The 72,089-nt window shown below is 48.0% G+C and overlaps 1 protein-coding gene and 1 long non-coding RNA gene across 2 annotated transcripts; both read left to right on the forward strand.

The window, feature by feature from the left end:
* The first annotated feature begins 1,295 nt into the window (after window positions 1–1,295).
* On the forward strand, window positions 1,296–10,942 carry LOC135822846 (uncharacterized). The gene is made up of 2 exons (XR_010554556.1): window positions 1,296–1,694; window positions 8,409–10,942. It is a non-coding gene; the product is annotated as an uncharacterized LOC135822846 (long non-coding RNA).
* Window positions 10,943–15,847: 4,905 nt separating this feature from the next.
* LOC135822847 (CD151 antigen-like) lies at window positions 15,848–53,282 on the forward strand. The gene is made up of 9 exons (XM_065335682.1): window positions 15,848–16,474; window positions 18,759–18,908; window positions 21,630–21,871; window positions 35,656–35,844; window positions 37,282–37,353; window positions 41,142–41,234; window positions 42,925–43,137; window positions 44,894–44,977; window positions 52,666–53,282. Exons 2-9 carry the CDS (start codon window positions 18,761–18,763, stop codon window positions 52,765–52,767), a joined length of 1,143 nt encoding a protein of 380 aa, XP_065191754.1. The 5' UTR covers window positions 15,848–16,474; window positions 18,759–18,760; the 3' UTR covers window positions 52,768–53,282.
* The last annotated feature ends 18,807 nt before the right edge of the window (window positions 53,283–72,089 follow it).

Here is a 72,089-nt window from a genome sequence, read left to right on the forward strand (position 1 = left end):
GTCCAGTTTGTGCATGCACTGCTTCCAACTCACAGTGTGTTGTTGTACACAGGTGCTATATTTCTGTGCCATGCACATGAGCTGCTGGCAACTCAGCATGTCAAACTGTGGGTGTCAGTCTGTGCTCCCTCTCGCGGGTATTTGCTAGCCTAGCCGTTGGTTGACGAATGCCATGTGTCTAATAGTTCGCAGTTTCCTATAATCTGGCCTTGCACCGAGCTCCCACGTCATTCACACATTACTTCAAGTGCTGCTCTGAGTTGCAATTTTCCTCTTATTTATGAGCTAATTGTGAACACCTCCCACGCGGCGTCGGAAGGTATTTGACATTGGTGTGGCCATGAAGAGGGGGGGGGGGGGGGGAGAGAGAGGTCGGGGCCTTCGCCCCCGGGAAAAATTGGAAAACTGCCATGGGCCCAAATAGCGGCCCATGGCAGTACTGCTTCAAGTAACATCCTACTACTATGGTAGTAGTCTGACTATGAAATAAATAATATTTCGTGCTACTTTGGTCAAACCTGCCGCACCGGTTCCGATACCCCTGCCTGAGTCCATCCCCGAACATTAACAGGCTCGGCTGCATGACAAGGATAAAAAAGTTCATGCGAAAGGAGGAAACGGGCGGTGAATATGGACACGGGCTGGCGTTTGTTCGGCGATGTTTAGGTGCTTAGAAGTTAGAGGCGTTATCACTATAATTATTTGTCACTGATATGTTCAGTTTGTGCATTTTGTACTATTATACATACACATGATACATGCTTACTCTTTGCTGGGAGTGGTCACGTGATGCTGCTGCTTTGTTTTGGTGATTACTGTACCCTTGGTTACTGTATGATGTTCCCGCCTGATTCGTGTGTTTTTATGCTGCTCCTGCTGCTGTTTTTGTTCGCGCTATCCTTTGCTTCCTCTTGGTACTGTCTCATCGTTTTTGTCAGATAATGACCACATGCACAGTCTTTGTTCTGGACTTTTGCTTCTGAATCTGAAGATGGGCCTGGCCCGAAAATTTATTTGGATTTTTTTTAATTTAAAATTATTTTTGGAAGAATTTGTAGACCGTTTTTTGGTAGTATATTTATTTATTTATTTATTTATTTCACCTTCCCGTGGCCAGAGAATATAGCTAGGCCAATGGAGGGAGGGGGGGGGGGGCGGTACGGTAGCCAGCCATGCATGGCTGTAAACAAAACAAAGCAAAAAAATAAATATTACACAGTCATGACTGGAGTGGTGTACAGCTAGCAGTTGCTACTTTTCAGTCTTTTGCCAAGTAGTTAGTTTTCATGGTTTTGGGGTGCGTGATTGCACTTCGACGGAGTCACTCATTCTTCGCTTCTTCTTTGGGCTGTAACCATGGTAACATCGATCAGAGAGCGATTTCCATGCGAGAGTGCATGGAGTCCAACTAGCTACTTATTACTTACTTCAAGACGTTTCTTTTCATGTGTTGTTCTTGACAGCACTTGAAACTATGATAGGTGCAGAACAGTCGTCCACTGTGACTCCGCAGTCAAAATAAGCTTGTGTTCATTTGTTCAGCTGTAGTCTCGAAACAGTCCGTCCAGGACCATGGATGATCATCACTATTTCAAAGAAGGAGCTCCGACCAACCTCTGATTTCCTACATCGCGGTCGCTAGTGAAAAATCGGCATTGGGACAAGAAAAGGCGGTCACCGGTCGCGTTCAGCAGGTAGTCGCTAGTCACTAGTTACCGTGCACATGATTGTATATTGATGATAGGGGTGAAACGATTACACATTTTGACTATAGAATAACCTAAACCTTTATCGACCGGTTATCGGTTATTTTTCGATTATTTCTTCCACAGATAAAAGACGTATTAGAAGCTGAAAAATGCAAAAATTGACTTAAAAAATTAGGAATTTAAAAACTGATCGTGTGGAGAAGAGAATTTTTTCTCGCACATTGGTCGATCTACTGTCGTGGACATGGAAATCCGGTCGCACGTCTATGCAGCCCCAGGGCGCTGGCCATGCAGCCGTGGATAAGTGGCACACAAATGCATTTATGCGCTGGAGCGCGCTGGTCGCATCGGATCAACATGTGCACTGCACGCAGCGTTCTGTACGCGCTGAGGGCGCTGTCCCCGATCAATCGACTGGATTTCCATGTCCACGACAGTACAATCACATCACGTGTATAATCATGTAGACAGTATGCATAATCGAGTAATCGAAACTCTTCGAATAACCGATTCGTTACCTTGCAACGATTTCTATTCCGTGTATTCAGTATAATCGTTTCACCCCTAATTTTGAATGTGAGACCGTCCGTGCCTGGCGAATTGGTCGGTAGTATCAGGCTGGTTACTAGTCACGGTGGTCGGTAGTACCATGCTGGTCGCTAGTCACGGTGGTCGGTAGTACCATGCTGGTCGCTAGTCACGGTGGTGGGTAGTACCATGCTGGTCGCTAGTCACGGTGGTCGGTAGTACCATGCTGGTCGCTAGTCACGGTGGTCTGTAGTACCATGCTGGTCGCTAGTCACGGTGGTCGGTAGTACCATGCTGGTCGCTAGTCACGGTGGTCGGTAGTACCATGCTGGTCGCTAGTCACGGTGGTCGGTAGTACCATGCTGGTCGCTAGTCACGGTGGTCGGTAATACCATGCTGGTCGCTAGTCACGGTGGTCGCTAGTCACGGTGGTCGCTAGTCACGGTGGTGGGTAGTCACGGTGGTCGCTAGTCACGGTGGTGGGTAGTCACGGTGGTAGTTTGGTATAGGTTTTACTGTAGTTTGGTTGGTGGGTACAATTATGCCAGAATCTGGCATAATTGTATCAGATAGTGTTGGGTTTGTTGCCTACAGGCTGGGCTGCTTGAAGGTGTATTGTTGTACTTGCCACCTCTGTTGCTTTCAGGGTTAAGATACAGGGGCGTTCGAACCGGTGCGGCAGGTGCGGCCAAAGCCGCACCAATAATTTCATCTTCGGATTTTTGAAACAATGAAATATGGGCTATTTGGGCCCAGTTTCCCTAAAATGTTCCCTGGTGGGGGGTGGGGGGTGTGTGAACCCGGACCCTCCATCTAACTCATGGCCCCACCAATCAGTGTTGAATACCTGTACCTCTCTATAGATGTATCAGTGTTGAATACCTGTACCTCTCTATAGATGTATCAGTGTTGAATACCTCTCTATAGATGTATGCAGGGGCGTCGCACACGTTACGGTCACGACGGTATTGACCGTACCACTACTATGTATATGCCCAAAGTAGAGGGGACGGTTTCAAATAGGACACAGGTTGCAAACCGGAACGGACTCAATATTCACTTTCTCTCTTGGTATTTTGATTAGAAAACATATGTCACAGTGAGACTACGATGTGTTATACTCCGAGCCAAGATTTCATGGCTCTGCGATGACCAGAAGCGCCATATCAAGCAGGTGCGTTTTTGACGTGTTGCTTCGCACTGCGACTTGAGTTTTACGACTTTCGAAAAATCAACTTCTTGTCGCAGGTAAACAGCGGCTTGCCTCTCGCCAATAAAGCACCGCATACCAATCAAAACTAATGGAAGCACACACAAGGCTTATTGTTACTCTGTACTGGCCGTCGTAGAGCGATAGCAATTACCTAATTTCAGACCCAGAGTGAATTTGACGTGCACTCTTAAATGTGTCCGGTTTGGAGCCACCTCTGATTTGAACTTTTTTGAAGCGAAAAATTGGGCATTTTGGAGGCAATGGGTCAACACAAAGGAGTGGCTCAGTTCGATTGACTCTGGCCCCAGAGCAAACTTCAACATGCCAGTTTCCTTCCACAAACATATTTCGAGTGAAAAATCAACGCTGATGATCGGTTTGGGTGTATACAAATTTGGCTGTCAAAGCGTCCCGGTATCGAGCCGTCCCCTCTACACCGTAAATCAATAAAATGCACTGATTTGGGCTCTAGATTTCCAAAATTTTCGGCTCGGCCATCCCTCCCCCACGAGTAAATTGTGCTTCAGATGGCTGACCATACCACACTAATATACCTTCCGGCATTGCCCCTGTGTATGCAGCAAGAACGACCATTTATTAGGGGGGCGGGGGGGGGGGGGGGGGGCGGTGGCATCATCCCCCAGTATGCCGCTCTGAAAAAAATCGGATTTTGCGGAACATTTGTTTCATTTGTCCATAGGGCCTACTTTGGTAGATAGGTTTGCATAGCCCACTATCACACTCTAGTTCCTGCAGATAGGCCTCCTGTACAGAGTAACATATTTACACTACATATTCCAGCCTTTTCACTTATTGCAATCTTCCATAGCTTTTTGCAGATAGTGAATTTTGCGTGAAAGTCATTGTGTGCATGGGGAAATAGAAAAAAACGGTCCGAAGATGTAACTGTTTTGCACCTTCTATGTCAAGTCACACCCTTGCTTCTGGCTAGATTAACTCTTGTGTAATCAATGCTGCTAGTGAAGCTCATATCAGATCCACTCTAATTTCGCCACCCACACTCATATCAAGTATTACCCACACTGGCAGCACCGCCGGAAGCATTTTTCAATTGCTCCGGTCGTACCACAGTCTTTCGTACTTCTTGTATACCGTAAAGTCGCGGATAAAAGCCGGGCTTATAAGCACATAAGCCGCTTTCTGCATCAGGCTTTAATGCAAACCAGGCTTGTATGCAAACCATGCTTATATGCACCACACTTGCATAGAAGCCAGGCTTCTACGTGCGACACGCGTAGATCTACCACTGACTACCGGTATGGTGGCAGTTTTACTATGCACTGTACATAGGGCATGCACTCTTGACCTACCCGATCCGCGCTTGCATAGAAGCCAGGCTTCTAAGCGCGACAGGCTTATATGCATTTGACCCGTTTGATTTTCAGGCTTCTATCCGCGATGTGCTTGTATGCAAACCCGGCTGTTATCCGCGACTTTACGGTAATATGGCGGGGGACATATGCCCTGCGCAGCAGTAAATATGCGTTGGTAGCTACAAAGTTGGTCCTGTGTTAACCTGACCAACCGGACGGGTTCCGGCAGGCCTGACTGGGGGCAGTGGGGGCATGGGTAGCAGCAGTCCCGGGATCCCGGGACAGATACAGTAAAACCTGTAAAACCTGTAAAACCTGTGACTACCGACCACCCCTTGGTGCCAGCAAAAGCGGTCTTTAGTAGCAGGTGGTCTTTAGTTAGAGGTTTGCACCGCGTGACCATATGTGTATCCCATTATAAGATGTATGTCAAAATGCAGCTAATACAATTCCCCAGGACTTGCGCAATGTCATTCTTATTTCAGGTCAAACAACACTTGGAGAGAAAGACGGAGAGATGGAGAGAGAGAGAAGATTAATTTTTGCAGACTTCAAATTCAGCTGCTACTTCTGAAGCCAGGAGTCAAACGTTCCCTGGGGAAGTTTCGTTTTGCGCTGGGCTTCAAATTTGTTCATGCGATCAATCGTACCGACTGTCCTTGTTGTGACTTCTCGATTGCTTGAACGCGATCCTTCAGCATCAGGACCTTGTGGTGCTGCTTTGTTTCTGGATTCCTTGATGCCATCGTCGATCCGTCTGTATGACTGGGGTGACAGAGCCGCCCAGTCTTCGTTTCTCCTCCGAGTAGTAACATCGATCAGAGAGCGCTTTCGATGCGCTCTCCAAGACATTTCCTATCATGTTTTTTCTTGACAGCGCTTGAAATTTTGACAGGTGTAGTGCAGTTCACACCGACTCCACAGCCAAAATTACCTGCGTTCATTTGTTCAGCTGTAGTATCGAAAGAATCCTTTCAGGACCATGGAAAATCAGTAAAATTTCAAGAAGGAGCTTCGAGCAACATTTGATTTCCTACATCGCGGTCGCTAGTTACGGGTCAAAAATTGTCTTTTGGACAGGAAAAGGCGGTCTCTGGTCGCGTTCAGCAGGTAGTCGCTAGTCACAGTGCATTTTGAATGTGAGACCTTCCGTGCCTGGCGAAGTGGTCGGTAGTACCAGGCTGGTCGCTAGTCACGGTGGTCGCTAGTCACGGTGGTCGCTAGTCACGGTGGTCGCTAGTCACGGTGGTCGCTAGTTACAGGTTTTACTGTATACCCCGCTTGGTTCACAGATATACCCCGCTTGGTTCACAGATATACCTCGCTTGGTTCACAGATATACCCCGCTTGGTTCATATAATACCATACTCAGGCAGCTTGGTTCAAAAAATACCCCGCTCAGTTCACATGGGTCACTGCAAGTAAATAAGGGAGTTTTGTTCGTCACGGTCTAAATTTGGCAAATTACCATGGGATAAATGGATTATACCATTCGTACTCTGCGCATACCATGTCCCTCATATTCTTGAAAATATTCAGCGGTATACCCCTATACCCCTATACCCCTATACCCCTATACCCCTCATAAATTAAAAAAAGTACAGTTAGCCGGATTGGCGGCCGCATTTCCTGACGTGTTGAGGAACACATCAAGCAAATACATTCGCATCCGCGGGCCACCACTTCACCCATACATGTAAAATCATGTACATTCACATCGGCGGGCCACCACTTCACCCATACATGTACATTCGCATCGGCGGGCCACCACTTCACCCATACATGTACATTCACATCGGCGGGCCACCACTTCACCCATACATGTACATTTACATCGGCGGGCCACCACTTCACCCATACATGTACATTCACATCGGCGGGCCACCACTTCACCCATACATGTACATTCACATCGGCGGGCCACCACTTCACCCATACATGTACATTCGCATCGGCGGGCCACCACTTCGCCCATACATGTACATTCACATCGGCGGGCCACCACTTCGCCCATACATGTACGTTCGCATCGGCGGGCCACCACTTCACCCATACATGTACATTCGCATCGGCGGGCCACCACTTCACCCATACATGTACATTGACATCGGCGGGCCACCACTTCGCCCATACATGTACATTGACATCGGCGGGCCACCACTTCGCCCATACATGTACATTTGCATCAGCGGGCCACCACTTCACCCATACACTGTATATCCTCAATGTCGAATGCAGACCTCACAAGTGAGTCAGGGGATACAAGAGGGGATAAGTCTCTCAACAAGCGGGCGTGGTAAAATCCATACAGCACACAGTACAGTCAGTAGCGCGATCAGATCTCCCCACACACTGTACACGTCATCAGATTTCCCCACACACTGTACATGTCATCAGATTTCCCCACACACTGTACATGTCATCAGATCTCCCCACACACAGTACATGTCATCAGATTTCCCCACACACTGTACACGTCATCAGATCTCCCCACACACTGTACATGTCATCAGATCTCCCCACACACTTTACATGTCATCAGATTTCCCCACACACTGTACATGTCATCAGATCTCCCCACACACTGTACATGTCATCAGATTTCCCCACACACTGTACATGTCATCAGATCTCCCCACACACTGTACATGTCATCAGATTTCCCCACACACTGTACATGTCATCAGATCTCCCCACACACTGTACACGTCATCAGATCTCCCCACACACTGTACACGTCATCAGATCTCCCCACACACATTACATGTCATCAGATCTCCCCACACACTGTACATGTCATCAGATTTCCCCACACACTGTACACGTCATCAGATTTCCCCACACACTGTACATGTCATCAGATCTCCCCACACACTGTACACGTCATCAGATTTCCCCACACACTGTACATGTCATCAGATTTCCCCACACACTGTACATGTCATCAGATTTCCCCACACACTGTACATGTCACGATTGTAATAGTGAAATGTACTTGTAACTAAAAGCTCGCAAGGCCCATTCCTCAGATGCACTAATGCGATGGTTCCTTTTCTCGTACTTCAAGTACCGTACTGGCAATATATGTTGCCGCGTAACGCGTAACGCAGGGGGGTGCGGCGTAACGCGCGACCAGGCTAGTGCGACAAATTTTCGTTGAGTTCGTAACGCGCGTCCGGCGGGGTGCGGCGATCTTTTCACTCAAAATGATGCGGCAAAAGCAAAAAAAATGATGCGGCAATAGCAAAACAGTGATGCGGCAATAGCAAAAAAGTGATGCGGCAATAGCAAAAAAAGGACTGCGGCAATATAGAAACCTGTGTAACGGCTCCTGTGCGACTTTGCATGTAACGCCCTGCGTGCGGCAAACATGTGCCAATGTAACGCTTCATGGCCTCACTGCGGCAACATATATTGCCAGTACGGTAGTAAGATTCTGGAGCACTGATGGCCGTGAGGAGTTGCATTTAATAAAAAGCAAAACAAAACAAAAACAGCACATTGGCCCTATTGTGTACGCCCTTGCACACGCCATGTTGCTTAGGAAATAATGGATATCTGTCATTATCTGAGCACTTATTGGTGTACATGTATTGTCTCTCTGTTCTCCGTGGGTTCCTGCAGCAGTCTACATCGTTCATGTTGCATGAATTACGTAAGCGTGCAAGTGCGCTGGACACAGAGTGTGCAATGTGAAGGAAGCAGCAGCAGGGTAAATCTCTGCCAACGGCAATGTACCCCCATCTTGTCAAGTGAGTTTTGCGTGAGTACGGCTTCGACCAGCTCCAGATACCAAAGCTGCCCCTGCTCTGGAACCGTTTTTTCGCTTGGATATGGCATCAGAATATCTAGTGTTTGTAACGATCGATGTGGGTGAATGGCCGAACTGCAGTCGGTCATTCCACGCCAGTCTGTTAGCCGCAGGAAAACGTTCTACTGGTGTAAAGCCATTGCCTACTTTCATTTGTCCCCTCCATCCGCCAAGTGCCAAAAGATTGGGCGTACGGAGATTCTCCAAGTGCAGTGCACTGTCCTGCTCTCCATGACCATTGCCATCCCGCTCAACACAGTGAGACAGTCAAAACGCAAGCGGACTGCATCGTAGAAAGCTGAATGGCAGCAAGCCCGTGTCTGAACCAAAGCCAGCCCATACCGGAAGGTTTTTGCAATACCGGTATACAGGTACCGGCTATACACCATTGCTACTATTAGCTGTCTGCAAATGCCCTTGCAAGGGAGGCCAAGTCAAAGACCCCGCGATTGTATTACATCTGATTCCCGACCTGAGCTCTACTGAACGCTTTGTTCACCAAGTGATATTCTGTTCAGTGCGAGTACTGGCTTTGAAAATTAGTACAAGTTGGGTAGTGGGCATAAACGCTCAACCCGTTTGCAAAACAACAACATTGTCGCCATGGAGTGTTGCTGGTGAACTGTTCATACTGGTGTTTGCTCAGGAGAGGTGGCTGTATTTTGGGGGGGGGGGGTAGTGTTGGACATGCAGCTGCGTTTGTGTCACTTTGTTGTACATGCTGCTGCACCGTCTTTTGCCCCCCCCCCCCCCCATACGCACTTTCCGTACTTGTCCCTGTTGTATTTGGCCGTGAGCCGTCTTGACCTCACTTCCCGTTCGGGACTGTTTGTACCACCATTTGTTCACCTCTTTCGCTTCCGCCTTCGCGCTTTCCCCTCACGCCTCAATAATATATCCCCTTGTCTCGTCTTATCTCGGTGTCCTTTGTCCAGTTGTCTCCTCAAAGTAAGATCAAAATATACATCTACTCGTACCCTCTGTAACCAAAGCTATTCGCCCATTTTTGGGCGTGGTTGCGAAGGGACAATACTTCGTTCTTATCTAGATGACTCAAGCGTCGCGTGGTCCCGTGTGGTCGGGAAAAATGAACCAGCTACAACTTTGTCAGAGTTTGCTGATGGAGTTGTCAGTGCTTTTGTTCCATCAGTTCAAGTCTGGTTCGATGTAGGGCTGAAACGATCATCAATAACTCCTAACGATCAACCAATATCATTAACGGTCGATATATTGGTTTTATCGATTTTTATCGGCTCTATCGAACACCAGTTTATGAAGAATTTCCATGATGCTTTTGCTACGTCACAAATTTGTGGCACCGCACTGTTGACATCTGTAGATATCTGGCTTGGTTTATCAACATAAACTACTCAAGTAGAGAATTTCATGTTGTTTCTAGAGCGAAGAATCTTGTCATCACCCTCTGGGAACTGCTCTCATCTCCGACTTCTCCCACAAATGAACCGAAGAAAAGGCAAAGTCTTCTCTCCTCATCTCTTTCAAAGCCACAAATCAATTTACTGCGCTTGAAAGTACATGATTGCACTCGTATCCACTATAGGATGGAGTGCAAGGGCTAGAATACTGTCACTGATATGCATCCATAAAAATCATTAGTACTCGTTTTGAGCAATAGTGATTATCGATAGCAACCTTAACGATCGATATGCGAGTTATCGGTATAATTGTTTCAGCCCTAGTTCGATGTGTACTTTCCTTGCAGTCAAGCTGTGCTTTCTTGTCGATCTGGTTCTTTCTTTTCCCATACCCATTTTGCCATGGCGTTCTTTGCTGCAATATCAGCTGTGGAAGGGCTTCATGCAGCTGTTCATGTGTTGAGTAGAATTGTTTCTGTTGCTGTGGTGTGCTGCTGCTGTTCCTGCTGCTGTGCTGTTGCTACCTCTGCTGTTGCTCTGGTGTAGCTGTCGCTGCTGCTGCTGTACAGTGCTGTGGTGTTGCTGTGCTGTGCTGTATCAGTGGTGTGCTGGGTTCTGGTTGTCTGAAATTGCCGGCCTAATCTAATATTGTTATTTCCAATTTTCAGCGGCCAGGGTACTACTATCAGTACATTGTGGCTGTTTGAAATGGCCTGGGACGGCTTGTTTTGATATTCTCGTGTGTACATACCGGCGGGTCACCGTGTTCTGTGGGTTGTGTCTCACAGAATGGGGTAAGCTTATGATTATGACCATTCAGAAAAACCTCTCCTCGCCGACATCGGTGTCAAGGGAGGACAGCTCGTCGCAGTCCCATTGATTTTGTGTATATTAATTTTTAGTATGTGCAGACACTTGAACATGCGGTCGCCTGTGAAATACGAATTGCGGACACTCTTGCCTGCTCACAATACTGTGTTGCACTGTGTGTACTGTTCAGTGATGTCTGATTGCTTCGGGTGAACTCTGAACTCTTCCTCGTTTGTCAGAGATTGACGGCCGAGCTCCAGGCTCTCCACAACGAACACGAACGATAAGGACGTTAGTACGCTGTTGGGGAGGGAAGGGGGGGGGGGAGAGAGACTGGCTGCTGCTCTGTTCCGGACAGGTAGTCCATACTCAAGCAAGGGGCGGATAGAGAGCTCCAGGCTTTCGGCAACGATCACGAACGATGGCACGCTGTTGGGGAGGGAAGGGGAGGGGGGCTGGCTGCTGCTCTGTTCCAGACAAATGATCTGTACTCAAGAAAGGGGCGGACAAAATCCTTGAACGTAACGACTCGACCAGGCCGGTGTAAGATGGCCAGTGCCCTGCAGAGGAAGCCGATGCGTTGAGAGGCATGGATGGCAGCCATCCATCGGTGCTCTCCATAAAGGAGCTGGCTGTCGAATGTCACTCCCAGCATGCAGCTTGAGGGATTCCACCCCGTCAACTGCAACACCATTGAATAGAATGGACGGGATGGACCAGCAGATACGATGGCGTGAGATGGTCAAACAGGCGCCATAAGAAGTAGTGCCTGGCCACTTGGAGTAGCCTACATTAATACACGCAGTCACCTAGCAAATTGAAACTTGAACGCCATTGCAAAATGGGTATGGCAACTTGAACACCACTGCAAAATGGGCATGGCATTACCAAAAATCCCCTTGCCACTGCAAACAGCCACATGGTCTACACAACACAGTGAGCTGGCAACTTCAAACACCTACCATTACAACACGGGCCTTGGACCATTACAACACGGACCTTGGACCGATGCACCTTCGGCAAACAGCAGTACCTGGTCACACCATAGCAGCATAGGTCTATCAAATGCAAACACTGAAACAGACACAATCCACAGAACACGGTGACCCGCCGGTATGTACACACGAGAATATCAAAACATGCCGTCCCAGGCCATTTCGAACAGCCACAATGTACCCTGGCCGCTGAAAATGGAAAATTGGAAATAACAATATTAGATTAGGCCGGCAATTTCAGACAACCAGAACCCAGCAACAGCACTGCAACAGCACATCGACAGCACTGCAACAGCACAGCAACAGCGCAGCAACAGCACTGCAACAGCAGAGCAGCATTTCCTATATTAACCTAGTACGAAGTCAATACAATACTTATCACGACTGTGTTCAATCACTAATTAGTAAAAAGGAGTCAAATATAAGCAGTCAATATAGCCCTAAGGAGTGAAATATGCAGGAATATTTGACTGCTTAGGTAAATCCTTGGAAGTCAATACTAAGAGAGTGAGAAACACATAATTGTACTTGTACGCCCATGTACGTGACCACACAAGACACAAGCGGTACATAAATCATGTACTTGACCACACAAGACACAAGCGGTACATAAATCAAAGTAAATCAGTAGAAACGAATGGGTTTTGTGACTTCCATATGGAGCGGTTGCATGCATCAGTTTGTGGAGAACCATAATTCTGCTGCTGAAGTATACAAAACAGAGTAAAAAGATCAAGTCACTAATTTTGAGTGCTTGCTACTTGCATGATAAAAAAAAGTTCAATGGCAGATGTGGCCAGCGGGTGAAGAACCACCCGAACACTAGCAGACCAAGGCGTGAGAGTAGACAACACATAAGGACAATAGTACACCCCTTCAGAACTGAATAACTAATGGTAGATCACTAACGTCAACTGGGAACGTGTCAATCTGGCAGTACAGTCACGTGTGAGAATATGGATCAGTTCAACTTTGAAACTAATGAGAAGAAAATGCCTATGCGTGCGTCACTGGCCTGAAGCTGGAGGGTGTCGACGACATGGCCCGTTCACATATTCTGCATCGGAACGACCTCCCTTCATCCGCAGCCCTGCAACAAATACTTTCTTTTGTGACCAATCTGCTCCCAACAACTCACCCATGCCTGCGAAACCAGACTGACCTGCTATTAGGAATTGACATTGGCTAAGAAGATAGAGGTCAAAAAGAATACGTTCGACGGCTTGGGCTCGTGTTTTTGCATTATCACCAGCTCCTCCCATATTCGATTCCATCAACAGCCGCACAGGGCCAATGCCGGCATGTTCGGTATCAACCAGAACTCGCTTACGACCAGGTTGTAACTCTCTAGCAGCCTCCAGAAGAGATTTTGATACAGCTGGCTTGTCACTGACTAAGATCCACGGTACGGCCGCGCTAAAGCCTGCATAAGATCCAGGTCGTGGAACACGCTTCTCAACAGCCATAGCACAGGATGCGAACTCTTTCATTTTTATATCAGGCTTGAACTTGGCCACCTTGTCAGAAAAGAAAGCACCCGTGCGTACATGAAAGCACACAGTTCTATCCAAGCAGATATGATTCTCCCGTAAGTACCTTTCAACTGCTACGACTGTGTCCTGCTTGAAGCGGAACAGACGACGAAATACAGAACGAAACAGAGGTTCGTGGTTCTTTGCGCCAATCGCTTCAAAGCCATGTTTCTTGTTGAAAGCATTCACTATAGGCATGGCACAGTCAACACCGAGGTTGTTGCCATTCCTAAGGACTTCCGTCAGAGAGGTATTTATAGCTAGCTGCTTCAGGACCTCACAGTTGAAGCGAGCATCAATAATGGGGCTGATGATACCGGGTATATGCGATGCTGCATCAGGCGCAGGCAAAATATCCTTGCCCATTTTTCGTGCAAGCTCAAAGCGCGAGGCAAGTGGCTGACAATCAGTCACATGCCAGTTAATTGTCCCTTTCTCTCCAGGCAGCAGTGATTCCTGTTCGGCTAGGTCAAAGTACGTCTCCACAGGGAAATGAGAAGGTGAATTGATGAAGTAAGCTCTTTCTGTAACTACAGCTAGAGCGTAGCCCGTCATAAATGCATTCAGTCCTTCGCCCATGGCGTAACAGGGCTGCCGACAAGTCAATACTAGGGCCGACAATGGTCTCTTGCCACTGCACATTTCTTCTTGCAGAATCGCATGCCTGTTGAGAAGATTGATCCAGTCGGATGTTTGTACTGGCTTTGGGTACGTTATGTCCCAATCGTATGCATTCCAATCCAGAGGGTTTTTCGGCAACTGTGATTGTATTTCTGCTGGACGAAGTGGAGGACACCTTCCCAATGCCAATGGGTCCGTGCCTGTCACATTCCCCGTGAAAACCCCATAGTGATCACTACTGCGCAAACTCCACCACATCGACCACATCCACCACATCAGTGCAGCAAGGAGACATGCTGTGAGGCCAATGAACGACATACGCCGGTAGATTCCACTGGGGAAACGCAACCTCGCCATCTTCTATCTCCAACCGTGAGCACGTGTTCCAGTATTCCAATCAGTAGCTGTGCTGTGCTCAGCAACACCGTTACAAGACTACTACTGACACGAATTAGTCTGTGCGGCCTTCAGCTTTGTTGAGGTAGCTAGATTTATTAACGTTATTAGTAAAATAGGAACATTGTTAGCGCAACCTAGCGCAAGCACGGGAAATATTAGATTGGTTGAGCAGGAAACCAGGGTGCTGGAGACTTGCGCTGCAAATGCAAGACGAAAGCCGAGGGGAGGATGGTGCACTATGATCCGCCAGGACGCTGGACTAGTCCGAGTAGTCCGAGTCCTTCTTCTTGGACTTTGCCCGCTAGGTATAGGCACTAACTAAATAATATAATAATGCAAGAGAAAATTTTTAATTAAAATTATTTTAAAAATCTCTTTCCCTCAAATCAGTCAATATTTTAAAAATAATAATAATTATTATGCTCTTGCAACGCCAAGGCCCAAGGCCTAGCGCCTTTGCCTTTGGCCGGCGTTGGACTTGGTATCCGGACTTTGTACATGACTGTACATGTAGAGGATGCATGGTGCTGGTGAAGTGGTGTTCCAACCAAACACGTAGTCGTAGATTCTACAGTAGATCTACGTACGTGTGTAGATCTACTAAGTACGCGTCGGTCCGGATGCGCATGCGGTAAACTCGGCCTTCACTTCACTAGTCTTCAGTCCAGAACTACGTAGAAGCACTGTACTCTCTTGTCTGTAGTACAGACAGTGTACAATTTTGTAGTCTTGTACCATGTGTACAGTAGTCAGTACTACAGTACTACTATTACTAAGTACAAGTCTTGTAGATGTACAGACCAGAGAGTGGTATTTTACGACTCCCTGGTAGTGGTACAGACCGACACTGTGACTCGTGTGTGACTGTGAGTGACCATGGACATGGTGACAACTAGTACTACCGTACTGGCAATATATGTTGCCGCAGTGAGGCCATGAAGCGTTACTTTGGCACATGTTTGCCGCACGCAGGGCGTTACATGCAAAGTCGCACAGGATCTAGGAGCCGTTAACGTTACACAGGTTTCTATATTGCCGCAGTCCTTTTTTTTGCTATTGCCGCATCACTTTTTTGCTATTGCCGCATCATTTTTTGCTTTTGCCGCATCATTTTGAGTGAAAAGATCGCCGCACCCCGCCGGACGCGCGTTACGAACTCAACGAAAATTTGTCGCACTAGCCTGGTCGCGCGTTACGCCGCACCCCCCTGCGTTACGCGTTACGCGGCAACATATATTGCCAGTACGGTAGTAGTAGAGTACTAGTACTAGGACAGACTCGGTGCCAGTGCAGTGACAGACTAGACTAGACTGTGCGCTGTACAGCCTGGCTGTAGTGTAGACTGTAGAGCTACATCATCCAGTACAATGACGACATCATTACATGACATTGACATTGTACAATCAATGCATCATGTTCATCATAAAATTTCGTGAGTAGAGTCTACGCGATATGCTCACACACACTAGCTGTCGTCGTGTCGAGCGAGCTAGGTCTCATTCATCGATCAGCCGAGCGTGTGCGATTTTCATAAAACAGTCTTTCGTCTCTCTTTTTGGTTTCCCAAGCTCGAGTACTCTCGTGTTTCTTGCCCGTCTTGTCAGTGCACCTAGTGTGAAGTGATGTCCATGGTTGATTATTGTTGAGGGCTACACTACCATGGTCAGGCTGCTAGTCTCGTCCACCACGTCCTTGTTGAGAAGTAGAACAGAGTGATCGTTCCGTAATTGTAACCCACTCAGGTGCCGTGCACCAATTCAGATTACTTCACCGGTGCACCTGTACTGTGCACCTGTAATCATGGTAATCCCGCATGCCGCACTGCACTGCACTGCAACATAGGTGTTCCGCGAAACCGGTACAGACAAATGTCGTTGTTTGAACGATTCTCAGCTAGCAGCTACGCTCAACACGCTCAGCTACCGTACCCATCATGCTAGCGATAGTGGAGGAGTTCTCCTGCGTCGGCATGCTCGCAGGCAAACTCGTTCACAAAGACGTGCCGACGACCATTCGAGTCGTCGTTTCGTCTGCTGAAATAAAAGCAAACATCGCGTGCAAATGACGCCTGAGTCAGTGAGTGGAGACTAGCTTTGCTGGACGAATAATTATCCACATTCAACCTGGTAGTTTTCGCTTTATGGAGGTAAGCAACTAGCGCTGGACTTTTACTCTCATGTTCTACAGCATAGTATACTTTCAGCGTGCGCGCGTGTGTGCGCGTGCGCGCGTGTGTGTGCGTGTGTGTACAAGTTGCTATGTCTAACACAGCTTGTTCGCTATCATTGCTTCAGTGATCGGCAGGTTTATTATATTATTATATTTGAGGATTTCCCAAAGACATACCGTATTTTACCGGTTGCAAGTCGACCCCGGTTATAGGTCGACCCTCATATCAGGAGGTTTCAATTCTGCGTTTTAAAATTTTCACCCAAAGAAGCACTACTAACCACTCCCTGCTACTAACACAACAACAAATCATGTAAACATTCCTTATTGGAGGGTGTTACATCCCAATCCTTGAAAAAGGCCAAAAAACTGGCAAAAAATGTGTACACATGATGCACTCGTGCATACAGTGCAGGTCATTTTTTGTAAGATACTGATAGTTAATACTCATACTGATAGTTCCCGGTTATAAGTTGAATCCCGGTTGTAAGTCGACCCCCACCCTTTCCCCTTCTATTTTTAGTCGTAAAAGGTCGACTTACAACCGGTAAAATACGGTAGTCTAAATTTAAGGGAGTTCCATTATAACGGGAGGCTGTAAGGAGTTTCTTCAGAATTCCCAAACTCCATTGCAGCGTATTTCTTGCACTTGAAAACACCGCCATTCCGGCAACAGGCATGCCCTGATGATGCCCAATGGGCGAAATATTGGCAAAGTTATTTATTTGGTGCAGCTGAGAGCCTGTTGCCGGAATGACGGTGTTTTCAAGGGCTGTACGGAGTTCCATTATAATGGGAGGCTGTAGGGAGTTCCATTATAATGTGAGGCTGTAGGGTGCAGATAGCAAACAGTGGATGTCTAATGAACAGCCTAGCTAGATGTTCATCTGGATTCAGCTTTACGTCCATCTTTGACTCGTTGAGTCCCTCGAATGAATCGATCAATTCGGCATGTCCGATGGCGGCTATTACGTACAAATGTAGGCTATTTGCAAGGGACAGTAGCAGTGAGGTTACGTCCTGAAACTTGCAATGGGGTAGACTACCACCATACAGTAGCAATGAGGTTACGTCCTGAAACTTGCAATGGGGTAGACTACCACCACCAAACAGTAGTCTGCTAGAAAATGTCCCCAAGCACCAACACGTGTCCTTGATTGGCTTGAATAAAGTTATCCACTGAAAATCACTTGCGGAAATAATCATATTTTCGTGTCTCCAACGACAATGCGCTAGCTGAATCCAATCTCGACCATGTGCTAGCTGAATGCAACCTCGACCATGCGCTAGCTGAATGCAATCTCGACCATGCGCTAGCTGAATCCAATCTCGACCATGCGCTAGCTGAATCCAATCTCGACCATGCGCTAGCTGAATCCAAGCTCGTGGCAGGAAACCACACGCGGAGCGCCTCCATATGCCTTTTCGATAAGCTACCAGCACTGAAACATCATGGGAATGATCCCTGCCCTCGCAGAAACTAGAATGATACCCTCTGGTATGGGTGGGTACCTGGGCAGTGCCGGGTGTTACAGGTGTGTACCCAGGCAATACTGGCTGCTACAGGTGTGTACCCAGGCAATACTGGCTGGTAAGGGGTATTTACCCGGGCATTACCGACCGGTAGGGGTGTTTATCCGGGCATTACCGACCGGTAGGGGTGTTTACCCGGGCATTACCGACCGGTAGGGGTGTTTACCCGGGCATTACCGACCGGTAGGGGTGTGTACCCGGGCATTACCGACCGGTAGGGGTGTTTACCCGGGCATTACCGACCGGTGCATGCCAGTATTTCCCATGTACACACTCGCACGCGGACTGCAACAAGGATGTTGGACTTCAAGATGGCAATGCAGCGCATAGAGAGGATAAGCTCTGGAATGGTCGTGGCACGCACTAAGCTTCAGGTCCTGTCGCTATGATCCTCTAAGCTTCAGGTCCTGTCGCTATGATCCAGAAAGTTGCATGTATTCAGGAGCTCTCGCGCCAACAAATCACTCCAATCGCGAACCGTGAAAATGCTGCTGCATTTTTGGGACAATATCCCAAATATGCAGTCATGTGCATTGGCTCATGGCTAGCTGTTGGGGAAAACCCCTTGTGACTTGTGATACAATAACAATAATTATCATGATTGTACAGTGCTTGTGCTTTTGGTGTTCTTACATGTAGTGGAGTCTTGCCTGGGCTGCTTGCTTTGCAAGTTTTTGTAAAATAATCAATAATTCCGCAACTCCTGTTTGCTTCACTGTGTTTTGCAGACATGGCGTACCGTGTTCAAAGCAACAATTCGTTTACGTTGCATGTGGCAGAGTTGCTTGAAACTGGTAGCCAGGACCTGGGCTCGCGAAGTGACGAAGGTGCCTTGCTGTTACCGTCGTTGGAGAGGAAAGACTCCCCCGGCTATGCTGGTAAGAGTGTGTGATGTGGGTTGTGTGGCCTGTGTGGCCTGTGTGGGTTGATGTGGGTTGTGTGGGTTGATGTGGGTTGATGTGGCCTGTGTGGATTGATGTGGGTTGTGTGGGTTGATGGGGGTTGTGTGGGCTGATGTGGGTTGTGTGGGTTGATGGGGGTTGATGGGGGTTGTGTGGGCTGATGTGGGTTGTGTGGGTTGATGGGGGTTGATGGGGGTTGTGTGGGCTGATGTGGGTTGATGTGGGTTGATGGGGGTTGATGGGGGTTGTGTGGGCTGATGTAGGTTGATGTGGGTTGATGGGGGTTGATGGGGGTTGATGTGGGTTGATGGGGGTTGTGTGGGCTGATGTGGGTTGTGTGGATTGATGTGGGTTGTGTGGGTTGATGGGTGTGGATGTGGGTTGTGTGGGCTATGGATGGGGGTTGTGTGGGCTGATGGGGGTTGTGTGGGCTGATGGGTGTGGATGTGGGTTGTGTTGTTAAAACTACACGTAACTACAGTCTGTTTCAAAAAGATTTGCAATCCTGGCTATCGCCCGCGGAGTTTTCCCAAAGATTTGCAATCCTGGCTATCGCCCGCGGAGTTTTCCCAAAGATTTGCAATCCTGGCTATCGCCCGCGGAGTTTTCCCAAAGATTTGCAATCCTGGCTATCGCCCGCGGAGTTTTCCCAAAGATTTGCAATCCTGGCTATCGCCCGCGGAGTTTTCCCAAAGATTTGCAATCCTGGCTATCGCCCGCGGAGTTTTCCCAAAGATTTGCAATCCTGGCTATCGCCCGCGGAGTTTTCCCAAAGATTTGCAATCCTGGCTATCGCCCGCGGAGTTTTCCCAAAGATTTGCAATCCTGGCTATCGCCCGCGGAGTTTTCCGTCTTACGGTATGAGCGCTCGAGCGCTGCCTGGAAAAACTCACTGTGAACCCGAAGAAATATTCCGCGCGAAAGCAGGAAAAATGACAACTCACTCACGTTGATACAGTCATGTACGTCTGGTTTACAACAAACTAGTTCTTCCTCGTATCGATAATGGAGTCAGAGAGGACATGTCGAAACGAAAGTGTTGCAAATGTTGACGAGCGGCATGCGTCCCAATTCGTTTTGTGACCAAATAGTTTCTTTAAGCTGCGATGCAATTTACTCACCGTGGGACGACATCGACACGGACTCATTCCCAAGGCCATGACTAGGCAAACCTATCTGTGTGGCTTTGACGACATTTTGAGAAAAGCAGACGCCTGTGAACGCTGATAGAAGACGGCGTTGACAGCTAAATTCAAATAAATTGGCGATCTTGAAATACTAAAATAAATCTCAAAAAGCTTCAGCGCAATGACTTCCATATTCACTCACACCATTGCAGTGTTGTGGGTATGTTCACATGGCGTGAGCCAGTCAAGTGTCAGTCAGTTCGGCAGGAAGCGCGAGCTCCAACAACAAGTCGTTTGGTGCAGCCATCTTCTTTGTCTTGTACCAGCTTGATCACCAAAACAATGAAAAAAAGTTTGACTGGAGGATAGTTTGGGATTTGAACTCACAACTTCATGGTCAGCAGACAGCATTCATAACCACAAGGCCAAAAAGGAAAGGATAAATCGTGGGTTTTGATAAAAAAAACATCGATACTGGCTTCCAGGGCAAATTGTAAACCATGGGAAAAGGCCAGAAAGCTGGCCGAAATTGTAACTCCTTAACGGCTGTTCCAATTGTTCCGAAACCTTCACAGAACAATTTGCCGTGCCCTAACAAGCCCTTCTATGTACTTTGTTGTCCGTATTTCCCTTCTCTTCATACTTTTTAAGACCCAAACCTGATTGCATTTCATTTTGAAACGGACTGTAGGAGATATTGGCAGCAAAGCCTAAGATTAGGTGACAATTGGTGAATAGAAATATTTTATGGTTTTGTACTATTCGCTAAATGAGTGATCTGTGCACCACATGCTGGTACCCTGGGGCACTTTTAGACTGACAAAAAAGCCCACGCTCGCTGGTGCAACTTAAAAAAACAAAAACATTAGAAAATAGCATAATTATAAATTCTGTCGCAGTTGTCTTCTGGCGGAGTTGGTTGTTCTAAGTGAGTTGGTTGTTCTAAGTGAGTTGGTTGTTCTAAGTGAGTTGGTTTTTCTAAGTGAGTTGGTTGTTCTAAGTGACATTGAAATGGTTCAGATCTACATGAACTCTTGTGTGCTATAGCCAACGAAACGTCTAACACTTGTGTGCTATAGCCAACGAAACGTCTAGCCTCATTGTCTGTAAATGCTGCTATGCTACTATAGAGCATGACCGAGTATGCAGTGTAAATGCTGCTATGCTGCTATAGAGCATGACTATGCTGCTATAGAGCATGACCGAGTATGCAGTGTAAATGCTGCTATGCTGCTATAGAGCATGACTATGCAGTGTAAATGCTGCTATGCTGCTATAGAGCATGACTATGCAGTGTAAATGCTGCTATGCTGCTATAGAGCATGACTATGCTGCTATAGAGCATGACTATGCTGTTATAGAGCATGACTATGCAGGCAAGGTTATGTGTTGGGTTTGTGCTTGTCGTATGAACTAGTCACCAGCAACTTAGGACTTCCTACTGGCAATGGGTGTGTGTGTGTGTGTGTGTGTGTGTGTGTGTGTGTGTGTGTGTGTGTGTGTGTGTGTGTGTGTGTGTGTGTATGTGTGTGTGTGTGTACCCGGACTCCGATCTATCTTTGCATTCTAGTGACATCATCAGCCTGGGACAAGAGCACATCGCGATCAAACTGCACGGCGTCGCTAGGAAAGCAAGGTAGCAAGGAGACATTTGTAACGTGCAGCAGCAGCAGCAGCAGCTGCGGCGGCAGCAGCAGCAGCAGCAGCACAGATAAACCGTTGACTTCAGATCAGCATGATTGCAAGGAAGACGTGGAGAAAAAGCTGAAGTTCTGCCAAGCACAGGTCTATATCACTACTGTTCTCGTTTGGGTAAGCCTACTAAGATAAGAATAACACTTTCTGGTCTGGTCATGCAGTTGCGTGTGTGTGTGTGTGTGTGTGTGTGTGTGTGTGTGTGTGTGCGCGCGTGCACACACATCCCTTGCTCAACACATAACATAGAATGGCTTGAAGTAGTGTAGGCTGTGTAACCAAGGTATATAACTACCATTTTGGGGAGTGATGGCGGAGTGAACTACCGTCAGCTCTCACTCTTGTGAGAGTACTCGTTCTTCCAGCAATGTGCTGAGCCTGATGAGCAGCGGTGACGCTAGAGATGAGGGATGTTGTTCTGTTTTTAGGAGACATGGCTCGGGCAAAACCCGGTGCCGAGCGGGAACGTTCAATGCTCGCTCGTTGAGAAGTAAAATAAAGAAACAACTTATTATTCAGGACTTTGAACAATACGACCTAGACGTGCTCGGAGTGACTGAGACCTGGATTGACGGAAATGGAGTTGACACAATGGACAACGGACATGTCATGTATCGCTCTGGAGGGTCGTCTGGTCGTGCCGGTGTTGGAATACTTATCCACAAACGGCTAAGAAATAATATTGTCTCGTACAAATTCTACTCGGAACGAATCATCTCGATCCGACTCACTATAAATCCGCGCAGGGACAGCAGAACAGTTACCGTCGTGTGCTGCTATGCTCCAACCCTGCAGCGCTCTACAAAATATCCTGCTGAAGCTGACAGCTTCTACTCCGTCCTGAGTTCCATTGCAGGCCAAGTGAAACGAAGAGATGAACTGTGGATACTTGGAGATTTTAACGCCAAAGTAGGAAGCTCGGTCGGAGGGAGAAGTGGCCCAGTAGGTTCTTACTGCAAACATACATCTAACAATGCCAATGGTGATAGACTCTTAGACCTGTGTGGTGAGCATGGGCTGGTGCTTTGCAACACTCTGTTCAAGCACAAATTACAGCATCGCTCCACATGGTTTGCAGATGGATTGACATACTCTGACGGCCGTGCGGTGCGGAATATGATTGATTTCATCGCAGTGAAGACTGGTGGACTAACATCAGTCACCAATGCAAGATCATATGGAGGATTCCGCACCAGATCGGATCATCATCCTGTAATTGCCGACTTTCGTCTCTCATTTGGACCAGCGAAGCCTGCTCCAAAGTCTAAGGAGCGATGCTTCTCCAAATACAACCAACCTACAGAGATAACCAGGAAACTCTCTCAGTCAGCACTACTTGAAAATCTTCCGGAGATCCAGCTCTCCCAAGTATCGCCTCAAGTTATTGATAACCTGTGGGATGGCTTTGTGACGGTTGTGCATGGTGCAGCTCTAGGTGCATTTGGGAGGGCAAAGGTTGGACACAAGTCGGTCCGCAGCATGAGTACTGAAGTGTCTACGCTGTCACAACGCCAGAAAGAGCTTCACATCCAGAAGCATGCGGAACGTGATCCTGAAAGACGGCAACAGCTAGCAAGAGAACGCAATCAAATACTGCATAAAATACGATCAATATTACAAAAGGAGGGTGACCAATTTTGGCAGGAGAAAGCAACAGAAGCAGATGCATTACGGCCCGACGCACGGTCATACTACAATGCAATTCGTAACATCCGCCAACTTCGTTCCTCAGTCAGCCAGCCACCTGTCAGACTTGCAAACAAAGATGGTGAAATCATGGCGGACGTCCAGTGGAATCTCGATGAATTCCGCAAGTATTACTTGTCCGTATTCCATCGCGATGACGTCCCTGCTGCAGTCGACCACCCAGCAGATGGAGAGGTAACACCTGATGAGGAGCCATTTACCCAGGAAGAAGTTCGAGCAGCAATCTCACGGCAAAAACCGGGTGGTGCTGTTGGACAGGATGGAGTTTCCGCTGTTTTGCTGCAGGCCGGTAAAGATGCAATCACCACTTGGTTAACAACATTCTTCAACGCTGTTCAACTGGCAAAGTATTGTCCAGAAAACCTCAGACGCGGTTTGATCGTGCCCATATATAAGCCAGATAAGCCAGCCGGCTTCCCCAAAAGTTACCGACCAGTTATGCTTCTGTCGGTGGTCAGAAAGGTCCTGACCCGTATTCTCACACAGCGCTGCACTACATTCGTGGACTCATTTGTGCCTGAAAGCCAGGCTGGCTTCCGCCCTGGGCGGCCGACTGCGGACGGAGTATTCTTCACAAGAATGATGTGCGAGAGGGCCTTGCTAGGAGACTGGAGTTACTCAGCGGCGCTTTTAGATTTCAGTGGCGCATTTGATACAATAATCAGGCAGACTGCTGTTGACCGTCTGGCTTCGGCAGGTGCACATGTTAGCACTATTCAGCAACTAGTCTCCGAAACCTCTGCTCGCGTGAAGCTGGGAAAGCAGCTCAGTCAGTCATTTCCAACTAATGTTGGAGTGGTGCAGGGGGACCCCTGTCACCCCTTATGTATATTGTCTACGCAGAAGGTGTAATGCAGAGGATCAGAGAAGCCTGCCCAGAACAAGTCAATCTACCTACTAAGTTCACCCTGTATGCAGATGATACAACAGTGCATGAACACAGCCGGACAGCAGTTGAAGCGACCGTAGAGAAATGCGAACCCATCTTCGCAGAGGACAACTTAAAACTAAACATCAGCAAAACACAATTTGTAACAGCTACAAAGTCAGATGCCTCCTAGAGGTCGGTCAAACTGTTGGGTTCTCGTCTGGGGTCAGCGGAGGACATTGATGCACGTATCATAGCAGCGAACCGGGCATTTTCCAGTGTATCATGGAAACGCCATAAACAGCAGTCCCACTTAAGCATGTTCAACTGTCTCATTTTGCCAGTTCTCCTATATAACTGCGCGCTATGGACTCTAACAAAAGCCTTAGAAAGCAAAATTGATGTATGGCACCGCCGTAAACTCAGATACATACTTGGAATCATCTTTCCCAATAAAATTTCGAATAATGCTCTTTATGCTAAAACTGCTCAATGCCCGATAAGTGCAGTCTGTAGACGCCGGCACTTATTATGGTTCGGACATGTCATTCGTGAAGGGAAGGACGCTGTGTCCTACAAAGCCCTTCACATGGCAATGAATATAGCAGATATAAAGAAGCCCAGAGGTTGCGCAGTGGCCAGATGGGTAGACAACATCAGGAATGACCTTTTACTTCTCAATATGTCTCTTTTGGAAGCGAAGCAACTTGCCTCAGACAGAACGCACTGGCTCGACGTTGTCGACAGATGCATGACCCTCATTTGATTTTTCATATGAGCTATATGCGTGCTGTATTATTATTATTATTATTATTATTGGGGAATTTTCACAGGCTTCTTTAACCCATTCAGCGCTACTGGGCCTTGCCTATGGTACTCTGTATATAAAATGCTAAAAACAAGGCAAATAGAAAGCTCTAAAACTCCAGGGTTCTGGCAACTGGGTCCTCAAATATTTTGGAAATGATTGCCAAGACTATCAACCACAGGGTGACAGAATCGATACAGTCCCCGAAAAGAATAGCGCTTCACAATAGGGGACGCAAGTTTGCTCAAATTGCGTGAAATACGCTAAATGTGTGCAATTGCAGCTGAAAGATCGCTGAAAAGAGAAGAAAAAAAGACACATGGCCCGATATCTGAGACTTTCGACCTTCGGGGCTACGCGGTTTTTTTGAGAAAACACTAAAAACAAATTTGTTCGCAAAAAAATCGAATCTGTCGAAGCAAAGTGCAGAGACGACAATGGCGGAAGGAAATGGAAGGCGATTCTTGTGTCAGTTGGTTATTGGGCTCACGGAGCACAGCAGCCGCGATCCCATGGACGGTGATGCATCGTTCTTTGTGGATATCCTGTCAAGCGGCGACAGCGCTTCTAGTTCTGAGAGCGCATGTAAGTCGAATCGATCGCAAGTGACACGCGGTACTTACCTGTCGGGGGCGACGATGATGAGGACTTGGCCTGGATGAGTATGATCAAGGCCAACCACAGTCTGCCTCAGCGATAGCTGCTACAGCTCCAGGCAAGGACAACCAAGTGAATTCCTGAGGGTACGCCGCTTGCAAGGTCGCTGGCCGCCCTTGCGCGGGTGGCAGAACTGTTTCCTGAGTTTCACGCCAGACCTGCTAAAACAGCACAAAATGATGCGAGTTTTCTTTGCGACGATGATCCTAAAATGTTTTGGATGGCAAGCTCGATACTCGAGCCAATAATGGCGAATCAGACCATCACGGAGCACGTGAGGCTGGGCAATCTCGAGTACTAGTAACATTCTGTTACTTTTGAGTTGGTGATGTGAAACGCTTGTCAGGCTGTGTTACTGATGTTTGGAAATGGTCAGTCTCCACAAAGTGTGACAAAGCGAATCTGGATGATGTGATATGATGCTCATGTCTTATCACGTGACTATTACGTCATATATTTTGCCTGTGTATTACGTCACAACCAGCATGCGCCATCTTGGACTAGTCGCCTGAAGTGCATGCTTGGCTTGACCTGGTTGTCTGTTCTTACCTGTCTTCTTCACACTTGTATCTAATTGTATTCTTCCAAACCTCAACCTGTGTCCTTGAGTATTTGTGCATGACTGTGAAGGTAGACATCACATGGCGCAGTGAACATATCCTACCTGTTTTGTTGCTGCCGGTTTTTCATACCCTGTGTTTGCACCTCGTTGTGTTACGCGCAGGCCGGAATTTTCAAATTTGCATTTTGTTCGTGTCGAACCTGTTTCGAAATGTCGGACGGCGATGGCCAAGCCGAACTCTCTGGAGTCGCTGCTCTCACTAAGTTAGTCGCAGCGCAGATGCAAGCTGCCGAGGCCAGAGAACAACAGTTGTCCAAACTGTTTCAAGACACTTTGAAAAGTCTCCAACAGCAACAACAACAGCCCACGGGTTTAGCCCCAACGTCTACACGCTCGACACCCACATCCGCACCAACACCAAAGCCGCTGTCTGTGGATCGTCCAATGTTGCTTTCTACTGCGTCTTTGGCTGATTTCGCCACATGGGAAGAAGCCTGGGACGACTATTCAGCGTGCCAGCAACTTGCTTCTCATGGCTTGAACACCAGAGTGAGCGCCCTTCGTCAAGCGTTTGACGAGGACCTCCGCCGCTTTCTCCGCGAGGGCATCATCCCCATCGGTGCAAACGACGATGTTCATGTTATCATCGCCGCCGTCAAAAAGTATTTGCGACGTTTACGTAATCCTTTGTTGGACAGACTAGCATTTTACAATCGTAAGCAGTCCAGAGCTGAGCCGTTTGACGCGTTTTATACCTCCCTGAGAGAGTCGTATAATGCATGTGATTTTCCGGACTTGTCACTATGCACTACATGTTCGGGCCAAATATGCGGAGGGTGCAAGTCCATCCTACAACAAGTCACACATGATGTACTGCGTGACCGCATTGTCGTCGGAATATCCAACGAGGAAACCCGACACAAGTTGCTTGCCACACCAGACCTGACCCTGGATGCAGCCATCAAACTTTGCCGTGCGGAGGAAGCAGCGTCTGACACCTCCCACAACATTCCTGGACAGGCGGCGCATGTCAACGCCGCACGGAAGTCCGCGTACCAGCAGCAGAAGCGACAGTCTGCCGCTAACTCCTTTACTAAGTCCTCTGCTGCTCCGAAAGCACCAGTTAAATGTCCAAACTGTGGTCGTTCCGCGCACACCAAGTCTGCATGTCCAGCCATTGGGAAATTGTGCAACGGATGCAAAGTTGCTGGCCATTTCCAATCAATGTGCCCGAAACGTAAGAAGCAAACTCAGATTGGCATGTTGAAGGTCCGGCGCGCGCAGGAGTCCGGCTCCGACACTGTTCAACTTGCAACACAGTTATGCACTGAACCACAGCCAGTGCAGCTTCAATGGATCCCGGACACTGGGAGTGACATCGATGCAATTGGCATCCGGCAACTTTCCCTGCTCGGCGGATTCGTTGAGAATCTCGACAGTGACTTTGACGACGTCCGGACAGCGAGTGGCGACAAGCTCGTCACTGTCGGCAAGATTTGTGTCACTCTCCAGGTCAATGACCAATCACATGACAGCGTGCTCCATGTTTTTGACGGTCTTGACGACGCACTGCTGTCACGTTCCTCATTGAGAGCCCTAAATTTCTTGCCGCCCGGCTGGCCCCAGCAAGTCGCACGTGTGAGCGCTCCACGTACACCCAGCCCGACAGACCTCGTGAAAATCCGATCACAGTTGCTAGAGGAGTTTTCCGACGTCTTTGACGACAGTACTCTCAAACCAATGTCTGGGCCCCCGATGGACATCGTTCTTGAACCCGATGCCAAGCCTCACCGTGTGTACACTGCCCGTCCGATCGCCTATGCTTACCGCGAGAAGGTCAAAGCTCAGCTGGATGACATGGTATCTGAAGGCATTGTTGAAACTGTGTCCGACCCGTCTGATTGGTGCCACCCAATAGTCATTGTTGACAAGAAGGGCTCAACTGAGAAGCGGCTGACTGTCGACCTGCAGACACTGAACCGCCAAGTCAAACGGCCAACACACCCTATGCGCAACGCCCGAGAATGTCTCTCTGCCATGGGTCCTGCCACGTATTTCACCACCCTTGACGCCCGTCACGGCTATTGGCAAATCCCATTGACTGAGGACGCCAAAGCCCTAACCACGTTCATCACCCCATGGGGCCGATACAGATTCTGCCGCAACCCGCAAGGCCTGGTGTCGGCCGGTGATGAATTCAACCGTCGGACTGACTCTGCATTCGATGGTTTGCAGAACTTCTTCAAAATCGTTGACGATGGTCTCGTTCACAATGTAAGCTTCGATGACCACCTCGTTCACGTCCGTGCAGTCTTGCAGAGAGCCCGTGATCATGGTATTACTCTCAGCGCCAAGAAGTTCACCTTTGCTGCCAGCACTGTTGAATTCTGTGGCTTCACCGTGTCCTCTGACGGCTACACTGTGGACCCCGCCAAGACGTCAGCCATTCAGAACTTCAGCACACCCAGCAATCGCACCGACTTGCGTTCCTTTCTCGGCTTGGTCAACCAGTGCAGCGTCTTCACGCCACGACTCGCCGAGCTGGCGGCACCTCTCCGACCGCTCCTGAAGACATCCAATGAGTTTGTCTGGGACTCCGTCCACACTGCAGCATTCGATGCTACAAAGGCAGAACTCGTCTCCCCATCTGTGCTATCGTTCTTTCAGCACGGCAATGCACTCCGGCTTGAGACAGACGCTTCAGTCCTGAACGGCCTCGGGTATGCACTTTGGCAACTCCAAGACGACAAGTGGCGCCTGCTTCAATGTGGCAGTCGCTTTCTCTCGGACGCTGAAACACGCTACGCAGTCATCGAGCTTGAGCTGCTAGCTGCTGTATGGGCCGTACACAAGTGTTCCCTGTTCTTGTCCGGTGCACCGTTTGAGCTCTGTACTGATCATCGCCCACTAATCCCGATCCTGAACTCGTATTCTCTTGACCAGATCGAGAACCCCCGATTGCAGCGTTTGACCCTGAAGCTGCGCCCGTACCAGTTCGTTGCCAAATGGCGCAAAGGCACCGACAATGCTTTTGCCGACGCTCTCTCTCGGCATCCAGTTGACACGCCTCACAGTGATGAAGAATTTGGCGAGAATCCAGCCCTCAGTGCGCCCGCTGTTCGCGCGTGCCTACGCCAAGATGATGACGGCCGTAGCGTCGATCTCCGCTTCAGCGAGCTACTAGAAGCTGCGAGAGCTGACCCTGATTATCAAGCACTCGTGCACGCCGTTCGTCATGGTTTCCCGACCAATTCGGCTAATGCCGACCCTGCTGTCAAGCCGTACTTGACAGTCCGTGAGCACCTCTCTGTGGACAGTGATCTCGTCCTTAAGGGCCAACGTGTTGTCGTTCCTCGTGCCCTACGTTCTCGTGTCCTCCAGGACCTGCATGCAGCACACCAAGGTCTCACCCGTGCTCAACGTCGTGCCCGCCAAATTGTGTTCTGGCCGAACATCTCTAACGACATCGCTAACACAGTCCGCAGTTGTGAGATGTGCCGTCTGCATGCCCCATCCCAATGCAAGGAGCCCCTCCGTGTTACCGAAGATCGTCGCCCCACTCTCCCATTCGAGTCCGTTAGTGCTGACCTCTTCTCATGTCAAGGATGGGAGTTCCTCGTCTATGCAGATCGCCACACTGGTTGGCCGTGCGTCGCCAAACTCGGCAGAACAGCCTCGTCTTTGGACGTCATCCATGCCCTCCGCCGCTGGTTCGCGGACACTGGTGTTCCTCGAGTTCTCACCACAGATGGCGGCCCGCAGTTCTCTTCTCGCCGATTTGCCGATTTCTGTAGCCGTTGGCAAGTTGACCACAGCACGTCTTCGCCACACTTTCCGCAATCCAACGGACATGCCGAGTCGGCTGTCAAAGCTATGAAGCTCCTGATCGCCAAGACGACTGTCAATGGCAACCTCGACATCGACCTCTTCCAACGTGGCTTGCTGGAGTGGCGCAATACTCCACGCAGCCACGGCCGGAGCCCTGCCCAAGCGTTGTATGGGCGGCCACTTACGTCGTTTGTCATCGCTCACCACACCAGCTTCGCCCCTGAATGGCAGGCTGAGTCTGACTCTGTTGACGCTGCCGCAGCCAAGCAGTCTGCCGCCGCTGCAGCCCACTACGATGACTCTGCTCATCCCCTCCCTCCGCTACGCATTGGCTGTCGTGTTGATCTGCAGGATCCACGGTCCAAGCTGTGGCATACCAGCGGTGTCATCGTTGCCGTCGGTCGCAATCGTGACTACCTCGTCAAGGTACCCAGTGGCCGCACCTACTGGCGCAACCGTCGCTTCCTCCGACCCGTAACCGCTGCTGTTATCCCTCCAGCCCCAACCTGCATGCCTTTCGTGCACCAGCACATCTTCTCCAGGCGTCAGGGGGGCCCAGCCTCCCCGCCCATCCGACTCGCCACACACAACAGCGCAACTGAACTAAAAGTTCTACATAATATCTGGACAAGACGAAGACGGACAGACGAGAAGACTGGACACGACGAGGCAAACTGATAACTAAAGAAAAGGACAAACGTTGCGGCAGTATATAATGAGCATGCGCACGAAATAATGTTGCACGCGCGACGATGACGTAAGCGTTGCATGGTGTATACATGTACAGAAGACTGCACATGCAACCAAAACAATGCAACAAAGTCAAGACTAAACCACTACACAATAAAACTAAAGAACAACATAAATAAGCCATGAAAAGTCTTTCACTCTAGACCCGTTGCGCAACATACTCCCCGCCAAAGACCTTTTCAAGGCTCAAGGAGGCTGCAAACTGTACTACATTATAATCTATGCTGCACGCATAAATAATCTAAGACTCACAAACGGCAAAATAAATAATAACAAATGAACGATCAATAGAAAATACAAACGGAAGTCAGCTTCCGAACTGTCACCAGGCACCAGCAAATCAAGGCAATAAACTACAGTACATCCGACCTATCACCAGGCCAGGCACCAACACATCGAGTACAGATCAAACAAATCGAGCAAGTCAAAACTACAAACTTCTACAACAAATCAAAGCGGGAGCACCTTCTAAACTCCTTCACACTCATGGCGGGTTATTTGTTCACGATGCGTTTTCCTTCGCACCCTCCATGTCCTTCTTCTTGTCGTCGAGAACAGCGCCCCGCAGGGTTCCTCCACTGTGGACGACCGTACCGTGGGTTATTTGATTTCGATGCGTTTTCCTTCGCACCGTCCTTGTCGTCGGATTCAAGCAGCTCCCTCGGAGGTCACCCAATCCCAGGTACAAACTGCGGACAGCGGCGCAGCTCCCTCGTTGGTCACTCGTCCAGTCTGGCACGGTGCAAACTGCCTCCCAACGACGTAGACGTACAAATGGTTATTTGATTTCGATGCGTTTTCCTTCGCACCGTCCTTGTCGTCGGACTCAAGCAGCTCCCTCGGAGGTCACACAATCCGCAGCTCCCTCGTTGGTCACTCGTCCACGCATGCACGGTGCAAACTGCCTCCCAACGACGTAGACGTACTAATGGTTATTTGTTCTCGATGCGTTTTCCTTCGCACCGGAGTTCCTGCAAGTTCCTCGTCTTCCTGACAATCCTGGCGTGATCGCCAATTTCGTGCACCAGCACATCTTCTCCAGGCGTCAGGGGGGCCCAGCCTCCCCGCCCATCCGACTCGCCACACACAACAGCGCAACTGAACTAAAAGTTCTACATAATATCTGGACAAGACGAAGACGGACAGACGAGAAGACTGGACACGACGAGGCAAACTGATAACTAAAGAAAAGGACAAACGTTGCGGCAGTATATAATGAGCATGCGCACGAAATAATGTTGCACGCGCGACGATGACGTAAGCGTTGCATGGTGTATACATGTACAGAAGACTGCACATGCAACCAAAACAATGCAACAAAGTCAAGACTAAACCACTACACAATAAAACTAAAGAACAACATAAATAAGCCATGAAAAGTCTTTCACTCTAGACCCGTTGCGCAACAATGCCGCCTGCTAGCAATCCTGCTGCTAACGTTGCCTCTTCTGATCCGCAACCGCTCCGCCGCAGCCAACGCTCTCGCACTGCACCTAACCGCCTGGACATTGCCTCGCATTCCACTAAGTCATATGATTAGCTGTGTTAGTGCTGTGTTCTCTGCTGCGTGCGCAGTTCCTACTCGTTCTCGTACACTGTATTTGATATTTTTTCATTTAGTTGTTGAGATAAACCTGGCTAGACCACTGTTTTATCTCAGAAGGGGCGTGATGTGATATGATGCTCATGTCTTATCACGTGACTATTACGTCATATATTTTGCCTGTGTATTACGTCACAACCAGCATGCGCCATCTTGGACTAGTCGCCTGAAGTGCATGCTTGGCTTGACCTGGTTGTCTGTTCTTACCTGTCTTCTTCACACTTGTATCTAATTGTATTCTTCCAAACCTCAACCTGTGTCCTTGAGTATTTGTGCATGACTGTGAAGGTAGACATCACACTGGACGCATTTGCTCTGTTTGACTCCTTCACAATAAGTATGTGAATGCTGTTACATGTATCATGGTGTTCCGTCAAAATCTATTGCAGACTATCCTGTCAAGCATGTCCATCACCAGGAGAACAGATAAATCACCTCTCCTTCTAATGCTGCTATTGCTGCTGTTGAAACTACACAACCTCAATAAAGTCACGGAATGCTGGAAATGAAGTACCTGAACAGTCAAAACACTTTACTATATTAGTTGGCTATTGATATCACACGGAAACAATTTTTGGTGGCTCCAAACACACTGATCTTTCAAAATTGTAAAAAAAAGAACAATTCATTAACATGACTCCTGACTGTAAAATGGATTTCTACATGGTCAATATTGGTCTGATGGCCGTGAAACGAAGTGACAATACTCAACAAAGGCTAGACATCAATTTGCAACAAAAAAATCAATTTCACCAAAACAGCCCCGAAGGTCGATTTTCTCAGATATTGGGCCACATAGTGTTACCAAGCGGGTTTCGTATCGACGACCTATCGTACAAGAGGCAGGATCATGATCCAACTGTCTAACAGTGCTTTTACACACCTGATCGTGACGGAAATCACTATAATCCCATGACGTCTATAGACGTCATCCCGCGCATGGGGGGCATTTTCAATGACGTCTATAGACGTCATCAGCGTTCAATGGGTTAATCATGAGGCAGGCTTCTATACAAGAGAGGTGTATGTGTGAGTTGGGGGAAATATATCGCAAGAATGTGTGTAACAGAAGAATATTAGCTCACTCGACGTCGTTGGCCAGCTTCGCATTTTCAGAATAACGCTGCAATGTAGGGAGTCGTATTTGACTCCCTGCTGTATTCGGTGTACGGTGTAAGAATTAGAGTAAGGGTGTGTAGTCGGATGGCAAATGAAGTGTGTTCCTGAAGGTGGATAGTGTGTAGAGTACTAGCTGCTCATGATACATGGATAATAATAATAATAATAATACAAAGACAATATGCCTTGGTTCTGCAAGAGTGCTCAATGCCCGATTCAGGCAGAGCGGCGTACACAAAGGCACACAATGAAAACCTTGGCAAATTAATTCCGTTGTGACTCAGATTTTCATGGCTGAACCAATCATCAGACAACGATCATCTCATTGTGTGCCTTTGTGTAATAATAATAATAATAATAATAATCTTCACTAGTTTGAGGGAAAGAGACAAACGGGAAAAGTCTGAAGAAAAAATTGACTGTCACCACCAGGACTCAAACCAGGGACCCTCGCTTGTAGCTAGCGATGCTCTAACCGCTGAGCTATGGTGTAGTCGTCATCCCAGCAGAGACTGTTCAACAGTTTCTTCAGACTTCGTAACTCACACTTCCTGTGAATCCACACAGGCGGGTGGGACGCAGCCCTCACTGTACCCACACACTTCACGTACACTCTAGCATGCGGGGAGCCCCAAGTCATTAAATCTTCACTAGTTTGAGGGAAAGAGACAAACGGGAAAAGTCTGAAGAAAAAATTGACTGTCACCACCAGGACTCGAACCAGGGACCCTCGCTTGTAGCTAGCGATGCTCTAACCACTGAGCTATGGTGTAATAATAATAATAATAATAATAAATTCTGGGATCACCATACAGAGCATGCAGAAAGAGTGTAAATAATTATGTCGAAATGATATTGGAAAGCCAACGGGAATGGGAGAAGCAGTCAATAAGACCATTCCCGTCATACTGTGCCCTGGAACAAGCAGCTAGGGTAGTGCTAGTTTAGCAATTGACGGTGTGTGGATCAGGGTGGTGTGTGGATCAGGGTGGTGTGTGGATCAGGGTGGTGTGTGGATCAGGGTGGTGTGTGGATCAGGGTGGTGTGTGGATCAGGGTGGTGTGTGGATCAGGGTGGTGTGTGGATCAGGGTGGTGTGTGGATCAGGGTGGTGTGTGGATCAGGGTGGTGTGTGGATCAGGGTGGTGTGTGGATCAGGGTGGTGTGTGGATCAGGGTGGTGTGTGGATCAGGGTGGTGTGTGGATCAGGGTGGTGTGTGGATCAGGGTGGTGTGTGGATCAGGGTGGTGTGTGGATCAGGGTGGTGTGTGGATCAGGGTGGTGTGTGGATCAGGGTGGTGTGTGGATCAGGGTGGTGTGTGGATCAGGGTGGTGTGTGGATCAGGATGGTGTGTGGATCAGGGTGGTGTGTGGATCAGGGTGGTGTGTGGATCAGGGTGGTGTGTGTATCAGGGTGGTGTGTGGATCAGGGTGGTGTGTGGATCAGGGTGGTGTGTGGATCAGGGTGGTGTGTGGATCAGGGTGGTGTGTGGATCAGGGTGGTGTGTGTATCAGGGTGGTTCATGGATCAGGGTGGTGTGTGGATCAGGGTGGTGTATGTATCCAGGTGGTTTATGTATCTTGGTTTTGTGTGGATCAGGGCGGTGTGTGTATCAGGGTGGTTTATGGATCAGCATAGTGTGTGGATCAGGGTGGTGTGTGGATCAGGGTGGTGTGTGGATCAGGGTGGTGTGTGGATCAGGGCGGTGTGTGTATCAGGGTGGTGTGTGGATCAGGGCGGTGTGTGTATCAGGATGGTGTGTGGATCAGGGTGGTGTGTGGATCAGGATGGTGTGTGGATCAGGGTGGTGTGTGGATAAGGGTGGTGTATAGATCAGGGTGGTTTATGTATCAGGGTGGTTTATGGATCAGGTTGGTGTGTGGGTCAGGGTGGTGTGTGGCTAAGCAATAATCAGTTTTGCTTCACTTAACGCCTTGTATTGCCTGTTTTACCTTCTGCTTCTGCGCTGCTGCTGTATTTCCTTGAATCTGTTGCACAGGTGTTTGGAGTGACAAGTTTGAGTGTGGGCGTATGGCTGAGGCTGTTTGCCATGAAGGATGTGACAATCATCGTGTCAAACATCGATCTAACACTGCGTATCCTGCTGGGGATGGGGTTCTCCGTGGCCACATTAGCGCTTCTGGGATTTGCTACTATCTTATGGCAAAAGCGATTACTTGTCGTGATTGTAAGTATGCTTTGATGCTGTTCATGGCCAGCAATCGAGGACATCTGAGAGTTGTAATTTTTGTACTCCTCCGAGGTGTGATTTTTGGCGTGCTGGGCCAAGCACAAGGAAGCCATCTGCAAAAAAACTGCAGAAAATGGTTTTTGTTTGATCCTTTGGTGTAATCTTTGTTTCTAGTCGAAGCTAGTTGCTGTTTGGAGCAGAAACGCCTAAATTGACTATTTTCTGCATGTACTCATACATGTACTCATGTACTCAGTCATGCAGTCTCACTCGTATTTTAGCTCTTTTTCTGGAATGGATGCTGCTCTGCGCCCCTTGGTGAACATTTCCTGCGCTCGTGGAGCAGCTGAAAAGGACCACTGGTATGTCTGGTTCCTGGTTTGAAAGTGGAAAGTCGACTTTTGTGCCTTGAAAAAGGAGTAGAGAGCGATAAAGGTACGTCTGTGGCTTATTTTTGAGTGCTCCTCGTACATTTTTGATCGTGATAGAAATTCTCAGACCAAAGTCTGATGGCCGCACAGTTTTCTTGTGGATTTTTTAGTTGTTTCATCTCGTATCTATGTCAGTATCGTGATGGTGAAGTGGAGAGGGTGATTTTCTTCCTCTAGGCTTCGTTCGGCCGACTTTGCTTCGTCCTCGTTGAAAAGTGATCCTGAAAAAAAGGTCGATTCGCAAAATTATGTTGATTTTCAATGTACATGATGACATGCGATTGCTGGCTATGTTGCTGTCTAACGTTATCTACTGAGGAGTCTGTGGCTACACTAGGTCACATGTAGTATCTACTGAGGAGTCTGTGGCTACACTAGGTCACATGACTAGTATCTACTGAGGAGTCTGTGGCTACACTAGGTCACATGGTTATAATAGTATATACTGAGGAGTCTGACATGGTTATACACTACCTGATGAGAAAGCTATCTCGTCGGAGATTGTGCATATGCCCGCTGTGTGTTGTTTGTGCGCACGTGTTAAGACAATAATACAGGGGGGGGTAGGTATGCTGACCAGAAACCGTCACATGACTTTAATAGACAACTGTATGCTATGGACTGGTTGCTATGGACCAGGTTGCTATGGACTGGTTGCTATGGACTGTATGCTATGGACCAGGTTGCTATGGACTGTATGGTTACATATCTGTGTCTACTGTAAAACTGGAAAATTTCGGTGGAGATTTCTGGAGTCGATTTAGTCATTTTTCCAAGATTCCTTTTGAGTTTCTCTCCCCTCTCCTGGTGAGACCCACATGACCAGTTTTGGCAGTGAGCATGTACAGTGTGTGTGTGTGTGTGTACGCGTGTGTGTGTGTGTGTGCGTGTGTGTGTGTGTGTGTGTGTCTCTCTCTCTCTCTCTCTCTCTCTCTCTCTCTCTCTCTCTCTCTCTCTCTCTCTCTCTCTCTCTCTCTGTGTGTGTGTGTGTGCTGTTGTTTAGCACACTGTGGTGATGAGCCTGTCACTGATCCTGTCGCTATTCCTAGTCTACAAGTCTCTAGTACCAGTCGCTGTAAGTCTGGTGTTTAGAATGCTTCAGGCGTGTTGCTACTGACACAAGTTCTGTGTTGTTCAAGCTACAGGGTGTGTTGCTACTGTGCTCATCAAGCTACAGGGCGTGTTGCTACTGTGCTCATCAAGCTACAGGGCGTGTTGCTACTGTGCTCATCAAGCACAAAGTGTTCACTAGCGGGTGTGTGTGTGTATATGTGTGTATGTGTGTGTGTGTGTGTGTGTGTGTGTGTGTGTGTGTGTGTGTGTGTATGTGTGTGTGTGTGTGTATGTGTGCCCGTCATCGCTGCTCACGGACTTGTAGTCGTCCGACCGTTCAGGACCGTCAGGGTTTCACATATGTTTGCGCCTGCTCCCGCCGATTTCGCTTACCGCATCACTTGGATCGTCACGGGTCAATATAAATAATGTAATACAAACCGGTCTTGTCCTTTGCGTCCTGCGTCCCGGGGAACGGAATGGCTGAGATTCCGTTACATCCTCCTCTCTCTCAGCTGCCCCTCCGGGGCCACGTAGCCTTCATGGCAGTGGCTCAACAGGACAGGACAGGTGTATGTGTGTGTGTGTGTGTGTGTGTGTGTGTGTGTATATGTGTGTGTGTGTGTCCGATGACAGCAAGACTTGGCGGGGCACTAGAAGTCCTGCCAATGACGTGCCCTCCAAACTCTGGCCCCCTCCGGGGGTGACATTGCCCAATGGGCAGTCATGCTATAGTAGTAGTAGTAGTTGTGCGTGTGTGTGTGTGTATGTGTGTGTATGTGTGTGTCCGCGTGCGTGTGTGTGTGTGTGTGCCTGCGTGCGTGTGTATGTGTGTGTGGGGAGGGGGGGGGGGGATAGCCCTGATCCTGATGTCACCTCAATGGCAACTCAGCAGTCACTACGGATTAGGGACAGGACCATGGGTTCCAGGATGCCACCATTTAACACCACATACCAGCCCAGTATGATTATGACATTGAGCATCTGTGACCATCTCCCCACCATATGTGTTATACTGTTGTTTTGGGCATGTTAGCAGAGCAATCACTGCTCCCCCTTCATTCCTCTTGGAGGCAAACATGGAAGTTTACGTGGGAATGAACTGATCTAACACTATTATCACCAACCCTCAATGCTCTTAGCTCACGCCTGAGCTAGGCACCCTTGTCTCGTTACATGGGGCAATTCTCAGTCATCAGTCATCAGGGCAGTCATGAGTCATGAGTCATCAGTCATCAGGGCCGTCTTGTATTAAGCAGTCCAGTGACCTATCTACGGGATGCGGATGGAAACGTGCCGAGATGGAAATTCCGACACGTATTTTTCAGCACGTATCAGGCACGTATCAGCGTACATGCCAGTCACTTTGACTGGCGCCATGGTGGGGTAAAACAAATAGTACTCGAAGGCGTTGCACGCCCTAAATACGAGTCGAATTGCAGTTTTTTTTTGTGAAAGCCTGAGCGCGTGTTTGGGCACACATGAACCGCAAGCATACCGCGTCCACGCGCCAGTCGTGAACACAGCTTTAGCCTCGCCCAGATTCTTTGTAATTAAATAGAGACGTGTCTACCCTGGTTGTTACCGTTAGTTTGACTATTGTAGTATGGTACTTTGGAGTCTGTAGCTACACTAGGTCACATGACTAGTATGGTACTTTGGAGTCTGTAGCTACACTAGGTCACATGACTAGTATGGTACTTTTTAGGTGAGCTTCTGGTGTTTAAATAGTGCAGCTTATTCTCCAGAAAATACGGTAATATTTATTCTCCGGAAAATACGGTAATATTTATACGTTTCTGCTTGTAGTCACGACTGCTACAATTGCAGCTGGTAAACTATGTACATGTGAAAATGGGTTGGCCATCTTGTGTAGCTTTCCACAACGTGGTTCGCGGCTGTAGTTTTTATGGTGGGAGATCTGCGCCAAGCCAATGCTGGATTGTTCAATAGTAGACGCTCTGCAGAGCCTGGGAGCCATTGCCCATGACAGACCAGCATGGCGAGATCTATGCATGAGGGTCTGTGCATTGTGATATTCCGACAGATCCTGAAACAGTCAAACTCAGGAAATAGCACTATCATTATCACTCAGGCTGCAATATTCATAATTATAGACATAAATGACATATCTTCAATACCCATGAGCTACATTGTATATATTATGATATAAGTATCATAAGTATTACTATCATCGTTCTAGCTCATTTTTTCCCCTGTCATAGTCCTGTTTATCATGTTCAGCATAAGCGAAGTTGTGGATCATGCTTGCATGGTTGACTCCAACTCGTACATGCAAGTAATAATAATAATAATAATAATAATTTGAAACTCGGGTATTGAGCCAATAATAAAAGTAGAAAGGAAAAGGACATATAGTATCTAGTTACAGTGGTGGAGAGTTACTCTTAACTCGTTTCCATAATTATGTCCTTTTCCTTTCTACTACTAATAATAATAATAATAATAATAATAATAATAATAAACTATGTACAGTATCTTGTTTTAGTCTCTTGCGGATACAGTCTACTTGTAGTATATTTGTTAATACAGTCTAGTATACTTGTTAAAGGGGAAGTTAAGGCAAAAATTAAAATTTCACCAGTTGTAGTCTTCGGGGTGCTGAGTCGAATGGTCGTGGTCCGAGGAAGCTGAGACGCTCCCTTCCTCCTTGAATCCCAATCGAACTCGCGCACTTCCACCGAAACTGGGTGACTGCGCCCTACTAGATGGGGATTTGTATGCAAAATGTCACTAAAAGCGCCATTTTGCTCGTATAAAAGCACGGATGACCGCGATTGGCCCATATGTTGTAGCCTTTTGGACGCTGAGTCGACTGGTTTTGGTCCGAAAAGGCTGCGATGCAGCGTTCCTCCTTTATTCCCAATCGAACATGGTTGAACAAGCGGTCACGTGCTCCTGCGTACGCCAGTCACCTGGTCACCGTGCCTGCAGGGTACAACTTACTACTAGCCTGTTTGACCTTTTTTGGGTGCAGTCCTGTCACTCGAGTTGAACCTTGGTGTGAAAGTTGTCGCCTGCTGGCGTGGTGACCAGGTGATTTGGGCACCCAGGAGCACGTGACCGCTTGTTCAACCATGTTCGATTGGGAATAAAGGAGGAACGCTGCATCGCAGCCTTTTCGGACCAAAACCAGTCGACTCAGCGTCCAAAAGACTACAACATATGGGCCAATCGCGGTCATCCGTGCTTTTATAAGAACGAAATGGCGCTTTTAGTGACATTTTGCATACAAATCCCCATCTAGTAGGGCGCAGTCACCCAGTTTCGGTGGAAGTGCGCGAGTTCGATTGGGATTCAAGTAGGAAGGGAGCGTCTCAGCTTTCTCGGACCAATACCATTCGACTCAGCACCCCGAAGACTACAACTGGTGGAATTTTAATTTTTGCCTTAACTTCCCCTTTAATACAGTCTAGTATACTTGTTAGAACTTCAGAGTAGGCATGGATGGACATTCATTGTAAGAAACTGGGGGTAGACATGGATGGACATTCATTGTAAGAAACTGGGGGTAGACATGGATGGACATTCATTGTAAGAAACTGGGAGTGGAGATGGATGGATATTTGATCATTGTAAGAAACTGACAGTAGAGATGGATGGAGATTTGATCATTGTAAGAAGCTGACCAGTAGAGATGGATGGAAAATATGATCATTGTAAGCAGCTGACAGTAGACATGGATGGAGATTTGATCATTGTAAGCAGCTAAGAGTAGACATGGATGGAGATTTTCACTGAACCTTGCGTCTGTAATGTTCTATGTTATGTTTTTGTTTGTTCCCTTAGCAACACGGTGTGGAAACATACTACCTTGCTGCCATGGAAACGTACGACACTAAAGTTCATGTCCACAATGCCATTGATCATGTACAGAGTAATGTAAGTGTTGATATAGAATGAACTGTTGTGCTGCAGTGCTTTGTGTTATACATACTATACAGGACTATACAGGACTATATCAGTATCCATGTATCCATGTATCCATGTATCCATGTATCCATGTATCCATGTATCCATGTATCCATGTATCCATGTATCCATGTATCCATGTATCCATGTATCCATGTATCCATGTGGACATCAGGGAGCTTGGCACACAGGGAGATCATATCGATGTGCTGTGTGCTGATTATGTCAGCCTTGAAGGCTCCAGTGTTGGTTGGGTTTATGTTTATGGTCGGCATGCCACAGCCTTACTGATGGCCACGTGTTGCATAGGACATAGATCGCATACAGCTGTGTGCTTTGTGCTGCGCGCTGCTTGGTGTAATACTGTGTTTTGTGACACTGCTTGGTGTGAATTGTGTGTTGTGTTTTGTGACATGATGTGCTGTGACACTGTGCGGTGTGAAACTGTGCGGTGTGAAACTGTGCGGTGTGACACTGTGCGGTGTGACACTGTGCAGTGTGACACTGTGCAGTGTGACACTGTGCGGTGTGACACTGTGCGGTGTGACACTGTGCAGTGTGACACTGTGCGGTGTGACACTGTGCAGTGTGACACTGTGCGGTGTGACACTGTGCAGTGTGACACTGTGCGGTGTGAAACTGTGCGGTGTGAAACTGTGCGGTGTGACACTGTGCGGTGTGACACTGTGCGGTGTGACACTGTGCGGTGTGACACTGTGCGGTGTGACACTGTGCGGTGTGACACTGTGCGGTGTGATACTGTGCGGTGTGACACTGTGCGGTGTGACACTGTGCAGTGTGACACTGTGCGATGTGACACTGTGCGGTGTTACACTGTGCGGTGTTACACTGTGCGGTGTAACGCTGTGTGTTGTGACATGGTGTGCTGTGAAACTGTGCGGTGTGACACTGTGCAGTGTGACACTGTGCAGTGTGACACTGTGCAGTGTGACACTGTGCGGTGTGACACTGTGCAGTGTGACACTGTGCGGTGTGACACTGTGCAGTGTGACACTGTGCGGTGTGACACTGTGCGGTGTGACACTGTGCGGTGTGACACTGTGCGGTGTGACACTGTGCGGTGTGACACTGTGCAGTGTGACACTGTGCGGTGTGACACTGTGCGGTGTGACACTGTGCGGTGTGACACTGTGCGGTGTAACACTGTGCGGTGTGACACTGTGCAGTGTAACACTGTGCGGTGTGACACTGTGCAGTGTGACACTGTGCAGTGTGACACTGTGCGGTGTAACGCTGTGTGCTGTGACACTGTGCGGTGTAACACTGTGCGGTGTGACACTGTGCAGTGTAACACTGTGCGGTGTGACACTGTGCAGTGTGACACTGTGCAGTGTGACACTGTGCGGTGTAACGCTGTGTGCTGTGACATGGTGCGGTGTGACACTGTGCAGTGTGACACTGTGCGGTGTGACCCTGTGCAGTGTGACACTCTGCGGTGTGACACTGTGCGGTGTAACGCTGTGTGCTGTGACATGGTGCAGTGTAACACTGTGCGGTGTGACACTGTGCGGTGTGACACTGTGCAGTGTCACGCTGTGTGCTGTGACATGGTGCGGTGTGACACTGTGTAGTATGACACTCTGTGGTATGTCACTTTGTTGGCTGTGCATTCTTTGGACATTCTTCTGCGCACAAACAGTTTGAATGCTGTGGAGCTGTAAGTCCTAGCGACTGGGAGGATGTGTCCTCCAATTCCACACACCAGCTGGATGTGGAAGCATTTCCGGCAAGTTGTTGTGTGGAAACGTCTTCTATCATCAACAGTCACCCACCTAGGCACCGCTGTACTGCCACTGGAGGAACCAGTCATGCTGACAAACATGCTGACGATGGCACTCTGCATTATACAAAGGTAAGAATGATCAGTTTGTGATGTGATACACTTGATTCATTTCCATATTTCCTCCCCCCCCCCCCCCCTCCTGGATTCCTTCCCCTTATCCCCGACGAGTCTTTCCCCCTGATCCCTCTCCTGATTCCTCTCCTGATCCCTCTCCTGATTCCTCTCCTGATCCCTCTCCTGATTCCTCTCCTGATTCATCGCCTGATCCCTCCCCCCCCCCCCCCTCCCGATTCCTTTCCCGATACCCCCCCCCCCCCCCCGCCTGATTCCTTTCCCGATACCCTCCCCCCCCCCCCCGATTCCTTTCCCCGATACCCTTCCCCCCGATTCCTTTCCCCAATGCCCCCCCCCCCCCCCCCCGATTCCTTTCCCAGATACCCTTCCCCCCAATTCCTTTTGCAGATATATTCCCAGTAAGCCATGAACGGAGACCCCCTCGTCTTAGGCCTCGGCCTTTGGGGAATCCATAAACGAGAGAGCTTGGAAGCTCAGGGCCCTACGCTATGCTTTTTTGCCTTGATGACCTAGACAAAAAAAGCATAGGGATGTTATAAATTCTTTAAAAAATTCCTTTTTTTTAAGACATAACCTGGGATTCGAACCCACACTATCGTGCCCTGCATGCATCCCCCGATACACTTCGCATACATACTAATTCTTCCAAGTTGCTTCACATTATGATCTTGCTTTTGAAAGCCCTATTTGAATATGCATTGTGGGCAGCCGTCTTTGATGGTACGGTACGGTAGGGATAGGTACGGGACAGGTACGATCGAGGGTAATACGACACCGTCTCCCGTACCGTACCATCAAACACAGCTGGCCACATACAGCTGCCCGCAATATTCAAATAGGGCTTTCAAATGCAAGATCATAACGTGAAGCAACTTGGAAGAATGGGTATGAATGCGAAGTGTATGGGGGAATGCATGTAGGGCGATAGTGCGGGTTCGAATCCCAGGATATGCCTGAAAAAAAAAATAGGAGAATTGAAAAATTTATAACATCCCTATGATTTTTTGCCGTCAGACACGGGATAGCGCCAGGCGTGACACAAACACACAAATACCAAATTAAAGCTGTGTGGACCCTGGCTAGCGCCAGACGTTTTCCGGGTAAACCTGGCCTGGTAGCTTTCTAAATCGAGCGAAAACCACAGCGAAATCGGCTGCTGAGAATTTGAAAATTCAAATTTCCTTGCCGATCCAGCCCAATCGAGACTTTTGGCTGCCATCTTGTTAAATGTCCAAATTTCGCGAAAAAAACAGCCGTGAGTGTGCAACTGGCGGATGGGTTCGCCCATGGCGGAATTTTTTGTTGACGTAATCTTTTCTATGATGCATGCGCTGTGAGTCTTTTGGGAAGTTTTGCCCCGTGCACTTGGCCGGGCTATACATTGTAAGGTCAGTGCCTAGCACGTGCTCTTACACTGCTCTGCGGCAAAATGCACGTTTTCTGAAAAAAGGCCGGTGACGTCCATAACAAATTCCGCCGTGGGTGAGCGTATCTGCAGATTGTGCAGGGGAGATCCGGAGTTTCACACTTTTGTTTATCTACTCTTGCTATTAGTATACCTATGCCATTGCAGTTGTGTAGAGTCCGGTGACGGTGACGGTGAGCCTTGCTAGTGTAGACTTCCTCATCATTTCCATTAAAATTTGTTTTTAGAAATGTGAACTATGTGCAATCTATGGAATATCGTGAATTTGTTTAAAATGTGACATATGTGTGATTTGCTGAATTTGAATTTGTTTGCTTTCTGCAGGGCTGCTCCAGCCAGCTACGGCATTACATCAAGCGATATTTTATTTTGATTTCGTTCCAAGCCCTTCTGATCAGTGTTTGCTTGGTAAGTTGAAATAATGTGACCTTCACTCATGTGACCTTCACTCATGTGACCTTCACTCATGTGACCTCCACCACCCCCCACCCCCCCCCCCCCCCACACACACACACACAATCATGTGACCTCCACCCCCCCTCCCCTCCCCCCCCCCCCCCCACACACACACAATCATGTGCCCCCCCCACACACACACACAATCATGTGCCCCCCCCCCACACACACAATCACAGTGTGACCTCCATCCCCCCCCCCCCACACACAATCATGTGACCTCCCCCCCCCCCACAGGCCCACACACACACAATCATGTGACCCCACACACACACAATCATGTGACCTCCCCCCCCCCCCCCCCACACACACACAATTGCAATCATGTGACCTCCCCCCCCCCCCCCCCCCCACACACACATCGTACATGCACATGTACAATGTACTAGTATAGGTGAAGTGTAGCGTAGTAGTCTGCAGGATGCACGGCCATACTGACCAACCACCAAAATCTCAATCCCTTGACAAGACATGCAGAATCCCTGGATGGCACGAAAAATCCCTGGATGGCACGAAAACAACTTTAAACAAGTGAAAAAGAACTTTTCCCGCCAAAAAAACGTTCGACTCTGCAGATCTGGGTACAGCAGAGTTCAACCCTCCAGTGCAGTTCAATCAGTCGGCGCCCGCCTGTCAGTGCAGATCTTGCAGGCTAGGCCAGTCAGATCTTGAAAGTGCCGTGCAGAGTTCAAAGTGCGAGTGGGCACCGTACATATTTTTGAAAAAACCTGGACATTCGCAGGCGCGTACGCAGGGGGGTTTCCCGTTGCCCGGAAACCCCCAAATGTTCCAAACGAGCAACATTTTTGTGCATTTTTGGTTGGGAGGGCGCGCGATTGATCTGACAAAAATGAAAACTTCAACAGGTCATAACTCAGTCAAATCTCGCTCAATTCCAACGATCCAAATATCCAGGTCAAATAGAAACCTCTTAGCTGTCGGTAGAAACAATTCGCGAAGCACTGCGAGCAATGTTTCTTGGGATATATCATTTGTAAGTTGAGCCGCGATCTCGGCAATTTCCAAAGCGCGCAGTGCGACTTGAGTATCGAGAATTTGAGACTGTTTGTCACATCGACTTGCTCAAGTTTGCAGGGGCTTCACTTGTGATATTCTCAAGAGTATACAGCTAAACAATCGAAACTCTGCGATCGAGAAAAACGAAATCGCTGGAGCAGGAGCCGTTTGGGCCTTTGTTTGGGGCATTTTTCGCACCGTTGCTGCACTCTACCGCTGGTACAGTGCAGGAGCGTAGCAGCAGGTCCGGCCAGTCCGGCTGTGGCCTGACCAATGCCAAAAGTGCCCAGAATGCAGGATTTTGCTCCCTAATTTCCAATTTTTCCCGGGGGATACCCCCCGACCCCCATGGCCATGCACCCGGACCACCTCCAACGGCGGTGCTACGCGCCTGCAGTGTCCTGGCTATCATGGTCGACCTCATTCTCTTCTCTCGTGGACGTGGATACCATTCCACTTCCAGGAAGATTGAGCGGGTAGAACTGATGAATATGAATATGATCCAAGGAACGCGAACAATGCAATATTTATGCTTCGGTTGGAAACCCCCCTAGAGGTGACCCTGCGTACGCGCCTGATTCGAGGCGAATACATGGAATATTCAGGAAAATCCAGTATCAGACACAACTGTGACTTTTCCGGGAGTTTGCTTGAAATCCCCGGGACCCCGGGAGTAGTGTTGATTTCCCGGGATTTTCCCTGGGAAAATCGGGAGTGTTGGTCAGTATGCACGGCATGGTCATAGCATACCCCGATATTGCCATTACTCCAAACTCACTCTCTTGTCTGTTGGTGTGTCACGTCCTGAACACGTGTGTGTCTTCTCTATACTCTAGCATAGGGACTAGACTGTGAACTTGTGTTTTGTGTTTGAACTTTTAACCCTTTACCGGCAGCCCCATACTTGAATGCGTCAACGTTGACGCATTCGACATGCATACAAAACCATGCCTGGCATGACGGGAAGCATCAGCCCACGGGGATTTCCCGTGGCCCTCACACAGCCAAGGTATGATCCTATCGGTAGCTGAAGAGATCCACGCGTGTCCCATTTGATTTCATTGAGAACTGCGCGATCGAAAACTTACGGAAATACACGCGCGCCGACAATGCCGTCCGCCTCCGTCAAAACATCGTCAGGTGCATTTTCTCTTGCGCAGTGAGTTCCTATCGTATTCGGATGACTTCTCCGACGAGGACCTAGCAGTCATTCGCTCTGTGACCGACGACAGATAGATAAATACTTCGTTCCAGCCGCCGATGCAAGAAAATTTCAAATTACGGAGCGAGGCGCACGCCAAGTAAATTCTCACGCAAATATGGGGAGCGCCAGCCGCTGAAGACGATGTCGTCGTGATGTACCTGGAAGAAGCTGATGGTGCTTATGGTAGGGAAGCCATGGAGAGCGATCCCCGTGTCGACAGTCTCCCAGAGACGGAATTTAGGCCATCGACTTTCTACGTACCTGAGTGACGGCAGCGCAGCGCGGCGTGCGTGCGACCGTACGTGCGTGCGTGCGACCAGCGATTCTGGGACGATACTGCTCTCTTTTGCGAGCGAGGCATGGCCACTGAAGTTTGTGATGGCTATGGCGTTTGTTTCCGCTCCGAAGTCGACTTGTTTTGACAGTATCATGTCAATGTCGGAACTCTGACGATTCGCATGTGTACAATTTCTGTGTTTAGACGTAGAGGTGCCAATTTAGCAGCGTATGAGTGTGGTATGAGAGAATAAATGTTTCCATGGTCAAGAAGTAGTACTAGACTTCCAATAAAACATAACTTGCACATACAAAATGTGGCCTCGTTGTGAGTTTTTGGCATCCTTCTAAATGTTATGGATTTCACATACAAAAGTAACTTGCCAGTAAAGGGTTAACTATCATTCAGTAGAGGAGAAAATTAAAGCTTGTTGTTAACCATTTCACTGCCGCTGTCGACTAGAGTCAACAGCGCATTCATGCACTCTGAGTGCCATTGTCGACTTGCGTCGACGAGTAAACATGCAGTCCCCAGTGCTGTTGTCGACTTCCGTCGACAGGCAGACCTCACCCAGTTTGTGCCTCTATTTTCGAATATTGGAGATGTTTAGCCGTGGTAGAGGGCCACTAGGCCCTAGAAGAGGTCCATACCCATCGAAATACGCTGCCAGTAGTATGGGTTGCCATTTGAATCGAACCAGCGTCGTTGAAAATGCGCATCCAATTTTTAGCCGAGCGACGAGGAAGAAATCGGTTCTCACGCACTTCCACCTTGCAGAGTCGGTGCGAGTATTTTCCTCTTTCCCGTCAACTTTCATTGCACGGAGCATGGAATTTGGTTCAGACTTGATGCCTAGCTACTTGGTCCGGCTCATCGCAATTGTCGCTTATCTATCGCCACTAAGAACAGGCGTTTTGTTGCCGCTCTGTGAAATTTTCAATAGGCATAGTGAGGAAGCATGACACATGAATACTCTCCGCGACAAGAAAAAAAATTCAGCCATGGAATCAGGTGAAGCGAGTCATAGAAGGAAAGCAAGGTAAGCAAAATGCACGAAACAAATCAGCGAAAGAGCGCGTTTTTGCACTCACACTCTTACAGGTCCAGAGTTCATTCAACTCTCCATCACTCGAGCTGCCGCGTTACATGAGCTGACACTAGATTGCTGGTGTCTAGCTGCTGGCGTAGACTGGTAGAGTATATCTTACTTTGTCAGCCTGTCGTATGGCAGCAATGGGAAAGGAACAGTTGTGTCTGTCACTTCGGTCCTTGAAGGAATCGTGGGCAGTGTGACCTGTGTGTCACCACAGTGTGTTTCAACAGAGCCTTCGAATGAGGCACACATGCCTCTCCAGACAGCTGTCATACGCTCCACTGGCACTGGATACGCTGAGACGATTCTTGTAATGCTGCTGCCAGGTCCACGAAGGAACAAAAAGGAACAACCAAAACGTCCCTCGCATGCGCGCATCGCATCGAAAACACCTTTCTTCATCAGCATGACGCTCATACTCGTAGATCTACTCCTCTGCCGTGCACGCGTGCCTGTCACGCTCTCCAGGATGTCAGTTGCCCCTGCTACAGTTCCGGTCTTCGGGTCGCTGCGCTTGGCATTTAGCAACACAGACAGTGAAAGGCCAGGTTTCCACTTCCCAAAAAAGTCGAACACATCGCGATTCAAAGCGCTAGTCGCGATCATTTTTTCTTTGGTGCCTCATTTGATCTTACCATCACAACCGCCCAAGCAAAAGTAAGTTAGATATCGTGATTGGACTGGGTTTTACCTGTCAAAAGGTGAGTGGGAGATAAGCGACAATTGCGATGAGCCGGACCAAGTATTACCCAAGACTCCAGGCGGCTATCCGTTGCGATAGTCGTTTGGAGTCACAGGTAGAGACAACCAGACGATGGATTCCTCGCGGACGCATTCACTGCAAACTTGACGGAAACAGCGCTGGCGGCGGTCACTGGGTCCAGAACTAAAATTTTCTAAGAACTACCACGTTACAATGGCGACCAGCACAGTCAAGGAACACTACAGGTATGTCAGCTACAACATAATTATATTCTTTCTACAGCGACACCTACCTCTTGGTCAATACCTGACGATCTACTGCAAGCTGATGCGAAAGTGAATTACACCCGTGAACGCCGCGCTTGTCAACGGAACAGGGAAGCGCTTCACTCTCCGAAGTTGAAAAGTATTTGGACTGCTGCTAATTGGGAGAACAAACGACCACCATGGCGGCAGAACATTCCGCAGCCGTTCACCGACACAATCCGCTTCACCAAACGACTTACGAACGTTTCGTTCTCCGAGTTTTCTGGTGGCAGCAACAAGAATTTCGTCCGCAACGACAGGACGAAAGTCTCTCGCAACTGAAGTCCTGTCGCCACAAAGATGGAGAAGATTCCGCAAGCCATCTCTTCTGCTTCCAGTGTTGTAGCTCTCCTGTCCATTGGCATATCTTTCAATCCCAGCGAACGAAAAAAGTATCTGCTTCTCTCTCCAAAACAACAACTATTATATATAAACTAACTATTACTTTACTTCGCGAGTGTCCGGGGCCGATCATGTACATAGTGTATGTAGCGCATGTGGCGCACGGCGCACTTTTGCATGACATGACACGCATTTTGCACAGCGGCTGGCGCTAGATCGCGCAACACGTTCGTACTTCGGATTTTGCGTTTTTTTTTCGACGGCAATGGCTTCCTTTATGAGTTGTCTACCTACGATGTATACTTTGGAAAGTGATATTCCGTACAGAAAGTATCAAAAAATCCAGGAAAAGTTGGCCTTTCGATTTTTTGAGCTGGAGGTAAAAGTGCCTGGCAGGGAGGGGGTGTACAGCTCAGCTGACAGCCTGGCAGGGAGCGCCTTGTCACCTTGAGTGGTCAGCTGGCAGTGAAAGGGTTAAGTTATAAAACTGATGAAATTGCCTAATTGTACCGTACTCGTGCGATTAGTGCCCCTGGGGCACTATTTTTTCTATGTTTATCTCAGATGGAGAACGATTCCCGAAAGGTCACTATTTTTTCAATGCTGGTAAAGTTTCGTCATCCAGCATAAAACAAGGCAAAACGGAGCTTTTAAACAGATTACTGGAAACTATCATGACTCAAGAGAAACGGCAACAAGAACTGAGATTTTGATCCTGACAGCACCAGTGCAATGACATGGACAAGAACATTAGCAAAACAACACACAACCTGCATATGCGCTTGATATCAAGCTCGGGGGGGGGGGGGGGGGGGGAGGCACTATTCAAGAGAGGTATTTATTCCCGTAGCTATGCAAAAGACGTTACTTCAGTAACGTCTGGCGCTAGCCAGGGTCCATATAGCTTTAATTCCGTGTTTGTTTGTGCCATCGGCATGCCTTGCGCTATCCCGTACCTGTTCCGTACCGTACCATCAAAGACAGCTGGCCACAATATTAAAATAGGCCTTTCAAATGCAAGATCATAACATGAAACAACTTGGAAGAATGAGTATGTATGCGAAGTATATCGGGGGAATGCATGCAGCGCAGGGCGATAGTGCGGGTTCGGATCCCAGGTTATATCTTGAAAAAAATAGGAGAAATGAAAAATCTACTTCCTCCGTATACAAAAACTTCGTGACTTTTTTTGAAAGCTGCGCATAGCTCTGGAATTGTTCCGTTTGACTTGGAATAACACTCGTGGCATTGCCTAACTTGTTTACAAGCTATATACAAAGAAAAAGCAACTCAGACGAATGAGATTGAGTTTTTTCATAGTCTTTGTCGCTCGTGTCATTGTCACCTGACGACGCTGACTCCGCATCGCCAACAGTCGCTGCTTCCGCTCGCATTTCGTTCAGATTCTTGTCAGCTGCAGTGATGATCCGACGCTGGACTTTGGCTACGTCCTCTTCATCTCCAGAGCTGTGTACGAATCGGTGACGACTATTCAGTCGATCCAACCCGCGACCTCCATTATCCCGTGAAACAAGTTGTACAAGCACATCCACACGCTTCGCATTTTCTCGCGAGGATAATTCTCCCAGCATTCTACAACGGCTTCGAGGAGGTCCCTGCGATTCCACTTGGCGACAAAGGAGACGTCTGACTGGAGAGAGGCGAAGAAAGCCAGGCCGTCGACATTGTGATCAGGAGTCTGCCCTGGTTGCACGACGACTGAAATGTTTCATCTTGCCGTGCGAGAGGAACCAATTTTATGTTCTCACGCTGCGTATGGGGCGGCGCACCGCAAGTACGAGCGCTCGAGCCTGGCCAGCTTCAGGGCAGCGAGAGCCGCGTGATTCCGTGTACCAGCCGCGAGCTCCACTTCGTCACTGTGTCAGTTTCGAGCAAGTAAGTGTTAGTTTTTTCTTCATATTTTGACTCTTGAGTTCCTGTCGGCAACGTCCTCACACGCATGGCTTTCGTGGAGAATCTGTTCGGGATAAACCAAACTTACCTCGACATGAATGTGGGTTGTCGATGACAGCCTTTAGCGCGGTTTGTTGAGCAGGTTCTTGCTCAAAAACACCATTCGAAAAAGTCACAAAGTTTTTGTATACGGAGGAAGTATAACATCCCTATACTTTTTTTGCCTAGGTCATGAAGGTGGTAGACGGTGCCTCGAATGCAAAGAGAAAGTTTGATGTAGCCAATCAATGAAAAAAAACATTTCCATCAGTTCTAATAACATGCATGATGAGCCAGGCAAAAAAGCATAGCGTAGGGCCATGAGCTTCCAAGCTCTCTCGTTTTTTCACTGGCTCTTAGCTACTGGGGTAATATTTGAGATAGAGCGCTATTTAAGAGACGGCTCTAATCGCGCGAGTACGGTAGTTTGTGGTACTAGTTTTTTCCCCACTGAGGGTATTGACACATTGCAGAATCGGATGCTAACCCTTAGGTGTCGGATACTGGAAACCTGTGGAAAGCTCCTATTGTTCCTTCGTAGGCGCACGATGAAGTTCCCGAACCGTCTCTTACCTCGTGCACATTTGTATATCAATACTTGTACCAGGGGTATGTATGTATTATGTGTATGTGCATACATGTGACGTTATGTATGTGTGTCTATGTGTATGCGTGCGTGCGTATGTGTGTGTGCACATGCACATGCGTGTTACGTGTTTGTCTATATGTATATGGGCAACTTGCAGGTCTGGCACATTCTCGTTTTGGAGCGTTACTCAAGTCTTCTTCATCGTCGTCATGAAGTCAAGATCAGTACTTGTACATTACCATCTCCACAAGCCGTCTAACACACCCACTGTGATCAACCACCTCCTCTAATTTCTAGTGATGAAGAAGCTAGACATTCGACCACTAATGACCCATGCTGCCACTGCCGCTGCTGCTGCCACCGCCGCGGCTGCTGCGGCAGTGGCTGCCGCTCTTGCTCTTGTCACTGCTGCCACCGCCGCTTCTGCTGCCGCTGCTGCTGCTGCGGTAGTGGCTGCCGCTCTTGTTCTTGTCACTGCTGCCACCGCCGCTTCTGCTGCCGCCGCGGCTGCTGCGGCAGTGGCTGCCGCTCTTGTTGTTGTCACTGCTGCCATATTGCATGCACTGCTTTTACGTTTTTTCCAGAAAAGTTGAATTGGTGATTTCAGGCTGATGTGGCTGATGTAGCGATCCGGGGTAGAGTTCTACCGGTTTGTTGTCATGGCAATGTAGAAAATACCATGTGTGCATGTTGTCATGACAATACGGTTTTCCTGTTTCAATCCTACCGTTTGTCTTCCCTTTGTGAACTGATCATTATACAATTAAAATTGAATGTTTGGTGTGGATGTGTACCTGCATTCCCGCTGCATTGTTACCATGCCAACTGTCACCTACACTAGTGTGGCGGTGACTGGCGTGATGTACACGCATCTCATGATCTGTGCGTGCTGCATGTGGCCTGTATCTAGAGTGGTGGCATATACCGGTGCCAAGTTAGTTTGCTGCAATAAAATAATACACTTTCTGCATGATTTGCTATTTGAGAAGGGTGTCCCAGCTATTTCCCAGCCACCCTTCTCCACAGTACTTAGTAGAGAGGTTCTGCTATACGTGAAACATAGAGAACTAGCGTAGAGAGCAGGTGAAGTCTGGGTTAGATTCTGCGACTTCGCGTACGGTTTGGGTCCAGATTTCTACGCGTAGACGAGGTTCGGTACGCTTTCCAACGGCCGAAGAGAGTTGGAAAGCTTGTGTCTTTGTGGATAACTCGAAACAATTTGCGCTAAGACGCTGCAAAATCGCTCCGATTTTGGATTTCATTCCACAGAATGTGGTACCGACAAGATGCGGTCCTTGACCGCATTTCCGTCACTTCGCAGTGGCCTTTCTTCCGTTTAGTTTGTTCCCGCCCTCCCACCCCGGACTGAAGGGTGTTTATAGACATTGTGTTGATGTGTGTGGTTTTGCCTAGGGCAGTTACGACTGCGGTGTTTTTCTTTGTTGGTCTTTTAGAAAAACTTTAGGGGTGGTGTGCGCGTCGTGGGCTGTTGTATGGTTACATTCAGCTTCAGAGGGTTATTGACAGGGGATGAATTGGCATGGGGCAGAATGCAAGATTGAATTGCAAGATTGAATTGAAGGGTTGGGATTTTCAGGGGTCATCAAGGCATTGTGTTAACTGAAGCTGGATGATGACCTGTGTGGTGTGCCGGTGTGAAGATGATGTGCAAGGGTGTGTTCTCTTGCGTTTCTGAGGTGTGCGTTTTTACATTTCCCTATTGTTATGCCGTTGTTGGCGTGTTGTATGCTGTGTAATCATCAGCATTTTTGATTGACTGCTGTATCGATCGTTGATATATTTTTGTAAATGTACAAATAATTATAGAAAAAAAAGAAAAAAAAGTCTAAATAAAGGCCATTGCCGAGCCACCGTGCTCTCAGCAGAGACTTCTGTGTGTTGGTGTTGTGAGAGTGTACCACAAAGACTCTACGTTGTGGTACACGCAAAGAAGATGCGTACGAATCTGCTGGCTAAAATACATGTACAGAGTAGAGGCAGAAAACTACCAAATATGGAAGGGGAAATTCTCAGTAGACATTCCACGTGATTTCTCTACGTGAACGTCGAGCAGAACCGTTGAAGTTTCTTTACGTTACGGGAATGAGAAAAGAGTTCCCGGGATTCTTTGTCAGTTTGTTTCGTGTTCCATCACAGAGAGGTTCCGGAGTACGATTTTACGTGCAAAGATACGTAGATCTAGAGGCGCTACAGATATTTTTATACATCGGTTTTGAGTTGTGAAATGTTCCCGACGAGTAGTCGCCACAGGATAGCTGGTGGACTGGACTGGAGCGATACAATAAGAGATTTCATGGATGGCTCCTTCTGCACTTTGACATGAGTCGAGTGGAATTCCGCTCCATCACGACCGTGGAAAATTCTCGCGAAGTCCTTGACACCTGGAATCTCTGCTCGCTTGGTGAGCAGGGCCCTACCGTACTATACTCCGTAGATCTACGGTTTGGAAAAATAGAAATCTCGCACCTTCTACGTAGCAAAAAAAGTACCATCGCCTGGAATGCAAGATTACTGTATCCATGGTATCGAGATGCTGAGAACCTCTTATCTGCCATACTGCCTTACTGGCTAGAGTAGTAGAGAATGTTCGCCAGAACAGCCATCGATTGACTCGTCTCGGTTCTTTTTTTCTTTTCTTGCGGTGACGCGAAGCATACCGTAGATCTAGAAATAACTTGGTATGGTGTGGCCTAAACATGATAAAAAAATCATAAAGGATGATTATGTGTAGATCTACGCACGAGGTTCCGGTATCAAACATGTCAGTTCTCAGCAGGTAGGCGCTAGGCCCTAGCCTGGCGGCCGAGCGCGAGCCTGGTTCTCAGTGTAGACTACATTTCACTGCTGAGCGGTGTGACCCGGTGTGAGGTGAGAGTGAGATGGGACCACTGAGCTCATGAGCTGTTTACACTTACGTGGCTTAGTCACTTCACTGACTGTTACAGCGCGAACCTTTCCTTGAAAGGACTATGACTAGTGAGTAGTGTAGTAGTTGAAACTGGCGGGCACGGTTTACCGTTTTCAATATTAATTTTTTCTAAAGTGTTCTCCCTGGCAAACGTTGCACCGTTCTCTTTAGTTTGGAGCAGTTGAACTGGTTACTTGCCGAGCTGTACCTACTCAGTGTGTAATAATATCATGCTGTTTCTCGGGCGGCATTCAGTCAGTACTACTGTACTACTGTAGTACTGGCCTTGTTGCATTTAGTCACTAGTGTCGTTGCCAAGAATAGGCTAGTATTGAGTAACCTTTTGCCTAGTGTTGGAGTAGCAGACAATACATCCGAACAAGGTCAAGTTCCCTGGTGATGTGTCATGCGCTTTCCATCGGCGTGCAACAATGAGCGTCCAGAAGACCAGATGCTATTCGTGTATTGACGACAAACGGAAGACCTGGTGGGCAGGGTACGTAGAAAACGTTTGGTTTGTTCTCTGTTCTTGAGCATTTCGACATTGTAGAGATTTGATGTGTTTTCGAACGTTCGTGGTCTCACTACGTATATGTTGGACTCAGTAGAGCGTCCAGCCCCTATATGATGTCCAACCCCTATATAGAGTCCATTGGTCCAAAATCCACTGTACAGAGTCCAACCTTGGAATCAACTGTGAGCTCAAAGTTTAGATGGACATCACTCCCTGTATAGAGTCCAGCCAATTGGCTTCACCCCTATATAGAGTCCATTGGTCCAAAATCAACTGTATGGACGTCAGGCGAAATTACTGGTCAGTCGGCGTCACGCATTTTTCACAAAAATTTGCGTTTCACCTGCTGGGAGAGTATGCGTGTACTCGAGTCTCATCCTGAACACGTTTTTTTCTTCTTTTTTTCAGCTCCAGTATAACTGTATTTTTCATTGCAAAGCCGTCCTCGATTGTTGTGTTCGTTGTTCAAACGAAGTGGACATTCAATCATGAAGGCAGAGGACATAGGAGCCTGATTGGAGTTTCTCGTGGCATAGGACGGCCACACAGAGACACTTTGGGATTTTCTGAATATAAAATACCGTACGCACGATGCTGAGATCAATTTGTGCGATATCATAATTGTTTGTGATCTACCACATCGAGCAGAACGGGATCCAAACACAAGATTACCGACGGTTAGGCTGCCGACCTGACTGGACAAATGATCCCTGGCTTCACCTGACGCCAGACGTCGGAGACCATGTCCTTTGCCGCGACGTCCATCTCCAAAAAGAACTCCATCTTCGTCGTGAAAAGGCTTGAAATACTCAATATTCAACCGAGATTCGCGGTCTCACCCTTTCTCAGATCGAATCATTTTTTGTTGTAGCAGTTGCAGGGCAGATCCCCGCCACTACTTCAACAGAAGATGGCTCCAAAGCATACCTGGAACAAGCCATATTGAGGTTGCAAGCCACCCCTCTCAGCACTTTTTTTGAAGAAATTCGAAATTTCAATGGTGAAATTTCAATGGTGGAAGATATACTATGATATATTTCGCGGAGCGATCGCTCAACCTACGTCATTCAAACTTTGCAGGATGGTTCAGACGTACATGCTAGGCATGGAACCACAGAAGATGATATCATAGCTGACACACAGAGTCACACACACAGCAGATTCGTGTGCAAAGATACTAAATTAGTGGACGTCGTCATCTTCTTCCCACTGATCTCAAATGTACGATGACGTGCTATTTCGCCTGACGGTCCAAACTTTGAAATCAACTACCGTACTGGCAATATATGTTGCCGCGTAACGCGTAACGCAGGGGGGTGCGGCGTAACGCGCGACCAGGCTAGTGCGACAAATTTTCGTTGAGTTCGTAACGCGCGGCCGGCGGGGTGCGGCGATCTTTTCATTGCAGTTTGCACTGCAAAAAAAAGGCTGAAAACTGTGAAAGCTAAAGCACGTGTACCGCGTGGTGAAAAGTAGTTTTTGGAGGAAGCGCTCTTCCCCTATGTCAGTGACATAGGGGAAGAGCGCTTCCTCCAAAAACTACTTTTCACCACGCGTCACTTTGTCACATTGTCACTTTCCTTTTGATGATCTTTTTGTGAACAGATCACTCTGATAGTTAAAATATACAGTCTTCTATTGATATCGTTGTCGCCCTTTGCCGTCGGGTTTCCGTCGGGTTTGTAACAGTTGGATAGCAACTGAATTTCTGTGCCTTCAATGTGGATGAAAAGAAAAAATGATGCGGCAAAAGCCAAAAAAAATGATGCAGCAATAGCAAAAAAAGTGATGCGGCAATAGCAAAAAAAGGACTGCGGCAATATAGAAACCTGTGTAACGGCTCCTGTGCGACTTTGCATGTAACGCCCTGCGTGCGGCAAACATGTGCCAATGTAACGCTTCATGGCCTCACTGCGGCAACATATATTGCCAGTACGGTATAAGGAGTCTTTATGTGGACAACACTCCCTGTATAAAGTCCAGCCAATTAGGCATCCCCTATCCAGAGTTCGAAATTAGACACAGGATCTGCTGTAAGCAGTGAATATTAACCAGAAAACGGCCTCTCCCTTTAATCCTTTACATCATTCACTTCTCAAGATAAAAAATAAGTATTGAGGCACCACTGCAGCCACTTCATTACATGAAAAACCCTACAAACACCATCCTGAAATCAAGTGGTCTCTTCGCAGACGCTGCAAATTACAATATCTCAATCATGGAGTGTTGCCAAATTATTGTGCACGCACACACACACATGCACACACCCACACAACGCCAAGCAAATACCTAGAAAAAAGCCAAGAATCGAAAGAGAATAATGGAGATCCAAGGATTAATTATTTGTTTTCAAATTATTGTGCGCGCGCGCACACACACACACACACACACACACACACACACACACACAAACACACACACACACACACACACACACACACACACACACAAACTTATACAACGCCAACAAAACACCAAGAAAAGAGTAGAGACACAATACACACGCAACTCCAACAGCCATGCAAATGTCCACCCATTTACACGTAAAGTCAAGAGGGATAACAAATAATTATACGAAACGAATGCATTCGTGGGCAGATGCATACGTGGGCAGATGCATACGTGGGCAGATGCATACGTGGGCAGATGCAGACGTGGGCAGATGCATACGTGGGCAGATGCAGACGTGGGCAGATGCATACGTGGGCAGATGCAGACGTGGGCAGATGCAGACGTGGGCAGATGCAGACGTGGGCAGATGCATACGTGGGCAGATGCAGACGTGGGCAGATGCATACGTGGGCAGATGCATACGTGGGCAGATGCATACGTGGGCAGATGCATACGTGGGCAGATGCATACGTGGGCAGATGCACACGTGGGCAGATGCACACGTGGGCAGATGCATACGTGGGCAGATGCATACGTGGGCAGATGCATACGTGGGCAGATGCATACGTGGGCAGATGCATACGTGGGCAGATGCATACGTGGGCAGATGCATACGTGGGCAGATGCATACGTGGGCAGATGCATACGTGGGCAGATGCATACGTGGGCAGATGCATACGTGGGCAGATGCATACGTGGGCAGATGCATACGTGGGCAGATGCATACGTGGGCAGATGCATACGTGGGCAGATGCATACGTGGGCAGATGCATACGTGGGCAGATGCATACGTGGGCAGATGCATACGTGGGCAGATGCATACGTGGGCAGATGCATACGTGGGCAGATGCATACGTGGGCAGATGCATACGTGGGCAGATGCACACACGTTTACATATATGTACAGTAAAACCTGTAATGGCGACCACTCGACCATGGCAACCACTCGACCATGGCAACCACTCGACCATGGCAACCACTTTTCCTTGTCACGGACGCATTCACATTCAAAACACCTCGGATAAGGCGACCACTCGGATATGGCGACCACTTTTCCTTGTCACGGACGCATTCACATTCAAAACACCTCGGATAAGGCGACCACTCGGATATGGCGACCACTTTTCCTTGTCACGGACTCATTCACATTCAAAACACCTCGGATAAGGCGACCACTCGGATATGGCGACCACTTTTCCTTGTCACGGACGCATTCACATTCAAAACACCTCGGATAAGGCGACCACTCGCTCAACGCGACCGGCGACCACCCACCCGCGACCGCTTTGTACAGTGCTAGTCATGTAAATGTATGCATTGCATGGTGCACCAGGCATGGTAGATCTACACATCAGTGCAGGAAGTGTACATGTACATGGTGCATGCACGATGTACATCTACAGGTCTGAGGACCCCAGGCACATGAGTCGTGCTAGAGTAGCATAGGTGTGTGCACTGTGATGCACTGATCAAAAATGATGTATCACATGTGAATATGGTCACGTGACCCACTGAACCTGGATAAGAAGACCACCTGGTCACGGCGACCACTTTTTCTCGTCCCTTGAGGGGTGGCCTTAGACAGGTTTGACTGTAGTAGTGAAAGAGAGTAACATAGTGCAGTGGTCAGCATAATACTAGCACATGCTGAGAGTGCAATAGCAAGCTTCACCATTGCTTATGCCAGCAAATGTTCAGCAGCACTCAGTTCCGCAAGCTTCTGAAGATCAGCACACCTGCAACAAATAGATAGCACAAGGATACGCTTATTACCGTAATGATGCATGGGAGCACACAACTACCAAGTTCTCAACGAATGTGATGCTCAATGAAAATCCATCCACTCAAAGACCTGTGAACAGGTGACGGTGGGGACAATAATCTATTAGTAATACGAGGAATAAGATCGTTTGTGCACACTCCAGACGCACAGACACACCACCATACATGTAGTGTACACAGTGTTTCACTTCACTGCAACTAAATTGAAATGAGGTGATTTAAACAATCTGTACAGCGCTGCCGTCAGTCAGTCTTCCCCAAGATGGAAATGCAATGATTTGTTGTCACGAGGCAGTTTCACTGACACAATGTCATGTTTGTGACATCAAAACGGTTACTTCATGGAATACGAGTACATGTATTAGCTTGAGAAGCTTTTTCTTGTCATCGGCATACAAGAAATCCTCCTCCTCCTACTGCTGCTACTACTACTACTACTACTACTACTACTACTACTAGTACACTGGCACTGCATTTGTGGATCCCATTGTATTTGACATCATACTAGAGCCTAGTAGAGGAAGAGTGTCGTGGAGTTCACATAATTATCACAGGGATAAAAATACATTTATCGCCCCCCCCCCCCCCCCCCCCCGAGACACACACATCATAGCACTGTAGAATGGGGTTGCATTTTTGTTGTTTTGCCATGTGATTATGCAATCACCATTGTGAAACGAGGGTTGCCTGCTGCTCCTCGTTGATAGGATTTAAAAAAATCAATCCCATCTGCTACTGCTAGCTGCCAGAACTGATGCTGACACTGCGATCGCCACCTCCAACTGCTGATACTGATGATGACACTGCGATCGCCACCTCCAACTGCTGAGGTGCCTCGTGCCTGTAGGCTGTGTAGCACCACCACAGCTTGGTCCGCCCTGCGTTGCCCCGGCATCATACTCTCGTACACAGCCCATGCTGCCGCACTCTCGCGTGGTGGCCTTCGTGAGTACGTCTTACACCATTTGCGCTTGCCACGCGCTTATGCGGCCCATGCTGGGTCCTCTATTTTCTGGCTTCCTGCCCGCGGCCCACCTTACCTGGTGAGCTCTCGCGCTTTATTTTCCATATAAGCATGGTGGTGTCTGTTATCGTGGGTCCGATGGCCACCGGGGACTTCGCCTTTTCCATATGTGATATGCATTTCTCCGCCATACCGCCTGTCTCTGCCTGGCACTGTACTAGTCCTTACCCCGTACCGCCTTGTTGCAGTTTTATCTTGCATGCATGCTCGGTTAGTACTATGCATTGCCGCTTGGCTGAGACTTAGCACGCGCGCTGCAGCTGGAGCCCTTTCGTGCCACGAAAGGGCCTGCTTTCTAATATAGAGACTAGGCACCATGCATGAGCCCTGTCTGCCTTACTCCTTGCATTATTGCCATTAATACTACGACTCGTAGCACTACAACCTTCATGCAAATATGGGGTAGTCTCGCCTGTGGGCGTACTAGTGCTCATGGTGCAACCTGGGCTTTCCCTAGTACGGTTGCCTGCCATTGCATGCCAGACAACCCCATTGTTGCGCGCCTAGCCACGCGCGTGACTTTTGCCTGCTGCTCGGTTGTCCGCGATAACTACGGTTTGCCGTACGCTGCAAACCTACATTTCTCATGAAATAAAATTATTGATGATAGCTAGACGATCGTATACGATTGATACAAAGTCCTTGCAGTCCTTGAGGACTATTACGAAGTGGTTGATTACTTTTAGGGCATTCATTCAAGCAACATCAAACAAACGCGATACGATCCTTGAAAATGGAATAAAAATTCAAGCATAACAACAGAACAGCAGACCAATCGAAACGAGTAAAAGCTTCCTTACCTCAGTCATCGTCCTGCCATGTAGTTGGACAGCCTTTTGACACGGTGGTACAGGTAGCTCTTGTCAAGTCGAACAGGGTATCCTTGTGGCGTCGAACGAAAGAGAGTGTCAGTGTATCTGACTCGTCAGATTGCAACTGTGCTGAACTTTTCTCGTTCTCCGCTTTCTGCTTTCATCCCTCGCTCTGATGAAACTGTTCAAACGCCTTACTGGCAGCAATGGCCAGCCAAACAGGGGATCCTTGTGGCGTCGAACGAAAGAGAGTGTCAGTGTACCTGACTCGTCAGATTTGAACTGCGCTGAACTTTTCTCGTTCTGCAATTTCTGCTTTCATCCCGCTCACTGATGAAACGTCTTCAGAGAACCACAAGACGCTTTCCAGATTTGACTTTGAACGTCTCCTTATCCTCCTTGGTTACCTCGAGACAGATTACTGTCAGCAACTGCACAGCAGAACTGGCAGCCATGGCTGAAGTGAAGAAAGGAATGCGCTGCCACGAGGCAAACAAAACTAAAATGTGTTTGTTCTCTTTCGGGCACAACACACAGGACGGCGTGACTGGATAAACTGGACTCCTGGACCGTGAATAGGGGACTTGTAGAAAAAGTGTACTCCTTATAGGGGATTGCGCGGCAGGATGAAGCTGATCAAAACTGAGTGGACTCCTGGACTCTGTATAGTGGATTTTGGACCAATGGACTCTAAATAGGGTGCTGGACATCATATAGTGCATAGACCCTATACTGGGTCCTACAAATAGAATCAAGCATGGAAGGAAGGGCTTGGTGGAAAATTCATGCCCGCGTGTTGATGCTCGAGGGCTTGCCCGAGAGCGTACACACAAGGGCATGGAGTGCCCGAGTGCGTATGCCCGAGGGCTAAGCACGAGGGTACGCATTTTCCATCAAGACCTTCCTACCATGCTTGATTGTATTTCAAACATACCGCATACATCAACAAGCAAACACCAATCACCAATCAGCATGTCCCGAAAGCGTGCGGAACTCAAGCTGAGCACGCCGGCATGAAGGTATAAAAGCAAAACACCTATAGGGGTGGTGGTCGGGGACGTGGTGGATTCAGCTTGTGAGTTTCAGCTTCGTATGATCGAGGGCTTGCCTGAGAGCGTACGGAGCTGAAACTTCACCTTGTGAGATGAAACTTCAGAACGAAACTTCAGAACGAAACTTCAGCTTGTGAGTTTCAGCTCCGCACGCTCGAGGGCTTGCCTGTGAGATGAAACTTCAGAACGAAACTTCAGCCGTGCGCTCTCGGGCAAGGAAATTCACCTTGTGAGTTTCAGCTCCGTACGCTCGAGGGCTTGCCCGAGAGCGTACGGAGCTGAAACTTCAGAACGAAACTTCAGCTTGTGACTTTGCCCGAGAGCATACGGAGCTGAAACTTTGTGAGCTGAAACTTCAGAACGAAACTTAAGCCGTGCGCTCGAGGGCTTGCCCGAGAGCGCACGGAGCTGGAACTTCAGCTTGTGAGTTTCAGCCGCCACGAAGGTATAAAAGCAAGACACTTTTTTTGGGATGGTGGTCGGGGACGTGGTGGATTCAGCTTGCCCGAGAGCGTACTAGTACAGTAGGTATCTGTTATAGCGTGGGTGTTTGAAAAACTACATTTGATTATTATTGCCGATATTTCTTACACACGATAAATCACGTGTGACATCGTATGCACGTGTGACATATCATATGTGCGCACGTTTGGCATGTGGACACGTACACATGATACACACGGATCAATCAGACTCGCGGTCGTGCTAGGCGACTGTGGAGCAGCGGATACGAGAGAAGTCGGAAGAAAGAGTCCGACTGGACAGAAAAAGTGATTCTCCAATGCTCCCTTGGACATAACTCTCTTTTTGTGTTGAATATTATTGTATTGAGTATGCACAGAGCACAGATGTTATTACTACAGGCAAGAGTAGATAAACAAGAGTGTGCAACTGCCTGCACAACCTCTATGCTGTGCTGCGACGGCAGAACTTCACATCACGTGACATGGTTCAAAAGGTTATGCTGGCAAACAGTGCAAAGTGACCACAAGAGAGTTGTACCCAAAGCTGGGCTGCGTACAACCCAGTATCTATCATGCACTAGAGTGCACGGGTTCATCACGTGATGTGAAGTTCTGCCGTCGCAGACCCCATAGCTGGAGTTGCACACTCTTGTTTATCTACTCTTGCTACAGGCGATACACTTTGCACTAATCTGGCATATTTTGCTACACAAAATCCATTCTTAGGGCTGATATATTCTACTATGCGATAATACTGCTTGTTCCCGTAGCTATGCAGAAGACGTTACTTCAGTAACGTCTGGCGCTAGCCAGGGTCCACACAGCTTTAATTTGGTATTTGTGTGTGTGTTTGTTTGTTTGTTTGTTTGTGTCACGCCTGGCGCTATCCCGTATCTGACGGCAAAAAATCATAGGGATATTATAAATTTTTCAATTCTCCTATTTTTTCAGGCATATCCTGGGATTCGAACCCGCACTATCGCCCTACATGCATTCCCCCATACACTTCGCATTCATACCCATTCTTCCAAGTTGCTTCACGTTATGATCTTGCGTTTGAAAGCCCTATTTGAATATTGCGGGCAGCTGTATGTGGCCAGCTGTGTTTGATGGTACGGTACGGGAGACGGTGTCGTATTACCCTCGATCGTACCTGTCCCGTACCTATCCCTTCCGTACCGTACCATCAAAGACGGCTGGCCACAATGCATATTCAAATAGGGCTTTCAAATGCAAGATCATAATGTGAAGCAACTTGGAAGAATTAGTATGTATGCGAAGTGTATCTGGGGATGCATGCAGGGCGCGATAGTGCGGGTTCGAATCTCAGGTTATGTCTTAAAAAAGGATTTTTTTAAAGACCGGTGGATGCATGCAGGGCGCGATAGTGCGGGTTCGAATCTCAGGTTATGTCTTAAAAAAGGATTTTTTTAAAGACCGGTGGATGCATGCAGGGCGCGATAGTGCGGGTTCGAATCCCAGGTTATGTTTAAAAAAAAGGAATTTTTGAAAGAATTTATAACATCCCTATGCTTTTTTTGTCTAGGTCATCAAGGCGAAAAAGCATAGCGTAGGGCCCTGAGCTTCCAAGCTCTCTCGTAAGAATAAATATACACATAAAATATGTAAATAGGCGTCGAAGCGACAATAGTTTTAGAATTGCGATCAACAGAATGAGCTGAACCGACATTTCACAAAGGCTTTTATTGTATTCAAAAAATGAGTGGATACGAAGGCAGTGAAGAACATGGAAGAAAGAAAAAATGTGATATGGAAGAAATGATGAACAAAAAATCTTACTTCGAACTAGTTTTCGCACAACACTCCTCAGGAAGCTACGTTGTACTAATGAAAAACAATCCAGAAAGACACTAATAAAGAGAAATGGAGTGAGAAGAAACAACACCTATGAAAATGATAATCCTAGCACTAAGGTAATAACAGGAAAAACTGCGAAAGCACTTAAAGGGGCACTCCGGCTTCATTTTCGACGCCGAGTTTTCGATGCCAAGACGAAGGTTGGTGAAAGAGAAGACCCCTCGAACAAGAACGAGTCTCCAGAAGCGATCGAGTCGAGCAGGAAGACGACTTTTGAATTTCGGCCGAGCGAGCGCTGATGACGTAATGAGGGATTAGCTTGCCAGTGGAAATGCATCTGCGCACATACGTTTCACATACTTTTTGGCCAATTTTCAATTGAAGAAGAGGTTGTTTTCTATGTTCTCTCAACGTCGTGAGCGATCCCGTCTTCTATACCCTTCCAGGTACCCTGAAGGTCCTCCAGAGGAGAATTTATCTCCAGCAAAGCGTTGTTGATCCGCTAAATTCGCCTCGAGACATATTCACCCAGTGAAGTGCTGACAAATGTAGAATGTTGAATCTGTGATAATTGTCGACGATGGACAGAAAGGTTGATAGCCGCTGTAGCAGGGAAAGTGAAGCTGCTGGAAGTAACAACGGGGAGCTTGATAGCATCACTTGATCAAAGCAGCTAGACGGAATCGGGGAGTACTGACTATTTGTCTCGCCCTCAGTTTAGTGAATTTTATGATCAGAAAATATTTCGATCAGGATCCCTTCTACAAGATGTGTAGTACAGGTGATTTTCTGAACTTGACGATATGGAGACCGACCAGTAGACCTACCAACAACGTGTACCTGCAGGAAATTCACCCAAGGCTATTGCTAATACTATCCTCTTCAGTGGCTGTTGTCTTTTTAGTAAAAATATGTTCACTTCTCTCAACATACTCCTGCATGGCAGCAAGAAGGTGCGCTATGGAATTCAACGCCACAATCTTCGCTCAGCTGTGGATGAAGCATGGTCAAGTCATGGCAGTACATATACTTGAACCAGATGAGAAAATGAAGTTCATTTGTGATGCGAAGTTTGACAGCCCCAGTGACCGAGTCAAGCGTTGTCTTTTGCCGTGGCACAAATTGCTGAAGAATCCGAGATGGTCTTGGAATTGTGCACATGGATACTACCAGAAATAATGGTGGCATGAACCATTGTGGAATGGGACAGCTCACGGAGAATACTGGAATAGCTCAAGTATCTCTAGGCGATTGTAAATCCTGTTCTTGCTGATAGCTTCGGCCTGCTGCGCCCGTCCATGTACAATGATGGGAACATGCATTTCTGTTTTCTACATATTTGCTATCTACTGTACTGTGGTATTACAGTTGCAGGTCCCTTATCTAGAATTATGTTCCCCCCCCCCCCCCCCACACACACATACCCACATAAATATGAACTAACAATTTCACTGTTGGACTCGCCGGCGGCTAGAGAGCAAAGGATTAATTTATAGCAAAGAAAAGGACCAGGGAACTACAAGTTACGCTATAATGTGCACGAACAATTTCACTGTATTTGAAATAATTTTGTTTGATACCCTGAGAACTCTGAAACTTTGCAGCACTGTGGATTATATGTGGATACAACATTTATGGAAGGAACACATAGTTCAAATAATTATAGCACTGAATTGTTGAGATTGTGAGCACATTCCAATCAGTACTCTACATATTTATAAGCGGTGGCAATCGTTAGGAATAGGTCGTGAGTTGTCAGAGTGCTCTAGTATATGAGAGAATGTTTTGTTTGTCTAATCGACGGCTAGTTTGAAGCCAGAGTTGTTTGAACTTGCTTCAGTCGACTTGATTCTAGACAGTAGTCGAAGGAGTACTATGAAGTATACACCAGGCATAGTCTGTAAGGTATCTCGTGACAATTCTGTCGGTACACATCAGGTATCAGCTTGCAAGGATGGCTCCTCTCTGTTTCTTGAAAGCCTGTATAGTTGGACTGTGGCTCCAGCGATTCCCTTCTCAGAGCAGGTGCCATACCCAATACGGTCAATGCATATTGGACAGACCTGTGTGCACAACAGAAATAGTGGAGAGAAATCTCTCAGCTCATGAACACATCAGTGAAGTTTGAACTGTCGTTGTTTGTGGCCATCAGTATAAACCAATCGACTATAAGAATAATGTGCAAAAAACCCTCTATAACTACAGCTGGGGCCATGGAATTATAAAGCATCTAACATAGGGAACTGCCAATTCTGGTCGGAGTTGCTTTCGAGGCCTGCAATTCATGATGGCTATCGTATGTTGCATTGACCAGAGATCATATAAAACTTCCATGCCACATTGAAACACGCACTACTTTCGAGTACTTTGGTATCCCCCACCAAATGGGCATTCGTTCCCGGGGTGGCAGGCGTCACCATTCGTTATGCCTGGATCAGATTTCATTGATCCCAACTGTCATGAAGAATCATTTTTACTTTGACTGGATTTCAGTACAAGTTAGTTGTAGAACTGCAGAATAAATTTTGTTGTATTTGGGCAACCATTTCTCTACAAACGCTCTATTTGGAATTTTTTTTATAAAATACATGTCCAAATTCCACATCTACCCAAATCGGAATACTTGATCACGTATTCAGTCCTACACGGAATGTTTAGAAAATGCCAGGGAATAGGAATTTGCTAACGAGAACTCCAGGCCAGGGTACTAGCATACGAACAAAACAAGATAAAAACTCACCAGTATACTTGTAGTAATTCATGTCGGTGCAATATTCACGATAAGCAACGAGGCACCCTCCGATTTGGTCAAGCTGCTTAGAAGTCTGGTTGTTCAGGTGATACAAACGGGCTCCCCGTTGTTATTTCCAGCAGCTTCACTCTCCCTGCGACAGCGGCTATCAGCCTCTCTCTCCATCGTCGACAATTATCACAGATTCAACATTCTACATTTATCAGCACTGCACTGGGTGAATATGTCTCGAGACGAATTTAGCGGATCAACAACGCTTTGATGGAGATAAATTCTCCTCTGGAGGATCTTCAGGGTACCTGGAAGGGTATAGAAGACGGGATCGCTCACGGCTTTGGGAAAACATAGCAAACAACCTCTTCTTCGATTGAAAATTGGCCAAAAAGTGTGTGAAATGTATGTGCGCAGATGCATTTCCACTGGCAAGCTAATCCCTCATTACGTCATCAGCGCTCGCTCGGCCGAAATTCAAAGTTGTCTTCCTGCTCGACTCGATCGCTTCTGGAGACTCGTTCTTGTTCGAGGGGTCTTCTCTTTCACCTACCTTCGTCTTGGCATCGAAAACTCGACGTCGAAAATGAAGCCGGAGTGCCCCTTTAACGAACTTGTAAGGACTACTAGTATACTGTGACACAAGATATGACACCATGGCCAACCAGGGCCAAACAAACAGAACAAGCTGCTACTAAAACAATTTCAAACGAATAATGCTGTCCTTCTGGACACACAGATTAGGCTTATGAATACGTTGACAAACAGCTTCTAACACACTCAACTCCAACTTATAACCATGACGAGCACGGCACAAAACAGAAAAAGAAGAATCAGAATAAACCTTGCAGCAATCAGGACGAGATACAAAATGCTTATACACTGATGACTTCCTACTAGAAAACACACGCTCGCACCCACTCTTACTCACACAATCATTCTCGCTCTCACACTCACCGGACTCACTGGCCGAATCCTCCTCAACGATGTCCTGCCTTGGAGCAATCAGGTCCCGTCTCCTCCCATCCCTCGTCTCACGTTCCTGTTGTGTATTCCGTTGGCTCGGTACTTCCGTACTGAAATAGGTCATCGTGTAATTAGCAGTTGTTCTTCTGGGTCTCGTTGATATTGAGGTAGGTATTGTTGTCGTCTCTGCTGGTGATGCAGCAAGCGATGATGACGCAAACGTGTCTGCATGCAACACACGTGGCGTCGCCAAAGTCACATCTACCTTCGCTGGTGGAGGGAGTGACTTGGTCATGGCCACTGGAGCCAATGGTGGACTTGCCGAGTGGGACGCTAGTTCCTGTGTTGGCGGAGGTAGTGGTTGTTTACGGGGTCTTCCCCGCGTGGGACGCTCCAGTTGTGCGCTACGTGGGATAATGTGTAAAGGAGTGTGTTGCTTGATGTGTTCGCTCAGGTGCTGAACAGTCCTACCAACATACAGGCTAGCACAATTCCGGCATTTAAAGTTGTAGATTACATGACTTAAATGATGGGTTGGTAGGACGTCCTTCAACACCGTGAACGAACGCATCGTTGTGTAGACGGGTATGAAGTGTACCACGTAGTAGGTTTGTTTGATGATCGCACGAACTTCACGACTCACATTGTCAGACTTCTTGCCCTTCCATGGTAAGCACAAAAAGACAAGACAACGAGCAGGCTCTATCAATTCATGTTTCGGCGTGGGGGCTGTAGACAACAGTTTTGCCAACATGTCACCTGGGTATCCGTTTTTGGTGAAAACTGAACGGAGAAATTCGAGCTCACCACTGAGTTTACACGCTGAACAGATCCGCATTTGGAGAAAATATCTTCGACTCTTGTTGGAGGTTGGTGAGGTTTGCCTAATCTTTACTTGATTGCGATGCTGGTGTCCTCTCAATAATTAGAACATAGAGGGCTGATGATCGCTTCATTGCTGAGTAGAAGTAACAATCAACTCTTCTCAGGTCCTCAGTGCAAAAGGCAGACGACTGCAATTCCACAACGCTCATCTCACGATGATGGAAACAATAATCGTGTTCACACTTGGACCATTCGGTCATCCCTATTCTAGCCGCTAGTCCGCCCAGCAAGCAGATATTGACTATTGCGATAAGGACAGCTGCGTGGACGAGGGTTCGCCCAGCAAATACAATTCAAGTCATGACTCCAGTCAAGAATTAGGGTCTTACTCGAGAACTTCACAAATACAGGCCTAGGCCTAGGCACCCCACAAAACTAATAGATGGCACGAACGAAAGACAAATAGGCTAGACAAAGTGTCCCAAGTGACTGAAAACAGCAGATCTACCAAATAAGACAGCAATGGCAGTGGTTGTGGTGGTGGTGGTGGTGGTAGCGTTTGTGCTGCTGCTGCTCCTGCTGGTGGTGATGGTGATGGTGGTGGTGGTGGTGATGGTGATGGTGATGGTCATTTCATGGGCTTTTGTCATGTGTCTCATGTCTGGAATGTTCCCTTGTCTGGAATGTTCCCATGTCTGAAATGTTCCCATGTCTGGAATGTTCCCTTGTCTGGAATGTCCACATGTCTGGGATATCAAGATTTGCCTGTCCGTTGTATTTGTGCACAGACTTTAGGTGACGTGTTCCATCTTTGGTCATGCATCCAGTGATGAGGCTACATCAGTCACAGATCCACTGATGCGGCTACATCCGTCGCAGATCCACTGATGCGGCTACATCCGCCGCAGATCCACTGATGCGGATACATCCGCCGCAGATCCACTGATGCGGCTACATCCGCCGCAGATCCACTGATGCGGCTACATCCGCCGCAGATCCACTGATGCGGCGGCTACATCGTGAAACAATCGTGTAAGTATAGACTGTCTGTATAGTGTATAGTTATGTATACAGACGGTCCGCGGAACCACATTGTTTAGATGCCATGAAAGTTTAAATCAGAGTACAGGGTTTTCAGGGTTTACACTGAACCATACACGGAGAGGGATGAGGTAAACAACTGGATTGGAATGAATGTTTGACCAGCATTGGTGTGGAAACACAGGGGCAACATAGGTGTCCATTGCTGTGCAACCACAGGGGCAACATAGGTGTCCATTGCTGTGCAACCACAGGGGCAACATAGGTGTCCATTGCTGTGCAACCACAGGGGCAACATAGGTGTCCATTGCTGTGCAACCACAGGGGCAACATAGGTGTCCATTGGTGTGTTGTAGTGTCGGTGTGTTGTAGTCTCGGTGTGTTGGAGTCTCGGTGTGTTGGAGTGTCGGTGTGTTGTAGTGTCGGTGTGTTGCAGTATCGGTGTGTCGTAGTCTCGGTGTGTTGCAGTGTCGGCGTGTTGCAGTGTCGGTGTGTTGGAGTCTCGGTGTGTTGGAGTGTCGGTGTGTTGTAGTGTCGGTGTGTCGTAGTCTCGGTGTGTTGTAGTGTCGGTGTGTTGCAGTGTCGGTGTGTTGGAGTCTCGGTGTGTTGGAGTCTCAGTGTGTTGGAGTGTCGGTGTGTTGCAGTGTCGGTGTGTTGGAGTCTCGGTGTGTTGGAGTCTCGGTGTGTTGGAGTGTCGGTGTGTTGCAGTATCGGTGTGTCGAGTGTCGGTGTGTTGCAGTGTCGGTGTGTTGCATTGTCGGTGTGTTGTAGTATCGGTGTGTTGCAGTGTCGGTGTGTTGCAGTGTCGGTGTGTTGTAGTATCGGTGTGTTGCAGTGTCGGTGTGTTGTAGTATCGGTGTGTTGCAGTGTCGGTGTGTTGTAGTGTCGGTGTGTTGTAGTGTCGGTGTGTTGCAGAGGCGGTGTGTTGTAGTGTTGGTGTGTGTTAGTGTCGATGTGTTGTAGTGTCGATGTGTTGCCGTGTCGGTGATTTGTAGTGTCGGTGTGTTGTAGTGTCGGTGATTTGTAGTGTCGGTGTGTTGTAGTGTCGGTGATTTGTAGTGTCGGTGTGTTGTAGTGTCGGTGTGTTGTAGTGTCGGTGTGTTGCAGAGGCGGTGTGTTGTAGTGTTGGTGTGTGTTAGTGTCGATGTGTTGTAGTGTCGATGTGTTGCCGTGTCGGTGATTTGTAGTGTCGGTGTGTTGTAGTGTCGGTGATTTGTAGT

Source organism: Sycon ciliatum, chromosome 8 (genome assembly GCF_964019385.1).
Source record: "Sycon ciliatum chromosome 8, ocSycCili1.1, whole genome shotgun sequence".
NCBI lineage: Eukaryota > Metazoa > Porifera > Calcarea > Leucosolenida > Sycettidae > Sycon > Sycon ciliatum.

Bases quoted from the DNA above. Each gene is read 5' to 3' on its own strand.
- LOC135822847 (XM_065335682.1), top strand. From the start codon at position 18,761: ATGGCGTACCGTGTTCAAAGCAACAATTCGTTTACGTTGCATGTGGCA. The intron at 35,845-37,281 runs GTAAGTATGCTT...GCTGTTGTTTAG, and splicing joins AGCGATTACTTGTCGTGATT to CACACTGTGGTGATGAGCCT. The intron at 37,354-41,141 runs GTAAGTCTGGTG...TTGTTCCCTTAG, and splicing joins AGTCTCTAGTACCAGTCGCT to CAACACGGTGTGGAAACATA.